General features: G+C 46.6%; 3 protein-coding genes across 3 annotated transcripts; 2 read left to right on the top strand and 1 right to left on the bottom strand.

Annotated features, from left to right (window-relative positions):
• The first annotated feature begins 3,577 nt into the window (after positions 1–3,577).
• LOC122391860 lies at positions 3,578–7,091 on the top strand. The gene is made up of 3 exons (XM_043386161.1): positions 3,578–4,337; positions 4,588–4,698; positions 6,319–7,091. Exons 1-3 carry the CDS (start codon positions 4,268–4,270, stop codon positions 6,939–6,941), a joined length of 804 nt encoding a protein of 267 aa, XP_043242096.1. The 5' UTR covers positions 3,578–4,267; the 3' UTR covers positions 6,942–7,091.
• Positions 7,092–22,245: 15,154 nt separating this feature from the next.
• On the top strand, positions 22,246–23,313 carry LOC122391854 (MFS-type transporter SLC18B1-like). Its single transcript, XM_043386156.1, has one exon. The coding sequence runs from the start codon at positions 22,246–22,248 to the stop codon at positions 23,311–23,313; it is 1,068 nt and encodes a 355-aa protein (XP_043242091.1).
• A 15,521-nt stretch (positions 23,314–38,834) lies between these two features.
• Positions 38,835–40,235, bottom strand: LOC122391855 (MFS-type transporter SLC18B1-like). The gene has a single exon (XM_043386157.1). The coding sequence runs from the start codon at positions 40,233–40,235 to the stop codon at positions 38,835–38,837; it is 1,401 nt and encodes a 466-aa protein (XP_043242092.1).
• Positions 40,236–72,089: the final 31,854 nt, after the last annotated feature.

Genomic DNA, 72,089 nt, shown 5'->3' on the forward strand with positions numbered 1-72,089 from the left:
GTGGGAGCACCTTATAGCCGAGAGCGTCCCAGTGTTCTAACTGCAGCGTCATCTATAACACCCCTGGTGGTCAACGCCAAACCGGGCGAAGTCGGTAGGCAATAGCTGGCATAATGTGCAGTTATGTGACTTATCTGAAGATTTGTGCTGTGAAACAAGGGCAGTGTATAAATGTATACTGACATTTAGGCGAGTGTGTTTTCTTGAGTGCATGATGTGAAAAATGCTCAGGTAGCGAAACAACTTACCTAAGTAAATCAGAAAGCCTAAAATAGATTCAGTTACTGAAATTAAATGAGGAAAAAAGATGGTGTGGGTGGACAATATAAAATATTGACACAATATCTGAATGATATGACGTCGAGGGTGAGAGTGGTTATAATTATTATCGGTGAATACAATACTACCAGCCTAGTAGGCGATGTTGTCCTGGTACTGAGTACCAGGACAACATCGATGGCGAGAAAAATGCTCTATCAGTATAAATCCTGCACAACTGAAGCAAGCCCAATGGCCATCCGGATACCCAAGACTCCCGGACAAAGCCGATACATTTAACAGAGGCACCTGACACATGACATGAAGAAGCCCATGTCAAACGACTATGGGCATGTGCAAGGTGAAAGGTGCAATTGTGGACTTTGCACTGTGCAGCCTGTTCATCGTGCATAGTTGCCGATACCGGTTTGTGACTTCCTCTCTTCAAAGCAGGACTAGGAAAGCAGCACTTGTCATCCAGCCAGGAGAACAAGAAGGCTGATATTGCGCTGGGAAAAATGGAGTGAAAAATAATATATGCATTTATATGTCATATTGCATAGCAAGAAAAACAAATCAATGAAATATAAGAAATGACGTTTGCTCCATTGATGCGTGATTTCGTAATTTCTATTTAACCCTATTCCTGGCGGGGGGGGGGGCTCAGGAGCCCCCCCCCCTGAGGTTTTTTGGTTATTTCTCCCAAACGCGTTGAGCTAGGAAGCTCAAATTTTCTGACTTTTCCTAAAAGGCTTCTACGCAACACGTCTGAAAATTTTGAGTTGATCTGACCTCAGGTCAGGTCACCAGAGGCGGTTTGGTGACCCTACCTCAGAAAAGTTTGCAATCACGCCAGAGCTAGAGTTTTTGACCGATCAATTTCTTCTCTTCAGGCTTTAGTTAGGGTACCAGTATGTGCAATTTGTATATCTCGGAATTTTGATATCGGTGACCTAAGGTCAGGTCAGTTTCGCGACCTCCCCATTATAAGTCAATGGGGGAAAAATCAACTCCCTGTTTTTACCACTAAAACGGGTCGGAATGGCCCCATATACCATACATGACTTCATATACGATCAACCTTCACTACCTTGAGGTCTGTTTTGCTGTTGGGCAGCTGTGAGGTCATGTGACGTCATCAAAGGTCACCAAAGGTTTTTGGCCAATAACTCCGTACAGAAACAAGATACAGACGCGTGGATGGTCTCATTGTGTTCAGCTCGCCAAGACGCATCGAATGATATACATGATGACCTCGAGGTCACGTGACCTGAGGTCAACCTTTGACCTTGACCTTTCGAGGTCAACATATATATCATTCGATGCGGATTGACGAGAGGATCACGATGATGCCCTTAGTTTGTTCCTACCTTGACTAATTCGAAAGTTATTCGAGAAAAACTCTCTCCATATCTAGCGCCGCCATTTTGACTTTTTCGACCCCTGTGACGTCATCTTTGACCTGACCTGAAAATGACCTTAGTAAAAATTGTAGACCTTGTCCATGCGTATCCGATGCCGTTTACCGCTTGTCGCTATCTTGCTTCGTTCTCGAGATCTCAGGGGGGCCGAATCGGCCCCCCCCCGCCAGTTTCTTGTCCCGGCGGAGCCCGCCAGGAATAGGGTTAACCCGGCCGGGCCCGGGGGGTAACTAATCCCAACCACCCCAGCCCGGGGGGCGTTTTTCGCCCCCCCCCCCTCCCCTGTCTAACTCCGTAAATAAGGGAGCTACGCAAACAAAAGCGATAGGTACCAAACGAAAGGTCCTTACGAGACGATTCTAAAGCACCCAAAATTTTTGACCTCAGGTCAATTTTCAAGGTCAGAAGTCAAGGTCAAAGACAAAACCGGCACATGTGTAGTGATCTCAAAATAAGCGTTCTGGAGGACGGCAGGATGCATAAAACCGGCAAAATTGGGTGTCAAACGCAAGAAGAGAATCTGAGGATTCCGCAAATGTGCTCAAATTCAAAGGTCAAGGTCGAGGTCATGCTAAGAATTGACCTCAAACTTACCACTTTTTCGTACGTACATCTTGCGTGCTAACTTCCAAGATGTTTTAAAAATGTTTTGAGGCTTATCAGGTCCCTATTTGTGGTTCAGCTTACGATACAAGGCTGCTCAAAGGTCAAGGTCAAAAAAGAGTGTCCTTGCTAGAGGCTATTTCACTGATTCAAGTTAGTTATAATAAATAAGACATTTTTACCATCCGGAGGCTCTAAATGAAGGCTTAGAGGAAAATAGATGCCAGATTCGTGATCAGCGGGTAAGAATACATCATAATCGACCTTTTATGTGTGTGTGTCAAGGTCAACCAAATGTCATTCGAGGTCACATGAGGTCAACATAAAACTTGACCTTTTCCAAACAAAATATACATCATTCGACGTGGCTTGACAAGGCGAATGCGATAGTACCACTGCCGTAGCTCTAGGACTATTTTTGTGAGTTATTTGGTGAAAAATTGAAACCACAGCTCGGGGTCATTGACCTGACCTGTGACCTCAGGTCACCAAAACTATATTTCTATTTTTCTCTAGATCAAAGGCTACTCAAACGTGCTCGTAATTTGTCTTTATCTCTAAAACTCTATTTTCAGCAGCAATTTGAAGTTCGCGTCTGTGACGCCGAAATTTGCCGTGCAAGGGTCTAGAAAAATCGGCCCTGTGACATCATCAATGGGGCTAAGTCCAGATTTTTTACTTCAGAAGATGTCAAATTGATGGAAGAAAAGGTACTGAAAGTTTCGCTTTCCTATCCCTAAGCGTTCGGGAGCTATCGCAAATATTAGCCAGGGGGGGGGGGGCGAACCCTCCCGGGTCCGCGAGGGTTAACAGCCGTGTTAGCATGCAATTTTGCAGTAAGTGAGTCCTAAATTATTTTCTGATCTCTACCTGATTCCGATAGCTTATTAGTGCGGCCTTATCTGAGCCATATACTGCGATGAATTTCAACAAGAACATAATCATATCTTACAACAAAAACGAGTACCAAAATAGCAACACCAAGGACAATCCGGAACATGTCTCAATAAAACGGCATTACCCTCGTTTCTCTGCCCGTTCGGGGCATCTTACTTCCATCTCCGACACGGTAATCCGGCGCAGCCCCTCAGCCGTCGGTCAGGTCTCGGTCACGTGACCTCACTGTCCGCCACTGTGTCGTCCGACACCTTATCACGTGATGCAGCCGTCATGCAGGGTGCCCCTCGCTTTCTCCTCGTGCCGCGACCCGTGCGGTGCATTGGCCGGTGGCGGCGGCGGCGCGTGCGTCCATTGTTGGTGCCGTCAGTGGTCGTCCGGCGGTTCTGAGAGCAGCAGTGCGGATAGTGCAGGGTCAACGCTCAGTCAGTCAGTAGGAGGAGGGAGCAGGCGGCTCTGCAGGCGACAGTGCGAGCAGGACAGCAGCCATAACCGTTGTAGAGGCGGCAGTGCGGATTGAAGATGGCAGTGGAAGACTGTAACTGAGACTAAGATTGAAGACTGCTGACTGCAGGTTGGTTTGAGGACAGCAAAAAGCCCAGCTCCGCGCGACCTTTGAAAGTGCCTGTTACAGCGATTGAAGCGTGGAACAACAGACCGCGGAGGTTGGCAGAATATGTGACTGAAGTGGAGGACAATACATCGCATCCCGGCAATTAGGACAGTGAATTGGTGCTGTCGGTTACACGCTGCCAAATGTCGACAGTCTGAAGGTCGCAGCCTGAGTAGGCCAATGTACCCACGGCACCAGTGAATGAAACACGCTCGAAAAAGAGGCTGCTGCTGCTAGCTGTGACAGTGAGAAAAGCGGTTTGTCAATGTGGTCTAAATCACATCACTGAAGAAAGGCGCGCTTTATGAAGAAGGAACAATTGTCTCAGTGAAGTGACGTTGTTTGTGGACTGGGGCTCAAAACTTGGGTGTCATAAACAGTGGTCAAGAAGGAAAAGCCTTCCGCATCTGCGGTACCCCTTTTGTACCGGGAAGTCATCTGTTGAGAAAGGCAGGTGTGCGTGGAGACCTTAAAGATGGTCGTGCGAGAGATTCTGGGCATTGCCTTCGTGGCCATTATATGCAAATCGGCACCTCTCAAATCCGGTACGTATGTTACGCACTAACATTTCCTTGTCAGCACTTGCTTGCTTGATAAATACCAAATGAAGCGAGAGCTTGTCAAGGTCTCCTTGAGTAAGATGTGAGCAGTAAAAAGCATCAAGAAACGATAAGTAATTCTAGCAGAAATTCTGACAATCGTGAATGTCTCGGGAAATAACTTATGGGGCCTGATTACTGATGCCTCTGCTAATTAGATCACCGTATGTAAGTGCATGTTCCCTGCGTGTTTCAGCACCTGAGGGCAAGTGTCGAGCAGGAGACTCCATGAAGAGGGGCTGCAACGACTGCTTTTGTCTGGCGGGAGAATGGGCCTGCTCGCTGAAGGTCTGCTACGGTCCAAAAGGTACCCACGCATACATCGCTACTTCATGCATGACCAGTGAAATGTAGGGACACGTTCAAGAACTGTTGAAAAACGGAAGCATGAGCGCTCAAATTTCATAGCCATTCGCTAAAAGACTTTTCACGCTTAAGACTCTCTGATAAGTGATTGTATATGTCGCCATCCGTTCAATCTAAATTAACCCGCGGCCGGCTGGGGGTCCTGGATTTCCACGCCCTGCTGGGGGGGGGGGGTGTTTGAACACCCCCCTTGTAACTCGGCTCCTGGGCCACGTAGCGATACGCAGAAGGCGGCGTTCGAAAGAGCGTCAAAAATAATGACGAAATCACTTCAGTCAATTTTTTGGTCAGGTCAAAGGTCAGGTCACCAGAGGTCATTGAAGGCAAAATTTCGCTGATTTCCAGGTCGAATGTCGAAAATTTCCAAGAAGCCAACGCATAACTCGAGAACCAATAGAGCTACAGCGCCGCGAAAAAGCGCATTCGATAGCCCTATTAAAGCCCTTTCTGAGTAATTCTCTGAGATTTGACCTAACGTCAACGGTTTTGCCTGCAGGGGGCAAAAACTGCAAAAATAGCCGATTTTTTCGGAAACAGTTTTTCTGCAATACCTTTTGACCCAAGCCTTGCACGAGCTTACTTTTACCGGCATTGTGTTCCTCTCGTCAAGACGCATCGAATGAATTATAAGTTGAAATTGAAAGGTCAACTTGAAAATTTGACCTCAGGTCAAGGTCATGACCTGACCAGAAAGGGTCATGTTGCATATCAGTCGATCCGTATCGTCGAGCTGAACACATCTAAGGCGTTTTCATCGCTCTAGCATGCCTCTATCAAAAGTTATTTGCGAAAAACTGTTAGATACCATTCGTGACCTAAGATGACCTCAGGGGCATAAACAGGGGTCACAGACACCATTTTCATGTTCAGTGTGTCTAAATCACTGGTAATTCGGTGTTTGGAAGTGTTTATAATGTCTTTTGCCCAAAAGAGGCGCATTTCAATTTTCTCCCATTGACTTATAATGGGGAGGTCGCAAAATTGACCTGACCTTAGGTCATCGATATCAAAATTCTGAGATATACATTTTGTACATTCTATTGCTCTTAGCAATCGCTGAAAGTTTCAAAGCGATCGGTCACTCGGTGTAGCTATGACAGACATTGAAACTTTTTATGAGGTGAGGTCACTTCAAGTGACCTGGTGACCTGACCTTGAATGACCTTGGTCTGAAATTTTCACAACATGTGTAGAATTGATGTATGATAAGGTGTACCAAAAACGGCGGCGCTCCGCGCCGCCGTTTTTGAGATATTCGCGAAAAACCACAAGGGGGGTGTTCAAACACCCCCCCAGCAGGGCGCGGGTTAATTGAACAAATTTCATTCCCCATGGTTCGCCTTCCTCATCTAATTAATTGTTTTCAAGTCAAACATCGTTCTTTATCACTTTTCCGGTATGCAAAAGCGTAGATGGCGAAGACAAGACAGACCATTATTTGCAAATAATTGGGGTTCAGTGCTACCAACTACGACCTTAACACGACCCTTCTGTCACTCCCATTTATACTATGCCTCTTATATCAAGAAACTCGTAATCACACTGCATGCGCCTTTCGCAGATTTCGCTCCGGTGTCGTTCTTGTGCAAGGCCGTTCCGTTCATCAGCGGGTGCAAGGATAAAACAGCTCCGGGTGGCGCGGAGATCACAACCCCTCCACCGCCCATCCAGCAGCTGGAGAGCAACGCCAACTCGACGAGCTCCCCCACGGCCATCGTCTTCCCCTCGCCAGTGGACAGCCAGACCCCGAACACGGGCTGTCCTCCAGACGTAGATCAGCGACCCCTTCCACCCCACCCCGGCAGCTCGGGAGACGCCGCAGGACGAGGGGATGGAGAGGATGACAGCCAGTATGACATCGATATCCGCATTCTTCAGCCTACTAACGCAAAACCTGCAGAAGGTACGAGGGCGGCCCACCGACCCAGGCGGTGTGGCCAAGGTACAGTCACCGGCACAGCAGCCTCCACCAGTTCTGCACACGTTTCCAGTGTCGGCGGTGGACCGTATCGTGACCCGCCGGCAGCGACGGTCACCGACTCCCGACCGCCATCTACTGGTGACCCGTCGAAGCGCGTGAGAAGGAAGGACAGGCCGAGGCGACGTCGGCCGGGAGCAGCAGCAGGCAATTCTCACCGTCAGCATCGGACTGGTGGCTTCCCGATCTGGTGGCCGGCGTGGTGAATAAATGAAGCATCATTAGCTGTCGTCAGATATCCGGTCAATAATGATTCTGATGTTGGAGGAGGAAGAAGGAAGGGGCAGGAATGCCGAACGTTTTTAAAAACATATGCCTTAGCAACATAGTTGTGTCGTTTGCTCGAAATTCAGCAATAATGCAGTTTAATTAAAACCCTCGCCCCGTTGGGGAGGCCATTTTGGCCCCCCCCCCGTGGTTTTTCCTGAATAGCAAGAAAACGGCGGCGCGCAGCGCCGCCAAATTTTTAGTACCTTCCCGGGCATTAATTTGACACCTTCACACCAAATTTCAAGTCTTAGGTCACCTTAAGTCAGGAGTTATTGAGGTCAAACTGAGGTCATGTTCGAGCAAAAATGAGCAAAAAACATGCAATCTTGAAACGCTCACCAAATCTACATTTATCAAGCAATTTCAAAGTTCTTGATATGGTCTAGTAGACAAAAAAACGGCGCTACAAAACTGCTATCTTGGATTTTCAAAATTTTGGGTTTTTGACCCCCAAAAATTCAAAAAATTGATTAAAAAAAACTAAAAAAACATCCAAAATTTTTTTTTCCGAGTTTCGAAAAAAACGGAATATATGTGATAGTCCTTGTGCTCTTCTATATACATACCAAATTTCAGATCGATATCTCGCTTTTTGGCCAAGTTATAGCGAAAAAAACTTCAAAAATGATGACGTCAAATTTTTGAACTTAATTTTTAGCGATTCTAGACCACGTACGGCAAAACAAAGACCACCATTGAACTCCCCGTGACGAGCTGAATCGATTCGATGCCCATTTTATGCACAAATATTAACTTTGAAATTTGACCTAATTTGACCTGACCTTGACCTGACCTTGACCTGACCTTGACCTGACCTTCACCAAACCGTGGCCTAAGCTGGCCCCAAAGGCTGCCTAACCCACATAATCGCATTTGTCATGTAAAATGGACCATAAAACATATATCACACGACACTTTCATATTGTGACCCCCCCCCGTGACCTGACCTCTGTGACCTGACCTGGTATCAGTGACCTCAAATAGCAAAATATCTGTTTGAAGAACATTTCCCCATCGATGGTTTTCAACGAAATGCATTTTACTCGATTTTACAACGCATTCCTTGAAATGCCTGTAAACGGTGAAAATTGGACCTTTGACCTGACCTGTGACGTCATCGGTTTGACCTAGGTCAATAAAATTTGGTCACAAGGTAGTTCCCTGATAGGGCTATCCAACACCGGTTGCCGCTTGTCGCTAGGTTGCGTGGTTCTCGAGATCTTAGGGCTGCTAAAGTGCCCCCCCCCCCACCCCAACGGGGCGCGTTGCTCGGCAGAGCCAAATGGGGCGCGAGTTAATATTGTGCAACCCTGCTTGCAATAGCAAGCTTTTGGATACTGGAATAATCTTATCCCTCGCCGGCACAGGGGGGGGTTGATGCAACCCCCCTAAGGTTTTTCGCGAATAACTCGCGTAAAAAGCGGCCGATCGCGACGAAACTTTCAGTACCATCGCATTGATCAATTGTACACCTACCCTGAAAATTTCATGACCCTGACCCAAATGACCTTTGACCTGTGACCTCTTTTCCGAGACCATGTTTGGCCGGAATCGCGATTCGGCGTATGTCGGCTCGCATTAGCCGCGCGTTTGCAAGCTTTTCGTGGTTTCAAACGTTCAAACATGTGATTTGATGTTGCTCCCATACATAAGGGTGGGTTTCAAGGTCACCTGAAGGTCAGGTCAGGTCATTGACCTTTGGTGACCTCGGGTGACCTCGGATCACTTTTTCGAGTTTTACATGTTTCTAGGCTAGTTTTTGGAGCTGAATTCGAATTTAGCAACCATTTGAATATTTACGAAGTAGTTTACGTGCCTTCGTAACATGTTACGAAGCTGTCAGAGGCGGTTGACACGTATTACGAATACCCGTCACAAACCCTACCGGTTGACCTGACCTGACCTGACCCGACCTGGTCTAAATGCTTAAAGACATCATCTCTGATCAAAACTAACACGATATTCGTGATCAGCACCCCGGGAAACCTCATAGCAGCCACACTTTACGACTTTCTAACAGACCTCTCGTGACAGTCCCGATTTTCCCGGTTTTCGGGTCATTGACCTGACCTGGAAGGTCACCTGATAACCTAGGACCTTAAAATTGGGTATCATCGGCTTCCTCTCGTGACGGGCAACACGCTCGTTTTTTCCGCGAAGCTCTAGCTCGATCAGGGGCCAAACGCGAGGGGGGTCGTACCACCCCCCCCCCCTTGTGCCGTCGAAGGACGCAAAATGGCCTGTGCCGGCGAGGGTTATAGTACGTGTATTTTTTTGTAAATAAAGCATTACATGTATTCAGTGTATGACATACAATTAGATCGCACTAGACAACGCATCTTAGAAGTGGCGAGAATACAATAATGTAAAGAAAAAGAAACAGTTATGTTGAGTGGTATAAAGAGTACCGTCACGATAAAAACTGTTTGCCCGCCATATCAAGAGAGAGAGAGAGAGAGAGAGAGAGAGAGAGAGAGAGAGAGAGAGAGAGAGAGAGAGAGAGAGAGAGAGAGAGAGCGAGAGCGAGAGCGAGAGAGAGAGAGAGAGAGAGAGAGGGAGAGGGAGAGAGAGAGAGAGAGAGAGAGAGAGAGAGAGAGAGAGAGAGAGAGAGAGAGAGAGAGAGAGAGAGAGAGAGAGAGAGAGAGAGAGAGAGAGAGAGAGAGAGAGAGATGTTGTTTCGAAGTGCGTGCCGGGCCTGAAAGCCCGACTGTGGGCTGGCAGCAGCCATTCACAGCTCTACGGATAATCCCATCGAGGCCAGGACACCTGCACTGTAGAGTTCTGAAAGACCCGATAGATCCACAATGAGCTGCGGTGATGGTTGAATAGCACGACCGTTCTGCAAACTCGGCCATTTGGTATCTTTGATTGATTCTGATTGGTTGACATGATTGTCCTCTCTCTACGTCGTGATATTGGCTATGCTAGAGAGATGTTGTTTCGAAGTGCGAAGTTTCGAAGAGAGAGAGAGAGAGAGAGAGAGAGAGAGAGAGAGAGAGAGAGAGAGAGAGAGAGAAGAGAGAGAGAGAAGAGAGAGAGAGAGAGAGAGAGAGAGAGAGAGAGAGAGAGAGAGAGAGAGAGAGAGAGAGAGAGAGAGAGATGTTGTTTCGAAGTGCGTGCCGGGCCTGAAAGCCCGACTGTGGGCTGGCAGCAGCCATTCACAGCTCTACGGATAATCCCATCGAGGCCAGGACACCTGCACTGTAGAGTTCTGAAAGACCCGATAGATCCACAATGAGCTGCGGTGATGGTTGAATAGCACGACCGTTCTGCAAACTCGGCCATTTGGTATCTTTGGTTGATTCTGATTGGTTGACATGATGGTCCTCTCTCTATGTCGTGATATTGGCTATGCTAATGCATGGCATTAAAACCCACGCATGACTGGGGGGGGGGGGTATATAGCAGTGTTCGCCACGGGCCCCAAAATCCCCAGCCCAGCCCGGCCCGGGCCCATGGGTTCAGAGCCCGGCCCAGCCCGTAGCCCGCTCTTGGCAAATATTCCAAGCCCAGCCCGGCCCGGCCCGGCAAAAATAGCAATCTAGTTATTGTCTTAGTCTATTGCTTTGCTATAATAAGCATGATTGATTACACTATTTTGAGAACAATTCAAATTGCATGAATATTAACATGGCAATCATGACTCCCTTCTTTTCAATGAATATAATCATTTCAAGCACCTATGGCACAAATTTTAACAGTAACAGCAAGCACCTCAGTCAATTAGGTCATGATTACACACCTATAAAAAGTTTACATGATTATATTAACTACATTCTATGAGTAAAGTTATCTTGCAAGCTGATGTGTGTGAACATTATCATTCATAATTGGTGACTCTAATGCATACTTGAAGGAAGTATTTGCCACATACTCTATACTTCCCAGCACTTACCAGCAGAAAAAAAGCTTGACTTATGGGAATTGATGAATCTGTCTGGGATTGACCTCATGCCATAGGCGTAGGAACAGGGGGGGCCAGGTGGGCAAGTGCCCACCCACTTTTCGAGGTGGGGGGGCCAACCATGTGTTTTGGCCCACCCACTTTTTACTCGAGGCCCCTCGTCTCGATTTGAGAGGACGTCGTCACCTTCCAGAATAAACAAACTCGGTAAAAATAAGTTCCACGAATCCCCACGCACGGACTCCAAGGGGCCGTGATGGATCCAAGGAGGCCCTCTGTTCATACTTGTCAGTCGAAGCATCTGAGACTGATGGTCTGAGAGGCCCTAGTGGATCTGAGGGGGCCCCAATATCCACACTGGTCTGGGGAGGCCCCTGACACTGGCGGTCTGGGAGGCCCCTCTATCCACACCAGTCAGAGGTCTGAGACTGGTGATCTGGGAGGCCCCTCCATCCACACTAGTCAGAATAGGCCCCTGACACTGGCGGTCTAGCCGAGGCCCCCTACCCTCACTAGTCAGAGGAGGCCCCTCTATCCACACTAGTCAGAGGTCTGAGACTGGTGGTCTGGGAGGCCCCTCCATCCACACTAGTCAGAATAGGCCCCTGACACTGGCGGTCTAGCCGAGGCCCCCTACCCTCACTAGTCAGAGGAGGCCCCTGTATCCTCAATAGTCAGAAGAGGCCTATCCATCTACACTGTAGTCAGAGGAGGCCCCTGAGACTGATGACCTGAGAGGCCCTTATAATCACACCAGGCAGATGAGGCCCATGAGACTGATGGACTGAGAGGCCCTTCTATTCATACTGGCCACAGGAGACCCCCAAAACTTTCGGTCTGGGAGATCCCTCAATCCGGCACCAGTCAGAAGAGTTCCCTGAGACTGATGGCCTGGGAAGCCCTTATATTCACACTAGGCAGAGGAGGCCCCTGAGACTGATGGTATGAGAGGCCCTCATATTCACAACAGTCAGAAGAGGCCCCCGAGGCTGATGGCTGTGAGGCCCTTCTGTTCATATAACTGGCCACTGGAGGCCCCTGAAACCGGTGGTCTGGGAGGGCCCTCTGTCCAAACTAGTCAGAAGAGGCCCCTGAGACCGATGGTCTGAGAAGCTCTTATATTCATACTGGCCACAAGAGGCCCCTGAGACTGATAGTCAGAGGGGTCCACTCCTAATGAATCTGAGGGGGCCCTCTATCCACATTTACACTTTTCTAGGGAGGCCCCCGAGACTGATGGTCTGAGAGGCCCTTTTATTTATACTGTCCACAGGAGCCCCCTGAGATTTATGGTCTAAGAGGCTCTTCTATTCATACTAACCAGAAGAGGCCCTAGGATTGATGGTCTAACAGGCCCTTCTATTTATACTAGCCAGAGGAGGCCCATGATACTGATTGTCTGAGAGGCCCTTCTATTCAAACTAGGCAGATGAGGCCCCTGAGAATGATAGTCCGAAGAGCCATGCGGCGGCAACTGGCCGTGGCCATATTTCGGCTCGGTAGGGCCCCACAGAGCTCATGAGAGCACCTCAAGGGCTCCTAAGTAGACACGCTTATCCCCATAAGGGTGCCACGCCGGCTTCTGAAGGTTCCTTGTAGGCATCTAAAGAGCCCTTTCCGGCCTCTAACGGCCCCACCCGTCTGTGATGGCTCCACACCAGTGTTAATGAGCGCCACACAGCGGCGCCTTTGAGGGTCATACTAGTGTCTCTTAGGGCCCTATATCGGTGGCTCTGGGGGCCCCACACCGGCGCCTCTGCATGGGCCACCACACCTGTGTATCTCAAGGCTCTATAGGTATATCTGAAGGACCCACACCGACACCTCTGAGGGCCCCACACCAGTATCTCGGAGCTCTGAAGGCCCCACACCGGTGACTCTGAAGACTCACCGGCTCCTGAGAGCACCATGTTGATGTCTAACGGCTCCACAAGGCCACTGAAGGCACCACACAAGCTCTCACTGATCTCTAATGTCCATGTACCGGCCTCTGAGGGATTTAAGCCAGCGCATTCATAGCTCCACACCAGCAATTGTAAGGGCTTCACACAGAAGTATCTGAGGGTTCCACACCGGTGTCTCTAAGGGGCTAAGGGCCACATACCGGCATCTCTGAGGGCCCCATACCGGCGTCTCCGAGGGTCCACATCTGGCGGGCACCCATCAGCGACTGAAGGTCCCACACTGTCGACTCGGAGAGCCCTATCTGCGTCTGGGAGCAACATGCCGTCTCTAAGAACAACAGCGGCTCCTCCGTCGAAAGATGGGCGTCTGCATGCCAAATGGGAGCGGTTCTGAGACAGTAGGGCACCTACGTGCAATAGAGGGGCGCCTCAATGCGAAAGAGGGGTGCCTCTGAGGCCTACATATATGGGCGTCCACATGCAATAGAGGTCTGCGACTGCAACTGATCAATGCCATGGGGGTGCATTTATAAGAAACAGGGGCGCCGGCATGGCAAAGAGAGGCGCCTTCATGTGTCTATAAAAGAGAGACGCCTATGATAAGCGCACATTGTATGCGACAACGGGGCGACTGTGGGACATAGGGATGTCTCTGATGACTATACATAGGGCGCTTATATGCCAAAGAGGGCGCCTATGAAGCTAATGGGGGCACCTGGGAAACGAGGAAGACATTTGCGTAAGGGTTTTCAGGAGTCATGCGCCGTTTGCGGCAAATAGATTATAAAAAAAAATCGGAGGGGGAATAAGTTTTAAAAATGGTGCGGACTTTCCGCACTGTTCGCTTAAGAGGTTACGCCCCTGGGTACATCTGCCCGATCTCAGAAGCTAGAATTGGAGGTCATACTTGAAAGCAGCCAGCAGGACGAGGCAAAAGTTGGAGGCCCCTGAAAATAGGAGGCCCCCTGGAAAAGGAGGCCCCTTGACAGGGTGGCCCACCCACTTTTCATGACGTTCCTACGCCCGTGCCTCATGCTGTTAAATTCACTCCATAGATGCTGCAATATCAAAAGCCTGAGAAAGCATACAAAATAGGTGACACTAACTTTAGCACTGTCTTCCAAAAAAAGAGAAAATCCATCCATTTATCAGCAAAACTGATCTTATCTATTTTCAATTCATGCCCACGTGTCAACCAAATCTCTGTTTACAACTATCTGCTACTTTCCTTGCTATTTTATGTTAGCCTCTTTTCAAGATATGGATATCGCTAGCAGCGTAAGCAGAAAACATGGTAAGCTTGAAATGTCATTGGGTACTTTTGCGACTTTTACGCATCATCATCATCAATCAAAAATGAGCGAACACTTCTTTATTGTCGCAGCTGCGGCAGGTAGCGATTTTGACCAATTGTATAATAAAACATATATGATCAAGTTTTTGCTTTGTTTTTCGTTCGAGTTTTCAGACTTCGTAATTTAGGTTTTATTTTTTATTTGTTTAATTTTGTTTTTCACCTTGATACTTCCTTAAAAAACGTATTTATTTGATATACTGTTGTGTATACTACCTAGATGCCGCCACATAAACGTAGGGCCGCCGCCATGATTGCAAATTTTGTTGAGAAGGGGCTGGTTTGTTGTGATTTATTTTGACAAATTTATGAACATTTAAAGAAGCTTTCATCGCGAAATACTCTGTAGACTTCCTCGTTACTTACAGTGTGTTTTGTGAGTATCCTTTTAAGGTTCTGTTCATTAAAAAACCGTCGGTGAAGGAAAAAAGACTGTGTTGGAATTGTCTCACTATCGCCATATATAAGTGTTAAACTTAATTCTGAGGTGTTGTTTTTATCCGCTGGGACTGAGAGCGTGAGATGATGTTTTTCGAATCCCGGGGTTCGAATCCCCGTACAGCCCAAATCTTTAACGAGTTTGCAAAAGATGACTGATGTCATCACTGTCAACCGTGGAAGCCGTATGGCTACCCATCTACGCTGGAGTACGAAAAACATCATCTCACGCTCTCAGTCCCAGCGGATAAAAACAACACCTCAGAATGATCCGCATAAAACTTGGCAGAAAGCTCGTTAAAGTACTTGGTCTGTATAGCTCAGAGGTAGAGCATTGGAGCGCTAATCCAAAGGCCCGGGGTTCGAATCCCCGTACAGCCCAAATCTTTAACGAGTTTGCAAAAGATGACTGATGTCATCACTGTCAACCGTGGAAGCCGTATGGCTACCCATCTACGCTGGAGTACGAAAAACATCATCTCATGTTAAACTTAATGTAGCCCTGTGGCCCATCATTGTTGAGTGGCTTCTTAGTTTTTGGAGTTGTAGTGCTAAGTAAGTTATTCTGATGACCATGGGTGGAGAATGTTTTAGAAAGTTACCCCGGCCGGCGACCAATAGTCGGAAAGACGATATGCTCACATTGTTGTTAACGGTCATCATAAGCAAACCCCTATTCTGACCCATGGAAATGGAATATTGGATGTTGTGTTTCTTAACCCGCGCCCCGTAGGGCTACCAGCGGACCCTACCACCCGTAGGGGGGGCCGTTTCGGCCCCCCCCCTAAGATCTCGGAAAGTTACCGGCCGATTTTCAAGATTTAAACGGCGTTCGATAGCCCCACCCGGGAACTACCTTGTGACCAAATTTCATTGACCTAGGTCAAACCGATGACGTCACAGGTCAGGTCAAAGGTCAGATTTTCACCGTTCACAGGCATTTCAAGAAATGTGTTGTGAAATCGAGTAAATTGGTAATTTATTGAAAACCATCGATGGTACATTGTTCGTCAAACACATACTTTGCTATCTGAGGTCACTGATACCAGGTCAGGTCACAGCGAGGTCAGGTCACCGGGGGTCACAATATGAAAGTGTCGTGTGATACATGTTTTATGGTCCATTTTACATGACAAATGCGATTATGTGGGTTAGGCAGCCTTTGGGGCCAGCCTAGGTCACGTTTTGGTGAAGGTCAGGTCAAGGTCAGGTCAAATTAGGTCAAATTTCAAAGTTGATATTTTTGCATAAAATGGGTATCGATTCGATGCAGCTCGTCACGGGGAGTCTAATGATGGTCTTTGTTTTGCTCTACGAGGTCTAGAATTGCCGAAAAATGAGTTTGAATATTTGACGTCATCATTTTTGAACAGTTTTTCGCTATAACTTGGCCAAAAAACGAGGTATCGATCTGAAATTTAGTATGTAGATAGAAGACGGTAGGTACTATCACATATATTCCGGTTTTTTTCGAAACTCAAAAAACTTTTAGGATTTTTTGGCTAATATATCAAAAAAAAATGCTTTTTTGATTTTTGGGGGTCAAAACTCCAAAATTTCAAAAATCCGAGATAGCAGTTTTGTAACGCTGTCAATTCTACACCTTTTATGTCCGATCATTTTTCTGTATCTTCGAAGCTGTAGGCGTGACAGGTCTTCTCGCGAAGGTCTTTTTTCGGTCGAAAATGACTGAACATGACGTCACTCTGACGTCATTTGTGGCCAACCTATCATAGCCTCTGGAAAAATTTTTGGTCACAATGTGTAAAATTGATGCCCGGAGGGGTCCGGAAAGTTTGGTGGCGATATCTCCAGCCGTTTAGGAGATATCGACCGAAAAGGACAGGGGGGGCGTTTCGGCCCCCCCCCCCTACGGGGCGCGGGTTAGGATGAGCGTATCGTATCCGACATTGGATCCGACATCGTATAATGTTGAGTTTTACAGAGAAAATGGAACGTTCGAACCAAAGCACTAAAATGGGTCACTGACATCAGTTACGCAGCTTTCTTCAATGTTGGGCAGCTCAAACTCCTATCAGACAAACAGGGGGGTCGATCCAGGGATATCGACCGGACCCAGTCTCGTCAGTCGCTATAAGAGCGTTGAACTCCGCGTGGCGAGAGCACGCGTCCCGGTTACGACAATCCGAGTTCGAAGCATGATGGACGCTCAGTGTTTATGAGCATCCTGACGGCTACACTTATAAACGTTAACGGGTATGGTTGCGGTTGGTGGCACTGGCAGGCCAGTCGAAGGCAGTGAGGTCAAGCATTGGTTCGGAAAAAAGTGCGCCGAAGGCGCGCCAAATTTTCGAAACTGAACCCGATTTGAGAGCAGTCTTGGCATTGGCGACCACACGCGGGTCCTGCCTCCTGGGGTTGGAGCTTATGGTATGTTAGTAAATAGTTACCTGATTTGCAACATTACGGCCATGGCAGTGAACATTTGAAGAACGAGTTTTCTTTTCTGGTTTGGAGACAGCTTTTAGGATTTACAAGAGTGGAAAAGTTACCCCGGCCGCGCCGGGGTAGGCTTAAAGTTACCCCGGCCACGGCCGGGGTGGCCGGGGCAGGTTCTCCACCCATGCTGATGACTACATTTTAACTTTTATTACAAACTAATGATGCTAGAGATTCTCTGATCTTTTTGGTTGCGGAATTTTTTATGAAAACCCTCCTATGTGTGACATGATGTGATATTGGATAATTCTCAAGATTCCCAAAATTCAATATCAAGTAGGTTTTCTTTCACATTCCTTAAATTTGGTTTAGTTTTTGTATTTTCCCAGTGGGTTTTGTTTGCATCAGTTTCCAAATTTTCTTAAATTGACATTAGTCGCAAAACCCATAGTGCACAAAGCTCTTGGCCCGGCCCGTCCATAGCCCGTTAACTAATGATATTTGGGGGCCCGGCCCAGCCCGTAGCCCAGCCCGGCCCATGGCCCGTTGGGCTGGCCCGGCCCGTGGCGAACACTGGTATATAGAGCCTTCCTCCGGTTTTTTCGGCAATTTTGAGTGACGTCATGTCGGCCGATTTTTATGCGAAATATTTCACTACGGCAATCGCTCTCAAGAGCTCAGTTTTTAAGCTAGATCTAATTTCGTTGCATGAGTGGACTCAAAATAAACGTGGCTATCAAATAAGTACCACGGTTTTTCTTAACTTTGAAAATTTCGAAAAATATACACATGAAATTGCAAAAAAAAAGTATCTGCTTTGTCTAAAAAAACGGAACATCTGTAATAGAACACCCATCGATGACATACTCTTGAAATTTTTAGCCAAATATCTTCAAAAATGGTCAAAGTATACGCATTGTAGTAACAAGTTCACAAGTATAGATTTTTCAAATCCCTTTTTAGTTCGTTGTTGACATCGTACAACAATATAAGTAGCAACATCGTGTTCCTGAGCTGAAAAGTCATCCGATAGGCACCTTTCCTGTTGAAAAAAAAACATTCTAAAATTTGAACTTTTCTGACCTGAAAGTGATTTAGGACCTCCGGTAAATTTAGCTGAGAATGACCTCAAATGACGCAGACAACATTGTTTGCGAAACTGTTTGATTAACCCGCGCCGGGCCGGGGGGGTGTTTGAACCCCCCCCTGCGGTTTTTCGCAGATATCTCAAAAACGGCGGCGCGGAGCGCCGCCGTTTTTGGCACACCTGTTTGTGCATCTCTTCCGCACATGTTGTGAAAATTTCAGACCCAGGTCACCTTAGGTCAGGTCACCAGGTCACGCTAAGTGACCTCACCTCAGAAAAAATAAGAATGCTCGTCATAGCTACACCGATTGATTGATTGCCTTGAAACTTTCAGCGATTGATTAGAGCAACAATATCTATAAAATGTATATCTCGGAATTTTGATATCGGTGACCTAAGGTCAGGTCAATTTTGCGACCTCTCCATTATAAGTCAATGGGAGAAAATTGAAAAGCGTCTGTTTTGCACGAACGTTATTCTAGACACTCTCAAACATCGAGATGTAGGTAAAATGGACACACTGAACCGGAAAATGGCAACTGTGACCCCTCGTTATGTCCCCGAGGTCATCTCAGGTCACGAACAGAATCTAACAGTTTTTCGCTAATAACTTCTGATAGAGACGTGCTAGAGCGCTGAAAACGCCTTAGATGTGTTCGGCTCGACGTTGCGGATCGACTGATATGCAACATGACCTTTTCCGGTCAGGTCATGACCTTGACCTGAGGTCAAATTTTCAAGTTGACCGTTCAAGGTCAAATTATAGTTCATTCGACGCGTCTCGACGAGAGGAACACGATGGTGGCAAAAGTAATGTCATGACTCTTTTGAGTCAAAAGTTATTACCGAAAAAACGTTTTTCGTAAAAACGGCTATTTTTGAAGTTTTTGCCCCCTGGAGGCTAAACCGTTGACCTGAGGTCAAATCTGAGAACATTACTCAGAAAGGTCTGTAAAAGGGCTATCGAATGCGCTTTTCCGCGGCGCTGTAGCTCTATCGGTTCCCGAGATAGCCGTTGGCAGTTTCCAAAATGTTGAAATAGTGGACATTTGACCTTTGGTGACCTCTGGTGACCTGACCTTTGACCTGACCCAAAAAATGACCGAAGTGTTTTCGTCCTTATTTTGGACGTTCTTTCGATTGCCGCTTACCGCGTGTCGCTACGTGGCCCAGGAGCCGAGTTAGAAGGGGGGGTGTTCAGACACCCCCCCCGGCCCGGCGCGGAATCTCAGAGCACCGGCCCGGCGCGGGTTAAATGGACCATAAAACATGCATCATGTGACCGATACATGATATAAGATTTTCGTGACTTAGGATGGCCTGGCCTTGACCTCAAAAACTCGAAGTACAAGTTCGGTACCGTAAAGGTATCTAAGGCTTATATGAAGGAGTGCGTAAATTAAAAATGAGCCTGATCGGGCTTGTTAGCCGGCGGCCGGAGCCTAAATTGTTTTAACAAGTTAGAAGGCTGATAATTTTTACTTTGACCTGATTTGTGACGCCATCAATGACCTCGAAATCAATTAAATTAGGTTTCACTCGACAGTGTTTCCAGGGCTATCAGATTCCTTTTGAATTTTGACGAGCGGCCCAGTAATTTCGAAGATAGTGTCGAAGCTCTATACTTCGGGTGCCGCCACGACTTCTGATTCCGTTTTGCTCCTGCAACTGGCGCTTATCTCTATTTCACTACGTCTCTGTAGAGCCCCTCCTCCCAGTCACTCGTGTTATGGGAAATACCCTAGCCATGCACGGGTTTAGCGCTAAATCTTTTAGTGTACAACTATGCAATACGGTAGGTATAAGTAGGAATATTGAATGCATAAACTCAAAAATGCACTTAGTATGTATATTAATTACAATAAGCAGCATTGTTAGAACTATGTAATATATGAATATACAATATACAATACATACATAGGGAACACTTTAATCGTTTGAATATCAAAGCACTTTGCAAGCTCTGTAACACTTCAAGTGGTGGCAATACACTGTTACATGTCTTGGGAAAACTGTAGCCAATATGGTTCAAAGTTTGACTTAACCCGCGCCCTGATGGGGGGGGGCCATTTTGGCCCCCCCCCTGTGGTTTTTCTTAAATAGCGAGAAAACGGCGGCGCGCAGCGCCGCCAAATTTTGGGTACCTTACCGGACATCAATTTGACACCTTCACACAAAATTTCAAGTCACAGGTCACCTCAGGTCAGGAGTTATTGAGGTCAAACTGAGGTCATGTTCGAGTAAAAATGAGCAAAAAACATGACATCTTGAAACGCTCACCAATTCTACAGTTCACAAGCAATTTTAAAGTTCTTTATGTGGTTGTGTAGAGAAAAAACGGCGCTACAAAACTGCTATCTCGGATTTTTGAAATTTTTGGATTTTGACCCCCAAAAATCAAAAAAATTGATTTTTTTAGAAAAACTCAAAAAATTTCCAAAAATTTTTCGAATTTCGAAAAAACCGGAATATATGTGATAGTCCCTGCGCTCTTCGATATACATACCAAATTTTAGATCGATATCTCTTTTTTTGGCCAAGTTATAGCGAAAAAACTGTTAAAAATTGATGACGTCAAATTTTTGAACTCAATTTTTAGCAATTCTAGACCTCGTAGCGCAAAACGGAGACCACCATTGAACTCCCCGTGACGAGCTGCATCGAATCGATACCCATTTTATGCAAAAATATCAACTTTGAAATTTGACCTAATTTGACCTGACCTTGACCTGACCTTGACCTGACCTTGACCAAAACATGACCTAAGCTGGCCCTAAAGTCTGTCTGACCCACATAATCGCATTTGTCATGTAAAATGGACCATAAAACATGTATCACACGACACTTTCATATTGTGACCCCCCAGTGACCTGACCTCTGTGACCTGACCTGGTATCAGTGACCTCAAATAGCAAAATATGTGTTTGAAGAACATTTCCCCATCGATGATTTTCAATGAAATGCATTTTACACGATTTTACAACGCATTTCTTGAAATGCCTGTAAACGGTGAAAATTCGACCTTTGACCTGACCTGTGACGTCATCGGTTTGACCGAGGTCAATGAAATTGGGTCACAAGGTAGTTCCCTGTTGGGGCTATCCAACACCGTTTACCGCTTGTCGCTATGTTGCGTGGTTCTCGAGATCTGAGGGGGGGGCCAAAATGGCCCCCCCCCCATCAGACCGCGTTGCTCGGCAGACCCCATCTGGGCGCGGGTTAAAAAGCCGTTGTGGTAACTGGGTTACCATCAGTGGCTAGCAAAGTCGGGCAGCTACCAATATTGCAGCCCGTCTGACCTTGTCGAGCAGAACATCGCTGGGGTACATTGATCACGACACGTGTGCGACAGCGCGGTTGATAGGCGTGAATAGGCGGCCCGCTCATTGACGAGCAGCCTAGATATATTGTCTGCCCTGGCGCCACAAGTGGTACACCGGGAGTAACCAATGAAGCTGGCTCTATTCAGATGGAAGTGGCTGGCGACGCCCGTCGGCTCGGCCTCCCAGTCGACGACCTCTGCCTGTCCCGGTAGGTAGTACGACTGCGCCACACTTCACATCAGAGTCGAACCTGCTGGTGCCGCCGCAGCGAAAACTCTTCCACTCCTGTTTCTCCCTCACGGCTCTTCTGATTCCTTTTCCATCCCATTCTTGATCTACTACATACTTCGGCTGCCGCCACGACTTCTGATTCCGTTTTGCAACTGCAACTGGTGTTTATCTCTATTTCAAAGTTTCTAGTACTGCAAAACACCATGGTGAGTTGCAGGATAACAGAACATCGCTCTTCACCCCAAGCACTCGAGACATCGCCGTTGATCAATGATATTTTCCCATCAAGATCACAATCAGGATACAGCACACCCGAGCCATCAGCCTACAGCGAGCCCTTCCAGGCCTCCGACAAGCTATGTCCAACTTCTGATGAGTCTGAAAAAGAGAAGCGTTCAGACTCCGCGCCGGTTCCCCTGAGCCGGTCCCAAGTGAGTCTGCTGGTGTGTCTTTCCGCCAGCAGCCTTCTGGCTGGCTGCTGCGTCGTCATCCAAGTGCCGTTTTTCACCCACGAGGCAAACCTTCGCGGTCTGAACAGAGCTTCCTCCGGCGCCGTCTTCAGCTGTTTCGCGTTAGTTCAAACGCTGGCGTTTCCGGCGATGGGCTGGTTAGCGCCGCGGCTCGGCGTGACGCGGCTGTACACTCTCGGCCTGCTGGTGGCCGGAGTCACCACGGTCGCGTTCGGTCTACTCACCTACGTGGAGACGCCGGCAGCGTTTCTGGCCTGGTCTCTGACGGTGCGGTCTGCCGAGGCCGTCGGCACTGCTGCTGGTCAGACGGCGGCGCGAACCATCATCATCAACCAGTTTCCACGGCGGATGAACTCGGCCATGAGCCTGGTGGAGGGCATGATTGGTGCTGGCCTGTGCCTGGGCCCTGCCATCGGTGGCCCAATGTATGCCCTTGGTGGCTACGGAGCACCGTTCTACACACTCGGTACATTGTTCTTCGCCACCGCCGCCACCAGCCTGCTCCTGATGCCGACAATGACGGACCACTCGACCGAGAGGACGGAGAAGGGCGATGCAGATCGCAACTACCGCGACATGCTGATTCTGGTGTTCTCCACAGCCGACAACTGGCTGATATCCGCGGCGCTGCTGGTAGCCGCAATGAACTGGACGGCCATGGACCCCAGCATGGAGCCCTACATGCACGCCGTCCTCGGCATCCAGCCGGCCGAGCTGAGCCTCTTCTTCCTGGGCTCGTTCGCCGGCTACGCTCTCTCCAGTCCGCTGTGGGGCCGACTCTCGGACTACATCGACAACACGTTCCTGCTGGTGGCCGGCAGCCTGGCGCCCACCGCTCTCGGCGTGCTGCTGATCCCTCCGTCCCCCCTGCTCGGTCTCCGGCCGTCCCGTGTGCTACTCGGTGTGGGGATGACGCTGCGCGAGGTGTTTCAAAGCGGTGCCTACCTGCCGTTGCTGCCGCTGATGGTGCGTCGTTCGGCCGCCCGCGGTCTGCAGAGCGATGTAAGCGGCCAGGCGCTGGTTTCGGCGGTGTTTGGAGCGGCCTACTCCCTGGGTAACGTGCTCGGTCCGGTGGGCGGCGGGCTGGTGACGGACCTCTGGGGGTACCCGACCCTGGCCACCTGGCTCGGAGGTGTCACTGTGCTCCTCTGCCTGGTTATGGCAATCCGTGGGGTGGTGTACCATGTCGGTAAATAAAGGCATCTGCGTAGGTCGGAGACAGTCAGACATCACCGTGCACAATTTATTCATTATAATTTACTGTTAACCCGCGCCCAGATGGGGTCTGCCGAGCAACGCGGTCTGATGGGGGGGGGGGGCATTTTGCCCCCCCCTCAGATCTCGAGAACCACGCAACATAGCGACAAGCGGTAAACGGTGTTGGATAGCCCCAATGGGGAACTACCTTGTGACCCAATTTCATTGACCTCGGTCAAACCGATGACGTAACAGGTCAGGTCAAAAGTCGAATTTTCACCGTTTACAGGCATTTCAAGAAACGCGTTGTAAAATCGTGTAAAATGCATTTCATTGAAAATCATCGATGGGGAAATGTTCTTCAAACACATATTTTGCTATTTGAGGTCACTGATTATACTGATAACAGGTCAGGTCACAGAGGTCAGGTCAATGAGGGTCACAATATGAAAATATCATGTGATGCATGTATTATGGTCCATTTTATATGTCAAATACGATTATGTGGGTCAGGCAGCCTTTGGGGTCAGTTCAGATTATGTTCTAATGAAGGTCAGGTCAAGGTCAGGTCAAGGTCAGGTCAAATTAGGTCAAATTTCGAAGCTGATATTTTTGCATAAAAAATGGGTATCGATTCGATGCAGCTCGTCACGGGGAGTTCAATGGTGGTCTTTGCTTTGACCTACGTGGTCTAGAATCGCTAATAATTGAGTTCAAAAATTTGACGTCATCATTTTTGAACTGTTTTTTTTCGCTATAACTTGGCCAAAAAACGAGATATCGATCTGAAAATAGGTATGTATATAGAAGAGCGCAGGGACTATCACATACATTCCGTTTTTTTCTAAATTCGGATTTGTTTTGGATTCTTTTTAGTTTTTCTAAAAACTCAATTTTTGAATTTTTTGGAGTCAAAAAACCCAAAATTTTGAAAATCTGCGATAACAGATTTGTAGCACCGCTTTTTGTCTACTAGACCATATAAAGAACTTTGAAATTGGGTAACTGTAGATTTGGTGAGCGTTTCAAAATTGCATGTTTTTTGCTCATTTTTGTTCGAACATGACCTCAGTTTGACCTTAATAGCTCCTGACCTAAGGTGACCTAAGACTTAAAATTTGATGTGAAGGATGCCCGGGAAGGTACTGAAAATTTGGCGCAGCGCCGCCTTTTTCTATTCAGGAAAAACCACAGGGGGGGGGCAAATTGCCCCCCCCCCAACGGGGCGAGGGTTAACAAACGAGTGTACGTTTATGGCAGGCGTTAGCAGCCTTCGGTCCCGCGACTGTCATCGGTAAAAATAATTTACTTTTTGCATGCAGGCACAGTACCAAGAAGAGTGTGCAAGAGGGTATTTTTGATTACACGACACTATGCCATTATCCTCATGCTACAGTATATGTTCGTCTTTTTCGTGAAGCTCTAGATAGCTTAACCAGAAACCGAACCGCGGGGAGATCCTAGCGAATGTCTCTATACGCCAGCCGTTGTGAGCACGCCAAAGCGGCCGATGAGAGGCCATTTGGAGAAATTAGGTATTCTTGATTATATCCCCCCCCCCCGAGATCTCAAGAACGAAGCAGGATAGCGACAAGCGGTAAACGGCAGGAGGTACACACGGACAAGTTCTACAATTTTCACAGACGTCATTTTCAGGTCAGGTCAAAGATGACGTCACAGGGGTCAAAAAAGTCAAAATGGCGGTGTTAGATAGGTATGATTTTTTTTTCTCGAATAACTCGAAATAGCCAAGCTAGGGGCAAACCAATAGCACCATCGTGATCATCTCGTCGATCCGCATCGAAACATTCATGTTGACCTCGAAAGTTCAAGGTCAAAAGTTGACCTTAGGTCACGTGACCTAATGGTCATCATGTATATCATTCGATGCGCGTTGACGAGCTGAACACACTGAGACCATCTGCGCGGCTGTATCTTGTTCCTGTAAGGAGGTAAAAGCAAAAAACCTTGATGGCCTGTGATAACGTCACATGACCTATACAGTTGCCCAAGGGCAAAAAGGGCCTCAGTCAGGGTTGATCGTATATGAAGTCATTCAAGGTATATTAGGCCATTCCGACGCGATTTAGTGAAAAAAATCAGGCAGCCTATTTCCCCCCTTGAATGAGAATGTCAAGAAATTGATCTGACCTTAGGTCATCGATATCGAAATTCCGAGATTATTAAAAAGGTCAGGTCACCAGAGGTCACCAAAGGTAAAATGTTGACTATTTCAACATTTTGGAAACTTCCGACAGCTATCTCGGGAACCGATAGAGCTACAGCGCCGCGAAGAAGCTAATTCGATAGCCCTTTTATAGGTCTTTCTGAATAATGTCCTCAGATTTGACCTCAGGTCAACAGTTTAGCCTCCAGAGGGCAAAAACTCCAAAAAAACGTTTTTACGAAAAACGTTTTTTTCGGCAATAACGTTTGACTCAAAAGAGCCATGACATTACCTTTGCCAACTTCGTGCTCTTCTCGTCGAGACGCGTCGAATGAACTATAATTTGACCTTGAAAGGTCAACTTGAAAATTTGACCTCAGGTCAAGGTCATGACCTGGCCGGAAAAGGTCATGTTGCATATCAGTCGATCCGAAACGTCGAGCTGAACACATCTAAGACGTTTTCAGCGCCCTAGCCCGCGCCCCGTAGGGCTACCGGCGGACCCTACCACCCGTAGGGGGGGGGGGCGTTTCGCCCCCCCCCCCTCAGATCTCGGAAAGTTACCGGCTGATTTTCAAAATTCAAACGGCGTTCGATAGCCCCACCCGGGAAATACCTTGTGACCAAATTTCATTGAACTAGGTCAAACCGATGACGTCACAGGTCAGGTCAAAGGTCAGATTTTCACAGTTCACTGGCATTTCAAGAAATGTGTTGTGAAATCGAGTAAATTGGTATTTTTTTGAAAACCATCGATGGTACATTGTTCGTCAAACACATACTTCGCTATCTGAGGTCACTGATACCAGGTCAGGTCACAGCGATTAGCGAAGTCAGGTCACCGGGGGTCACAATATGAAAGTGTCGTGTGATACATGTTTTATGGTCCATTTTACATGACAAATGCGATTATGTGGGTTAGGCAGCCTTTGGGGCCAGCCTAGGTCACGTTTTGGTGAAGGTCAGGTCAAGGTCAGGTCAAAATAGGTGAAATTTCAAAGTTGATATTTTTGCATAAAATGGGTAGCGATGCGATGCAGCTCATCACGTAGAGTCTAATGGTGACCTTTGTTTTGCTCTACAAGGTCTAGAATTGCCAAAAAATGAGTTTGAAAATTTGACGTCATCATTTTTGAACAGTTTTTTTTTTCGCTATAACTTGGCCAAAAAACAAGGTATAGATCTGAAACTTAGTATGTGGATAGAAGACGGTAGGTACTATCACATATATTCCGTTTTTTTCGAAACTCAAAAAACTTTTTGGATTTTTTGGCTAATATATCCAAAAAATGCTTTTTTGATTTTTGGGGGTCAAAACTCGAAAATTTCAAAAATCCGAGATAGCAGTTTTCTAGCCCTGTCAATTATACACCTTTTATGTCTTGATCATTTTTCTGTATCTTCAAAGCTGTAGGCCTGACAGGTCTTCTCGCGAAGGTCTTTTTTTCGGTCGAAAGTGGCAGAACATGACGTCATTCTGACGTCATTTGTGGCCAACCTATCATAGCCTCTGGAACAATTTTTGGTCACAATGTATAAATTGATGCCCGGAGGGGTCCTGAAAGTTTGGTGGCGATATCTCAGCCGTTTAGCCCGCGCCCTGGTGTGGGTCTGAGCCACCTTCGCCCTGGTGGGGGGGGGGCCAAAATGACCCCCCCCGTCTAACTCGAAAACGAAGAGGGCTAGGAAGACGCGGAAAAAAGCAAACGAAAGCCCATAACAAGTACGTTCGAAAGTATTTCGGTCATTTTTTCGCTAAGGTCAATATTGAGGTCGCTAGAGGTCATCATAGGCCAAATTTCAGTGTTTTCGGTGTTGCCGGACATATTCCGCTGTAGCTCGGAAACTAGAAGAGCTAGAGAGCCGCGGAAAAAAGCAATCGATAGCTCTTTTCAAGCTCTTTCGCCAAGGTTCGTCAGATTTGACCTCAGCTCAACGGTTTGGCCTACAGAGGTCATGCAAGGTCAACTTGGCAAATTTCGTTGAAAATGTTTTTAACTATAGCATGCATTCACGAGAAAATAGAGAAACGATTCATGCACCATCGTGCTTGGCTCGTCGAGACGCGTCGAATGATATATAGTTTGACCTCGAAAGGTCATTTTGAAAATTTGACCTCAGGTCAAGGTCATGACCTTACCGAAATAGGTCATGCTGCATATCATTCGATCCGCATTGACGAGACAAACACGATAAACGTCGAATGGAGTCTCTATCTCTATTCAATAACAAGTAAGTGCAGAAAAACCGCTGGTGACCTCTGGTGACCAGGGAGATGACCTAGCGTGACCTCAGCGAGGTCACAAGCAAATGGTTTCACATGGGCTGTGATTTGCTGACCCAAGACACTTCAATAACGAAATATAGGAACAATCACGCCCGATTTAGCTGAAAAACAACTACTTTTCGATTCTCCCATTGACTTATAATGGGGAGCAGCGATGACCTGACCTGACCTTAGGTCACATTTATAAAAAATCCGAGATAGCCATTTTGTAGAGCTGGGTGACATCTTCAAGTACTGTAAATTTTACATCGATCGGATAAAAGCTGTGCCTTTGAGAGAGCTTTGAACTTTTTTAGAGGTGGTGTCAGTTTTGGTGACCTTGTGACCTGACCTGACCTGACCCGAACCCCCCAAAAAAGGACATGATGTAAAAATGTTGAATAAACAGCTATACAAAGTTTCAGGGCGCTAACTCAAGTGGTTTCTGAGTTATCGCTGAAAAACCACAGGGGGGGGCCAAAATGGCCCCCCCCCACCAGGGCGAAGGTTAGGAGATTTTGACCGAAAAGGACAGGGGGGCCGTTTCGCCCCCCCCCCCCCCCTACGAGGCGCGGGCTCTAACACGCCTTTATCAGAAGTTATTAGCGAAAAACGGTTAGATTCTGTTCGTGACCTGAGATGACCTCGGGGACATAACGAGGGGTCACAGTTGCCATTTTCCGGTTCATTGTGTCAATTTTACCTTCATCTCGATGTTTAAGAGTGTCTAGAATATCGTTCGTGCAAAACAGACCCTTTTCAATTTTCTCCCATTGACTTATAATGGAGAAGCCGCAAAATTGACCTGACCTTAGGTCACCGATATCAAAATTCCGAGGTAAAGATTTTTTATAGATAATGTTGCTGTTATCAATGTCTGAAAGTTTCAAGGCAATCGTTCAGTCGGTGTAGCTATGGAGAGCATTCTTATTTTTCTGAGATGAGGTCACTTGGCGTGACCTGGTGACCTGACCTAAGGCGACCTGGGTCTGAAATTTTCATAACATGTGCGGAAAAGATGCACAAACAGGTGTGCATAAAACGGCGGCGTTCCGCGCCGCCGTTTTTGAGACATTTGCGAAAAACCGCAGAGGGGGGGGGGGGTGCTCAAACACCCGCGGCCTGGCGCGGGTTATTTCATTTATTATAGTTAAAATTGATGTGAAAATTATTGACGGAGTTAAGTGCTTGTGCGAGGAACATTGTAATAGTTATTTGAAAATATATAAGCATTCAATATAGAGGAAAGGTCATGCTTATATATTTTCAAATAACTATTGATGTGAAAATGACCAATAACATTCCAGAAGAATGAGGATGTCAGTTGGTTCGGTGACCCTCAAATTTAGCAGCCCTTCCTCGGTTCGGCTTGGTGGATCCTCCGCACCGATGCGCGGCATTTTCGACAGAGACTGTACGACAGATTCCTGAAACCAATTGTTTTAGCTAGAGATGCCACATGTTTGTAAAATAACAAAAGCCCACCTTCGCACCCCGCCCTGAAAACTCCGTCGAATCACAGCTGGTTCTGCTTCCACGGATATGCGCATGTGTGTGCTGCATCACCTGTGTGGTGGTTCTACGTATATAGCCGGTGTGTGTGTGTGGTCTATTCATTTTCTTTCGTCTATTGTCACCACTGGCCATTAATTATAGCCTATTGTACCTAAATAACTTTGCGTCATTTTACTACTGTGGCTTGTTACACTGTGGAGTGTGGACAGTCTTCTATTGTCAAATAAAATCTATCTATCTATTGTGCTAACGAAGTAAACGTCTCACTTCATGCTCGAGCACCTCTCCCGAGAGAGGAACACGATGCCGGTAAAAGTAACCTCGTGCAAGGCTTAATTCAAAAGTTATTTCAGAAAAAAAACTATTTCCGAAAAAATCGGCAATTTTGGCAGATTTTTCCTCCTGCAGGCAAAACCGCTGACGTTAGGTCAAATCTGAGGGAATTATTCAGAAATGGCGTTAATAGGGCTATCGAATGCGCTTTTCCGCGGCGCTGTAGCTCTATTTGGTTCAAGAGTTAGGCGTTGGCTTCTTGGAAATTGTCGACATTTGACCTGAAAGTCGGCGAAATTTTGCCTTATATGACCCATGGTGACCTTACCTTTGACCTGACCAAAAAGTGACCGAAGTGGTTTCGTCATTATCTTTGGCGCTCTTTCGAACGCTGCCTTATGCATATCGCTAAGTGGCCCAGGAGCCGAGTTAGAAGGGGGTGGGGGTGTTCAAACACCCTCCCCCCCCCCCCCAGCAGGGCGTGGAAATCCAGGACCCCAGTGGGGCGCTGGTTAAGTTTTAAGAACCAATAATAGTTGCGTTGAACTCGGTCGGAATAATCAAATGAAATGACAATGGCAGAATTTACCTAAGCATCAAATGGCGTTCAACCTAGCAAAGCCGATTCAATAGGGGAGAGCGGGGCCAGTTGAACCACTTTTTATACATATATTGACATGCACAGCGAGATCTAGTTGTCATATCGAAAAATGCACAATGCCATGAAAAAATATGCTCTTTTGGCTTTATTTTAAAACCCTATTCCTGGCGGGCTCCGCCGGGACAAGAAACTGGCGGGGGGGCCGAATGCCGATTCGGCCCTCCCTTCAGATCTCAAAAACTACACATCGCAGCGACAAACGGTAAACAGCATCGGATACGCACGGTCAAGATCTACAATTTTTACTAAGGTCATTTTCAGGTCAGGTCAAAGATGACGTCACAGGGGTCGAAAAAGTCAAAATGGCGGCGCTAGATATGGAGAGAGTTTTTCTCGAATAACTTTCGAATTAGTCAAGATAGGAACAAACTAAGGGCATCATCGTGATCCTCTCGTCAATCCGCATCGAATGATATATATGTTGACCTCGAAAGGTCAAGGTCAAAGGTTGACCTCAGGTCACGTGACCTTGAGGTCATCATGTATATCATTCGATGCGTCCTGACGAGCTGAACACAATGAGACCATCCACGCGTCTGTATCTTGTTCCTGTACGGAGTTATTGGCCAAAAACCTTTGGTGACCTTTGATGACGTCACATGACCTCACAGCTGCCCAACAGCAAAACAGACCTCAAGGTAGTGAAGGTTGATCGTATATGAAGTCATGTATGGTATATGGGGCCATTCCGACCCGTTTTAGTGGTAAAAACAGGGAGTTGATTTTTCCCCCATTGACTTATAATGGGGAGGTCGCGAAACTGACCTAACCTTAGGTCACCGATATCAAAATTCCGAGATATACAAATTGCACATACTGGTACCCTAACTAAAGCCTGAAGAGAAGAAATTGATCGGTCAAATACTCTAGCTCCGGCGTGATTGCAAACTTTTCTGAGGTAGGGTCACCAAACCGCCTCTGGTGACCTGACCTGAGGTCAGATCAACGCAAAATTTTCAGACATGTTGCGTAGAAGCCTTTTAGGAAAAGTCAGAAAATTTGAGCTTCCTAGCTCAACGCGTTTGGGAGAAATAACCAAAAAACCTCAGGGGGGCTCCTGAGGCCCCCCCCCCCCAGGAATAGGGTTAAGATATGTAATATTATGTTTCAAACATATTTTGCTGCCAAATGCATGCTTATAAAACAGCTCTACGCCCGTTTCAAATGACCCCGATGCGAGGGTCAATTGAACCAGCCCATGGGGTCAATTGCACCTATCCTTAACCCGCGCCCCACTGGGGGGGGGCTATTTATAGCCCCCCCCTCCCGTTTTTCTGCAATAACTTCCAAACATCTTGACGAATCGACGCCAAACTTTCAGTACCTTTGGCTGCATCAATTTGACACCTTGTGTCAAAATTTGAACTTCGTAGCTACCATAGGTCGGCCGGAAATGACGTCAGAGTGACGTCATGTTCGTCCGATTTCGACGCAAAACATTGAACCACGGCAATCGCTCCCAAGAGCTCAGTTTTTAAGCTAGATCCAATTTCTTTGCATGAAAGGACTCAGAATTGACCGCGCTATCAAACTGCTGTCTCGGATTTTCAAAATTTTGAAAATTTCGAAAATTTTATATAATAATATTCAAAATTTATATTTTTATATTTTTTTCAAAAAGTTTTTGACTTTTCGAAAAAAAACCGGAATATATGTGACAGAACGCATGATTATGACTAACTCTAGCAAGTTTTAGCTAAATATCTTCAAAAATGGCCAAGTTATACGCATTATTGCAAAAAATTCACAATTATTAATTTTTCAAATCAATTTTTCAGTACGTATTTGGCATCGTACACCAATATAAATGGCACCATCGTGTTCCTGAGCTCAAACTGCATCCAATAGACACCTTTTTTGTTGAAAAATTTTAACTTCAAAATTTGACCTTTTTTGACCTGAAAGTGACCTGACCTAAGCTAATTTCGACTCAAAATGACCTTGAATGACACACACGACATCAAATTCGAAATCTATGGCCTAAATGGACCATAAAACATGTGTCACGTGACCGACGCATGATATAATATTTTCGTGACCTGTGATGACCTGACCCTGACCTGAAAATCAAAGTACAAGTTTGGTACCCTCAAGGTATCTAGAGCATCTGTTCACGAGTGTGGAAACCAAAAATGAGCCTGATCTGACTTGTAAGACGGCGGCCAGAGCCCAAAATGTGAACAAGCCAAAGTGCTAATAATTTTTACTTTGACCTGACCTGTGACGTCATCGGTGACCTCGAGGTCAATGAAATTAGGTTTCGCTCGACAGTTTTTCCGGGGCTATCAGACGCCGTTTGAATTTTGACGATCGGCCCAGTAGTTTCGGAGTTAGGAGGGGGGGCTATGAATAGCCCCCCCCCAGTAGGGCGTGTTATACACAGACCCCAGTGGGGCGCGGGTTAACAATGGGATGTTTTCCTCTTTATGGCCACTTTCTTAAGGAGATATTTTGTCCGGTTTACTTTTCCCAATGCTACATTCAATAGGTCGTTGGAAAGCTAAAAGTGCAAAGTTCCTCATAATAGGTGACATAAAGTACAGGTCTCGCGGGTTTTAAGGGTAGGTTTTGCCTTTCCGGCTATATCTTTTTCGTCTTCAGCTTTGTAGGCTTGAAGATGTGACCGATTTATTCGTATAGCTCCCTACCATGATCATGAAAAAAGGTTTAACCGTATGCCGGATAGTTTCGGAGAAATTTAAAAGAAAACCTCAAAATCCGCCGTTTGGGGCATTCTGACCGCGGCTTCCCTGCAGTCGCCTATGACTACAGTGGTGCCACCCAGCGGGCAGGACGCTGAAACACAGAGGCATGAATGAACCCAGCGCGTAGTAAACGGTGAATGGAAGCGGGACTCAGCAGAGGCTATCACTGCGGCCCGCGCGCAGGGCGTCCTTGGACAACGGCCGAGCCCTCGGGCGGTGAGGCTAGAGGTCACGAGAGCCCGGCGCTGTTTAGCGTGTAGGGAGGGGTGAGGCGCTCGCCGCCAGCCTTGTAGCTCGGCCGGTGTGGCATGTCTATGAAAGCAGGGGTTGGGTCGGTTGGGAGGAGCTGGAACAGGGTGATAGGTTTAGGCATAGAATAGAATGGAATTGTGCTGAGGCCAGTCCAACAGAAAAATAGCCGGCTGCCAGTATTTTTTTTTTTTTAGAAGTGTCCCTCAAGGTCAACTAATAACCACTAAATATATAATAAATTATGATCGGAAAAAGTAACCGCTATGGGCAAAATATTCCGGCAGCCGGCGATTTCGCTGTTGGTAAAACTGGCCTCAGATCAACTAAAAATATCTTTTGCTTATTAAAATGCATCTATCAGTACGAAATAATCCACAATAATTTATTGAGATAGATACAATGAATTGTATTTTCCCGATGTTACCGTTTTTATAACTTTTATTATTTGCACTTGTAAGGACGGTCGAACGAGCCCCTCCCCTCATTTTTCTCGAACAACTCGCCATAAAGTGGCGGATCGCCACGTATGTCTATACAAAAAATCGTAGCTGCCATAGATCGGCATAGATCGACCGAAAATGGGACTTTGACAAATTGATGTCAATTGTGAATTTTTTCACTATAAGTTTCCCAAAAAGTCGAGCTATTGATCTGATAATTGGCATATCGATGGACCGCGTTAGCCCGCGCCCCGTAGGGCTATCGGCGGACCCTACCACCCGTGGGGGGGGGGGGCGTTTCGCCCCGCCCCCAAGATCTCGGAAAGTTACCGGCCGATTTTCAAAATTTACACGGCGTTGGATAGCCGGCCTGGGCTGCAGAGTCGGAGTCGGAGTCGGAGTCGGACGGAGTCGATAGTTATGACCGGAGTCGGAGTCGAAGTCGCCAAAATCTTACCGACTGCGACTCCGGGTTCGGAGTTAATTTGGCATAGCTCAAAGTCATGCCCTACACATGTTTGCTTGGAAATATTATGCTCGTTCATGTTTCCAAACCAGACTTGGACTTTGCCGAAGCTAAGGCAAGGTTTCTGTTTTGGACGATCATTTTCAGCGAAAAACCAGAAGACCGGCTGTGCTAGAAACTGCTTATGGTACTGAATGCTATTTTTAGAGTATCTATAGCTGCGATGTAAGGTCATGGAACGCGCGATGATTGTCTCAGGCAAGACAAAAAGACCTCAGACATGAACTTTTCTATCATGATATGGACTTATAATAGGGAAATGCCCGGAGTCGGAGATGGACTCGGAGTCGGAGTCGGAGTGGGAGTCGATTTTTGAAGCCGGAGTATATTCGGAATATTTTTATCTTCAAGACTTTCTCGAAGTTTAGAAAGCTTTCGGTTATTTTTGGAAAATAATATGATGATTGCTGAAATAATATGCTTTGATGATAAACATCTTATTGTGTTACACATTTTTATCTATGTTCAAAACTGTAGGAGTGGCAGCTATTCCCGCAAAAGTTCTTTTTTTGTCGAAAATTGCAGACCCATGACGTTATTCTGATGTCATTTTTGGCCAACCTATCACACTCTCTGGAAAAAGACGGCCCCGCATGGTGCAAAATTGATGCCCAGAAGGTCCCTGAAAGTTTGGTGACGACTGGCGATATCTACAATACTTAGGGAGACATGGATTGAAAAAGGGAGAAGAGTCGTTTCGGACCCCTCTCCCCTAAAAGTCGAAGGCTAAAGCATATTTATCTCCTATCATATGGTGTTATGCTTCTTCAAGCGACTCATATGGATTTGGCTTCAAAAATCACAAAGATAACAACAAATAATATTGGTGTAACTAGAACCCAAATGCCTATCTTTTAAAAATGATGTCAAAAATCCATACAACATTTTTCTGTGGTAAGCTTTGTGTCTGGTAGTTTTGGAACTAAAGTGCGTCAGAAAATAAAGATGTAGTGTGACATGATATCCGGCCTCATCAGGTCACGGATAATTAGCAGAAACGTCCCCAACAAATAACAGCGCTAAACAGTCGTCTGCCGGCCCCATTGGTAACCGGCTAATACTATTCGCGAACTTGGATCGGCACGCTGCCGGCTCACTCAGCCCGCTGGCTACGGGCGACCTTGACCGCTCAACACCGATTGGCCAACGGACGGGGTCGTGCGCTGGTCAGCACGTGGAGAGGACGGGGCACAGTGCCACACATTGTATGCGACCTCTGACCTTTCCCTGTCTCCTGACCGCATGACGGGTCGCCGGCCCAGGCGGTAGAAACCGGTTCTAGCCTCTACACACGCCGCCACCCTAACCCTCCCCTCCCCCACGCTACTACGTGATGTAGTACACGCTCGTGCGTAACTGGGCGGAGCAAAGGGTCGCCGATACAGGGGCGGAACTAGTTGCCCTCCCGCCCGCCGAGCGACCTACCGCTAAAACCCGCGAGACCTGTACATAGACTATGGTAAAATGGGCGGATGAGAAAAATGAGAAGTATCTCAGGCTATAGTGTGCTTTCAAGCAAAAGGCTGGAGAAAAGGGGGTCAAAAATTGAGCTCTATTAACCCGCGCGGGGTTGGGGGGGTAAATTTTACCCCCCCCTCGCGAATTTTTGCAATATCTCAAAAACGGCGGCGCGCAGCGCCGCCAAACTTTCAGCACCTTTTCTTACATCAATTTGACACGTTCCCTGAAAATTTGAGCGAAGTCCGTCGGAAATTTTTTGAGAAATTGACGTTTTAGTGACGTCATGTTCGCCATTTTCGCCTGAAAAACGGCAAAAGTTCAAACGCCGCTAGCATCTTCATTTTTAAAGGAATCAAGACTAACAAAAAAGTATATACGTAATTCTACTTTGTCTATCAAACGGCTATCTTGGTTTTTTGAAAATGTTGGATTTTGGCCCAAATTTTTTCAAAAAACTGACTTTTTGGGCAAAATAGCTATAAAATCCAAAATTTTGAGTGTATCGAAAAACCGGAATTAATTTCAGAGAAGTGGTCTATGTGCACCTACATACCAAGTTTTAGAAGAATCGGTTCAAAAATGTGGGAGTTATTCAAAATTGTATGACGTCACGACACACAAAAAGTTTGAAAAATGACTTTTTTGGAAGTTCTAGACCTCGTACGGAAACAAAAATAGCACCATTCGATTCGCCGTGAAAAACTGCATCAGATAGACACCTTTTTAGGCCTTAACAACCAACTTCAAAATTTGACCTCACTTGACCTGACCTTGACCTGACCTCGACCTGAAATTCATCCAGAGGTGGTCCATATCACTTATTGAGTGTGCCTATTGAATTCTATGAGTAAAATGACCCATAAAACATATGTCGCACATGCCCTTTTCTATATTTTGTTTTTGGTGACCTGACCTGACCTGACCTTGACCTTGACCTCTGAATGATATTGTATGCAACGAATATTGTCTTGGTAGCCTAAGAACACGTTTTGGGCGATCAGTCTCAGTCCATGACTCCATTCTTCGGCAAGTACGGTGCAAGGCCGATACTGTAGAAACTTGCAATTTGTACCCTTGACCTGACCTTGACCTTGACCTCAAACTTAAAATTAAGTACATGTTTTTAGTTGTTCGTGATGAGATCTTTCGATTGGCGTTTGAATTTTCCAAATTGGACCTTTAGTTCGGGAGATAACAGGGGGGGGTAAATTTACCCCCCCCCCCCCAGCCCCGCGCGTTCGGCTGGAGACCCCAGCCCCGCGCGGGTTAAACTAATATTTCAGTTTAAAAGCTCATTTCAAAGCTGGACTAATTCCTTTAAAGGTAGTGTGCCACCTTTGAAAGATTTCCCATTTTATTTTTCCTAGGATAAGAAGCTTCTGTTTTTACCTAATATCGCAAAAAAATATCAAAAATGGGCCTGGAATAGTGCCTTTTTCGCCTAAAAGTTTATCGGTTTTTAGATATGTATAACAACTGTAGTGGGCTCACCTGCAAACAGGCGTCGGCAACAATCGCGAATGCGGCGCACATGTGACAATAAGCAAAGGTCATTATAGTGTTACGACCATACGACGTACGGGAATGAGTTATCAGCTGTCTAATCGTAGACAACACAATGTCGAGCCTTAAACTGTAAGCCTGTATTGGTATTGTTTCTTTTATTTGGCTGTCGAACATTATTTATGGTTTGAAATATGATTTCATGTAAAATAATTGATATGAAAAAGCCGTCTCATAAGTTATGACCCCATTTCACCACACGCAAGTGGCAGAAATGACAATGATCAGCTGACGCATTTTTCTTGGCCGAAGTCAGAGCGCGCAGCCCGACGCACCACCACCGCCGCGCCCAAAGCCAGGGCCCCGGTAACGTGAGGTAGCCGAGTCGGGGCAGCGTGCGCTGACCCAAGCCGGGGCCGCAGCTTTGGGCGCGGTCTACCGCATCCCCGCGGGCAGCCCCGGGCTATCACATGACACCGGGAGGACGCGCGGCTCCGGCTTGGGTCAGCGCACGCTGCACTGACTCGGCTACCTCACGTTACCGGGGCCCTGGCTTTGGGCGCGGTCTACCGCACCACCTAACAGGCGTGTTCGAAACCGCAGGAGCTGATGATGAACGGGTTTATCGAAACTTGATTGGATGAGCATATCGGTAATAGCGATTTCAGTGTGTGCATTTATTGTTCATAGTGGTGTGAAATGTGGTTGGGGTACGACCGACAACCCGTCGGGGCGAATTTCGCACTGGGGTACTCAAAATTTGAAGAATCTAAGACGTTTCCATGAGTTTTGAAGGTATGGATAAGTTCTAAAAATCCGGTTCTCCTTATCTGGGCCATTAACTCCATACGGTCCAGGAAAGCTGGCACACTACCTTTAATGTTTACAGCCCCTGAACAATAAACATTGCAAAGGTCACCGGGGTCCATTGAAACGGCCTGTGGCCCTGTTTCAACTGACCCTCAGAGAAGCGTTTCAATTGACCCCATCCGCTCCCGCCATCTTGCACGCGCCGTAAAGCACATGTCAAACGAGCTGGAGGGACGGCATCATGCTAAATGAAGGGCCAAATAAGGTGTTATTCCGGAGCCAGGAGTTCTTCTTTCAGCAAACAAAGGTATATGAGATATCACAAAATATTCATAAGAACGATTTCTCCCAAACGCCCCTCAAAAACACAAAAACAAGTGTCAAATCAAAATTACCGTCCGTTTGCCGCCCAAACGTCGTTGACAAAGGAAGTGGTCGAGCGCGGATGCGCAGTGGTGTCGTCAACGCCATATGTTGCATACTGTTGAAAATAAAGCCATGTTTCATCTGACCCCGTGTTTCAACTGGCCCCGCTCTCCCCTATACCAGAATGACCAGCCTCAAATAACATAAAGCATCAACTATCACCCGATGCAATATAGTCGGCAAGGGAGAGCTTTCATCGTTTTCTTTCTTTACTCTACCTTTGTTTCTTCTTCTATTCTTTCTTCTTATTTATCCTTTGTTTCTTCTGAGACTGTCTATCTTGGAAATACATACTGACAAGTCAAACAGTAGGCGGTTTTCTTTAGTTTATGTATTTCACACTACAATTTCACACCTGAGGTTAACTTTATCCCTCCCTTTTTCCGCTTTTCTATCTTGCCCTTTCTCTCTCTCTTTCTTGCGCTACGTACAATACCCAACTATACAATAAGAACTCGTACAATACCCAGTCGCACAAAACTATGTTTGCATTCCATGTTACGCAGATCGTTTCATCTACCGCGTTACATGGTAAACCAGCCCACGAGCCGCCAAGGTCACACATAGGACCACCGTGACACCTCCGAGCCAGGTGGCCAGGGTCGGGTACCCCCAGAGGTCGGTCACCAGCCCGCCGCCCACCGGACCGAGCACGTTACCCAGGGAGTAGGCGGCTCCAAACACCGCTGACAACAGTGCCTGGCCGCTTACATCGCTCTGCAGACCGCGGGCGGTCGAACGACGCACCATCAGCGGCAGCAACGGCAGGTAGGCACCGATTTGAAACACCTCGCGCAGCGTCATCCCCACACCGAGCAGCACACGGGACGGCCGGAGACCGAGCAGGGGTGACGGAGGGATCAGCAGCACGCCAAGAGCGGTGGGCGCCAGGCTGCCGGCCACCAGCAGGAACGTGTTGTCGATGTAGTCCGAGAGTCGGCCCCACAGCGGACTGGAGAGAGCGTAGCCGGCGAACGAGCCCAGGAAGAAGAGGCTCAGCTCGGCCGGCTGGATGCCGAGGACGGCGTGCATGTAGGGCTCCATGCTGGGGTCCATGGCCGTCCAGTTCATCGCGGCTACCAGCAGCGCCGCGAATATCAGCCAGTTGTCGGCTGTGGAGAGCACCAGAATCAGCATGTCGCGGTAGTTGCGATCTGCATCGCCCATCTCCGTCCTCTCGGTCGAGTGGTCCGTCATTTTCGGCATCAGGAGCAGGCTGGCGGCGGCGGTGACGAAGAACAATGCGCCGAGTGTGTAGAACGGTGCTCCGTAGCCACCAAGGGCATACATGGAGCCACCGATGGCAGGGCCCAGGCACAGGCCAGCACCAGTCATGCCCTCCACCAGGCTCATGGCCGAGTTCACCCGCCGCGGGAACTGGTTGATGATGATGGTTCGCACCGCCGTCTGAGCGGCGGCAGTGCCGACGGCCTCTGCAGACCGCACCGTCAGAGACCAGGCCAGGAACGCAGCCGGCTGTTCCACGTAGGTGAGCAGACCGAACACGACCGTGGTGACTCCGGCCACCAGCAGGCCGAGAGTGTACAACCGCGTCACACCAATTCGTGGCGCCAGCCAGCCCATCGCCGGAAACGCCAGCATCTGAACCAACGCGAAACAGCTGAAGACAGCGCCGGACGCGGCGCTGCTCAGACCGCGGAGGTGCGCCTCCGGCGTGAAGAACGGAGACTGGACAACGGTACAGCTGCCAGCCAGAAGATTACTGAGGGAGAGACACACCAGCAGACTCACTTGAGACCGGCTCAGGGGAGCCGGCGTGGAGTCTGAAGGCTTGTCTTTTTCAGACTCAGCAGAAGTTGGACATAGCTTGTCGGAGGCCTGGCCTGCATGTTGGAACGAATCGCTGAAGACAGATGACTCGGTTGTGCATACCAACGATGGGCTCAGTGGCGACATATCTTCCATCAATGGCAATGTCTCGTGTACTTCTGGTGAAGAGCTGTTGCCTGTCCGTCCGTAAATAGCCATGTTTTGGGAGCACCAGAGGTATCTGAATGCCTACTGAAAAGTACCATCCGCATGGACAGGAAACAGTATCACAAGCGGCTCCCGAGATTATCGTAGGCGAAGTCCGGCTTGGAAGACGAATCAGCGGAAGCAGGCGCCGATCTAGGAAGAAGCAGGACTGGAAGAAAATGCCTGTGCATCACCAGCGGGTCCGACCAGAGCGTAAAGTGCAGCGTAGTCGTGTTGTCGCAGCAGGGCTATGGTGACGACTGACGAGCGTTCTCTGATATTTCTGTCTATACAAAAATGCAACTCTTTCTCCATCTGTGGCGTATGGGCGAACGATCGCCACAAGTGGCATCCATACAAGCGGCGGTATACAGAGATCTATAGATCCATCTATTCAACTCTTCTAAAGGGTATTTTCCCACCTGAGAGCAATAGCTTAGTGCATGACATGCAATAAATGTCTCACAATGATGTTTTGCTCGAACGTGACAGACGAACTATCATAAGTACTGAGGATGTAGCTCATGCTTTAGGTAAAAGCGTTTTTTTTTTCTCAATAATCCCCACAACTGTGTGTGTCCTAGCTGGGGAAATTATATGGTAAATTGTAAAGTAGCATTGAAACATTTTTTTTGACACTATAACTAATGATTACGTTAAAATTTAAATAGTTCACAAACTGTTTGTTTGTTTGTTTACTTGCTTGTTACACACAAAGTCAAAGCTGGTACGGCCCTTTCGATCAGAAAGGACCTTTTCAAAGCCGGAAGGATGATAGGAATTAGGGGTAGACATTAGTCTGGAGCTGGACGGGCATCCTGGTGCTCCGATGGAGCTGAGCCCATCACGTAGAGGTGAGTATTGGGCAGTCCAACTATTGGGCGCCAACTAGTCAACTAGGCCAAATTTCTGCTGTTCTACGTAAGTCATCGCTGGATTCGCTCGCTCGTAGGATATTTTTTGTTATTCTACGTACGCTATAACGCGTTCGCTTCGCTCGCTCGTAGTAATGGAGTTGCTCTCTTGTTTCTTTCGGTAGCAGGGGTTTGGACTGGACGGTCACCTCAACTTTCGCCGGCACAGGCCATTTTGCGTCCTTCGAGGGCACAGGGGGGGGGGTACGTCCCCCCTGCGCTTGGCCTCTAATTGAGCTAGAGCCTCGGAAAAGCGTCTGAAAAACATCACGAGACGAAGCCAACGGTAGGGGAGAGTGGGGTAATTTGGCCGGTGGTGTAAATTGGTCGCCCCCACCTGTACGATGTCTAACAAAAGTGAGTGAAATAACTCTAGTCTCTATTCATTTGTCATGGGTAGAAATAACTGGAGGACAAATGTCAAAACTTTGCCCCTCGTAGTTTTATTCAAAATTAATAAAACTTTAATTTCATTAGAAAATGGTAACTTTCACTTCTGTTTACAAAGTTGTATAACATGTAGTATTTGGGCTAAAAACGAATTCAGACATTATAGCGCCATTCTTGGGGGTGTTCAGCGGTTCCAAGAGCAATTTCATATAATTCCGTATAGCCGTGATGACTGTATACACAAAAATTTTCAGAATGGCAATATGGGGTAATTTGGCCGGGACTAGCGGGGCAACTTGGCCGGTGCGCTCATGGTCACTATGCTGGGACGGCCGAGTTTTCATGGTCAATTGTACCATAAATGATATGATTCATGACCAACTTTGACTACTTTGATGCCTTACTTCCGATTGGTCAACTGTAAGAGCATGTGACGTCATCAAAGGTTACCAAACGTTTTTTGCTAATAAATCCTTACATAAAAATGGTACAGCCGCACAAATGGTCTCATTCTATTCAGCTCGCCAAGGCGCATCGAATGATATGCATGATGACCTTGAAATCACGTGACCTTGAGGTCAAGCGACCTGAGGTAACGTGACTTGAGGCCAACCTTTGACCTTGACTTCTCGAGGTCAACACATTTATGTTTCGATGCGGAATGACGAGAGAATTACGATGGTACTCGAAGTTTTGGCCTAGCTTGATTGCTTCAAAAGTTATTCGTAAAAACTGTCTACGCATCTAGAGCCGCTAATTTGGCTATTTTGATCCCTGTGACCCCATGAGTCAACCTCCAAAATGCGGCAAATGCGTCATAGGACACACGTCATTGCTGAATCTGAAGCTGACTCGCAATATAACAGAAAATCCCGACCGTAAACTAACACCGGCCAAATTGCCCCACACCCCCGGCCAAATAACCCTGCTAGTGGGGCAATTTGGCCGCCTTGCAGACCTTTGTAATACGTCACAATTTCAATATAAGTAATTACTCTATCATTTCAAGTTCACTGTCCAGTAAAGTAAAATGAATGCGACACCTGCCAGCGTTGAGAAAATGCAGAAATGTGTCGTCAATTTTAAGTTACATCGTTTTCTAAAAAAAGCGGCCAAACTACCCCTGCACTCTCCCCTACCCGATTTTAACCTTCGCCCTGGCAGGGCGCTTTTCATAACGCGGCCTGGCAGGGGGGGGGGTTCGATGGCAAGGTCGATGGGACCCCCCTGGCGTTTTAAACTAAGCGCTGTAGCGCTTTGCAACAGAGACCGACCAGTCGATTGTTCTCAACGGGTACTCGCGATTGGTGGTAATTTTTTTGACCCTGGTTCAAATTTCGACCTAGTTATGACAGGTCAAATGTCAAATTTCGGGGAAAAGCTATAATTTTCCAAGTTACTTAGCCAATATTGGCGAATCTATGAACGACAGTGACATGAAACTTTCGCGACCGCAATCCTCAACGAATTAGCAACAAAATGAAGTATAAGTTGACCGCATTTCAGTCCTTACTGGCGTAACGCAGTCCGGTCACACCCGACTCCCGATTTTCCTAACTCCGAAACTGCTGGTCCGATCGTCAAAATTCAAACGGCTTCTGATAGCTAAGGAAAAACTGTCGAGAAAATATTATTTCATTGACCTCGAGGTCACCGATGATGTCACAGGTCAGGTCAAAGTAAAAATTATTAGTATTTTGGCTTGTTCACATTATGGGCTCCGGCCGCCGTCTTAAAAGTCAGATCAGGCTCATTTTTGGTTTACACAATCGTGAACAGCAAATTGCCGAAAGGCGATTTACCGAATGTCATTTTGCCGAATGCATTTCGCCGAATGTCATTTTGCCGATGTGCTTTTTGCCGACGTGTCAAAAAGTCGAAATGCTAAAAGTCGAAATGCCATTTGCCGACATGCCTTTTTGCCGAAATGCCAATTTGCCGAAATGCTCATTAGTCGAAATGTAAATTTGCCGAAATGCGTTTTGCCGAAATGTCGATTAGTCGAAATGTCAATTAGTCGAAATGTAAATTTGCCGAAATGTCAAGTTGCCGAAATGTCAATTTGCCGAAATGTCAATTCGCCGAAATGTCAATTTGCCGAAATGTCAATTTGCCGAAATGTAAATTTGCCGAAATGTCAATCTGCCGAATTGGCAGTTTGCCGAAATGTCAATTAGTTGAAATATTACTTTTCCGAAATGTCAATCTGCAAACCTAGGTTAGGTTAGGTTAGGTGGTGTTTATTTACTTAGGACCGATCACCAATTTACTTTTGGTGCAATCCCCAAGTAAGAAGCAAATCACATGATAGGTATCCTTTGACTTCCTGATTTCATAACTATAGTCTGTTCCATATCAAGCTTGCAGTTGGAGTTTCTTCGGCAGATCGCTCCTCCGCTCAAGAATTTGCGTCTTAAAATGTAAGAGCTGTATATACAGAAATCACGCACTGCTTTCAGCAGGGCACTTCGGCTGCAAACTTGAAACGGAACAGAGTATAATAATTATTCATGGCACAATCAAGTTTAAAAGCACCAATACCATGTGGAAATAAACATCAAATTGCTCGTGGCGAAGCAGTGCAGTGCCGAAGGCAATGCCTTAAGAGAGATTACAGGCAAAGGTAAGCAGGCATCGGTAGGATTGTGATTGCAGGATTGCAAAATCCTGATTGCATTCCTTTTTGGTGGATTGCACCTGGATTTGAAATCCATTCCAAAAAACAGGATTTGATTGCGGATTGGATTGCATCATACTTCCAATTTTTGCAATCCAATCCGGATTGTGTTTGATTAGTGCTTTGAAATGGTTTGTTGCGATTGAAAATTATGATATCGGCTTCATCGGCTTAATGCACTTTGCTATCAAGGGCTTTGCATCGAAACTTGAAATAATTTAAACGCTTTCAATTTAAACGCTCAAAATAAAATACGCTGATGAACTACATAGGAAGGGCAAAATTACGTATTTGAGGGCGAGTTTTAAAAATATAAAACACTGGTTGGGGTGAGGTTTAAATACGGGAGTGTTTGAGGCAAAAAATATTTCCCATAAAATACCTGTGCCTTAGATAGGAATTACTCGCAAGACTAGGTACTAGAAATGGGTGATTTGGGGATGGAGGCACGGCCCTATGCCCCCCTCCCTCCCCCAGATCCACTAGTGCACATAATAATACAACAGGATTGCAAAAAAGGATTGCGGATTTGATCACAATCCAAGTGAAAGAAGGGGATTGCGGGTAGGAATGCAATCCACTTCGGCACTAGGAATGTGGATTGGGAATGCAATCCTTTCAAAAAGGATTTTACCGATGCCTGAAGGTAAGTCAAATATTTTTAGGTTAACCCTCGCCGGCCGAGGGGGGGGGGGGGGGGTGCGGGACGCGGGTGCCGCACGCCCATAGGGTTTTTTTCCGCGATAGCTCCGAACACTCTGGCGATAGAGAGCTGAAACTTCGCATAGCTGACCTTTGATTCAAGCCAGATCTTTTGACACCAACCGCATTTTCGAGTCAGGTCAGGTCACCGACCTATGACGTCATAAGTGAACGTCTGCACGGTCTTCAGATGTCGCAACTTCGCAACGCCCTCACGGCCAGAGGAGCTTTCACAGGGAAATGAAACATGCAGGACCTAATATCCATTACGAGTCTCACAACTTGTATATCTCAGATTTTCCTAAAGTTTATTTGAGGCCAGGTCATTTTCGTGACCTCACCATTATAAGTGAAGAAGAAAAATGAAAACTGCTATTCTGGCGCCGGGAACGACCTCTAACTATCTCAAGCACATAGAATCGTGATTTGACGCCTTCCTTACAAGGTTAGATGCGTAACTTTTGCAATGTTGACCTTGCGTGACGTCATTTATGACGTCATCAAGGTCATATTAGTTTTTCGTCAATAACTCCCGATCAAATTGAGCTAGCGAGTCGGGAAAGCCACCAATAGACTCAGAAAGACCTGCCAAATCGAATGATATGCGACATGACCTCTTTCCACCAACTTCATGACCTGGGGTGCTGACCTGACCGTGACCTAAGGTCAACACCCTAAGTTGACCTGACCCAAACAAAAATTATATCATTTGACGCGCCTAAGCAAGGCAAACACGATGCTGCCAAAATCGCGGCCCTGCGGCCCTTTGTGGCGAAGTTATTCGCCAAAAACTGAACCGTACCTTGGGGCACTTGACCTGACCTCAGAGGTCACCGGTTGACGTAGGACCTTAAAATCGGGTATCAATCTCTGCGTCTCGTAACGGCGCACACGCTCGTTTTTTCCGCGACGCGCCAGCTCCACCAGGGGCGAAACGACTAATGAGCATTTCGGCAAATAGGCATTTCGGCAAATGGCATTTTGACTTTTTGACACGTCGGCAAAAAGCAGATCGGCAAAATGACATTCGGCGAAATGCATTCGGCAAAATGACATTCGGCAAATCGCCTTTCAGCAATTACCACCTCGGACGGCGCGTATGTAGAAAACCAATAGGTCCGGTGAGGGTTAAATTGTTGTGTATCTGGCCTGAAGCCTGATGCACAACCACTTAATCTAAAAATAATTGACTTATCATTGTCTGCAATCCAGTGGCGGCGGAATAGGGGGTGCAGGGGGTGCAGCTGCACCCCCATCGAAAAACATGGGGGTGCAAACATATCTTTTTGCACCCCCAAAATCCGTACAAGGGGCCCGTCGCACCATCCAATACATTTTCTCCTGAAAACCAGTGATCGGGAAACGATCACTGATGTGGAGTCATCCGGGATGTCCAATTATGGTCAGGAGCGCGCCATGCTAGTCTTTGGGGTCCCCACACCGGCTAGAAGTGTCCCGAGCCGCGTTTGGTGCTCCACGCGGCATCTAAGGGCCCTCACGACGGCCTCAGAGGGCCCTTTTATGACGATCTCTGAGGGCTCCCACCTGAGGGCTTTGTCCCCTGGGACCCTACAACGGCCACTAAGGGCTCTCATGACGACCGCTGAGGGTCCCACAGAGACTCCAGGGCCCCAAGGAGACTCCAGGGGCCACGCTGGCCTCTGAGGGCCCCATGACGGCCTCTGAGGGCCCTTACGATGATCTCTGAGGGTTCTCACGACGAACTCTGTCCCCTGGGGCCCTATAACGACCACTAAGGGCCCTCATGACGACCGCTGAGGGTCCCACAAAACTCCAGGGGCCCCACTGGTCTCTGAGGGCCTCTACGACGGTCTCTGAGGGCCCTCGTGACGGCCCTAGACCCAACTCAAGTCTGAGGGCCCATTTGGCTTCAGACGGCCCAGCGACGGCCTCTGAGGGCCCCAACAAAACCAGGCTGCAGGGTCTATGCTGGCATCTGAGGGCTCTGCAACGGTCTATTGAGGGCCCTAACAACGATGGCCTCTAGCGGTCTTACCAAGGCCTCTGAGAGCCCTGCAAAGGTATCTGAGGGCCCATGAAGACCCTCAGTATGGCCAAGGACCCTCATAGACCTCTGATGATCCTCTCGAAGGCTTCTAAGGGCCCTCACAACAACTTCTGAGGACCCCAGGACGGTCCCTGAGGGGCTGAGGGCCCTGACGACGACCTCTCTGGGCCCTCACGATGGTCTCTGAGACCCAACGCAAGCTCCAAAGGCCCACACTGGCGTCTGAGGGCCCCACGACGGCCTTTGAGGGCCTCGACGCAGGCAGGCTCCAGGGCCCATGCTGACCTCTGAGGGCCCTCTTGACGGCTTCTAGGGCCTAACGAAGGCTTCAAGGGCCAACGCTGGCCTCTGAAGAAGCTTACGACGGCCTCGGAGGGTCTCAACTCAACGCAGGCAGGTACCAGGAGACATGCTGGCCTCTGACGGCCCCGCAGAGTTCAGATTCAGAGGATCCAACGACCTTTGTGGACCTTACGAAATACGAAGGTCTCCGAGAGCTCACGCAGGCTCCTGGAATTCACACTGATTCTCAGGCCCAATGTCGGCTTGTTGAGGCACTTTATCTACTCTTTGTGCCCCGTCGCCGGCCTCTGAGAATCTCAATGGCGGAACTTATGGGGCCACGGGCCCTACACCGGCTTTTATGGCCCCTACATCGACCCATGAAATGTGGGTCTAAGCTGCTTCTAAGAATCCCCATGCTGGTTCTAGTAGCCGCCAGCCGAATATTTTGGCTCACACGTGAGCTCCTGGGGTCTACCTGCCTCTAAGACCCCACACATACTTTTGGGGCTCAAACGCTTGCCCCTGAAGGCCACACTGAGACCCATTTCCTCTATTCAGTCCTCCATACCGGCTCTTTAGGCTAAACATCGGCTCCTGTGGCCTCCACCCCGGCTTTGGAGGGCCTCCATACAGGCTTTTTTGGGGGTCCGATGCCGGTTTCTGAGACCCCTCAAAAGACTTTCGAGCCTATACTGCCTTCTGAAACCTTTCAGCAACTTTCAAGGGACTGACCCTGATCGCAGGGCTCATTCAGTCTGGGGAGTCATGTAGGTCTCTGGAGGAGTCTCTATGTGGTCGGTTTCCAAGGGGCTTCTAAACACAGTCTTCTTGGAACGGTCTCGTACAGGGTGTCCCGTTAGGCGGCACGGGCGGACATCGATAGCAGCGCCTCTATCGGTCACTAGGGAAAGCTGGGCTGTAGGCGACGAAATACCGGCTGAGTTGTCACAAGTTAAATAGGTTTATAGACATCCGTCTTGTGAAAAGGTTGAACTTTTGCCTTCAATATTTCTACAGGCAATTTTAGAAGTGCCCTCACATAGATTACAAAACCGTTTAAATTATTTTATTCACTTCAAGCCTTCCCTATTGTTCTTGATGATGCGGGAACTATTTCTAATTAGTGTTTCTAGCGTAGTAAAAGAGCATATTGTGAAAAAGATGAAAAAAGCATAAATGGAAGATTTTAAATGCAATTTTCTCTAACAAATAATGGTAAATTCTCTACACATCAAGGAAAAGGTGCATGCTAACTGATAATTTAAAGTTCTTGGGGCCAGTTGGTTTCTTCTTTTCTTACGTCGCCCCAATGGCCGCGAATACACTTGTGATAACGCCTATCGCCGAAAGTTTTGCAACATCCGTTTTCCCATATGTTTTGTCTCTACCGCTAATATCAACGTTCCACTGGCAACCTTCCGCTTGTCCCGGGTAGACGGCGCGACTGCCCACCCGACCCAGCGGCGGTTATTGCCGCGGGGCACGGCTGACCCGTCTGGGGCGGCCGCCGTCTGACCTTAGGTCAGTCGCAGACATGAAGGTGGCCGGACGGGTAACGCGCAGAGAGGCGGTGCGCTCCCGCGCGATCGGGTTGCTGGAAGGTGGCGTGGCGCAGGGGGTTGTCGCAGATAAGCTTGGCGTCGATCGGACCACTGTCTACCGGTGGTGGAAACGTTTTCGCGACGGCAAACCGCTAGCCGACAAGAAACGTTCAGGCCGGCCGCGTGCCGTGTCCAACGTCGCCAGAATCGTCTGTGCCAAAGCTGCTGGCAAGCGTGGCCAAAGCGTCAGGAAATTGGCCACGCGGCTGACGCGAAAGGGTTACCCGGTGTCAAAGTCGGGTGTCCATCGGTTCATGACCCAGTCGAAGCATTTCCGGTCGTACAAAAGATCAAAACAGCCGAAAATGACAAGAAAACAGAAGCTTGCAAGATTGGAATTTTGCAAGAGGGTAAAAAATTGGGGCTTCGATGAGTTCAAGAACGTCATCTGGTCCGACGAGTCCATCTTCGAAATCCAGCACACGCCAAATCGGCAAAACGATCGAGTCTGGGCGAAATCTCGCGACGAAGTGCCCCCGGTTGAAACCATCAAGCACCCCGTGAAACTCATGGTGTGGGGCGGAATGACCGCACAGGGCCTGACTGAACTTCACGTGGTGCCAAAAAACCAGACTGTCAACACCGCATACTACGTGTCCGAGATTCCGGAGGGATCACTTCTGCCGGCGGTCAACCGTAAGGGCAGCAATGGCGGTGTCACGGAGAAGAAAATCGTCGACCGGAGGTCAGAAGGAATTTTTATGCAAGATGGCGCACCAGCACACACCGCAAAGCGGACACAAGAATGGTGTGCGGAACACCTCCCAGGGTTTTGGGGTAAAGGGGAGTGGCCTGGCAACTCCCCCGACCTTAACCCGATAGAGAATGTGTGGGCAATCATGAAGGAGAGCCTCGACCAGCAGGAGCCCGCCACCAACCTGGGTCAGCTCGAGCGCCGGCTGAAGAAGGCCTGGAGAGACATCTCCGCGGACACACTGCGCCGCCTGGTGGCCAGCATGCCATCACGTGTCCAGAAGTGTGCCCGGCTTCGCGGTGACTATGTTGGTTGTTAAATAAAGCGGAAAGGACAACGCTGAAGTTTTTAATTTACAACGTTAAGGATGTTGCAAAACTTTCGGGACACCCTGTAGGGCATTCAATGGTCCACTGCGGATCCAGAAAAGTGGTTTGAGACGCTGCGGGTGGTGGCTAGACTAAAAGATAAGCCGATAAAAAACTAGCTTTATTTGCTTCTTTATGCTTTCATTATTTGAGACAGGTAGGTACGTACACTGCAATTTCAAGCCTTTTACAGAACTTGTGTGTATGGGGATAGTTTTCCAAAATCTGCGTTTTTCATAAATCAATAATAATCACTCAAAAAAAAACTGAAGGGGGCCCAAAACTTCCAGAGGGGCCTCTTGAGAAAACTCTGCACCCCCATCCAAAATTACCTTCCGCCGCCACTGCTGCAATCTATTCATGTGAGTATCTTCTTCCTTATCCACGGGTAGGCAAAAATCAGTAGGTCAGGTTAGGTAAGGTTTGGTTATGTTTTTCTTATACTTTGGTGACATGTAAGTGGGTTTCTTTACCTTTGAAAAACTAGTCGGTCCTAAAGTTAATACTTACGGGTCAGGTTAGGTTAGGTTAGGTTAGGTTAGGTTAATTTCGGCTCATTGGCATTTCGGCAAATTGACATTTCGACTAATTGACTTTTCGGTAAATTGACATTTCGACTAATTGACACTTCGGCAAATTTACATTTCGACTAATTAGCATTTCGGCAAATTAGCATTTCGGTGAATTGACATTTCGACTAATTGACTTTTCGGCAAATTGACATTTCGGCAAATTTACATTTCGACTAATTAGCATTTCGGCAAATTAGCATTTCGGCGAATTGACATTTCGACTAATTGACTTTTCGGCAAATTGACATTTCGGCAAATAGACATTTCAGCAAATTGACATTTTCGACTTATTGCACGTCGGCAAAAAGTCATATCGGCAAATTGCATTTCGACTTTTAGCACTTCGCCCTTTTGACACGTCGGCAAAAAGACACGTCGGCAAAATGCATTCGACTTATTGACATTCGGCGAATAAGCATTCGGCAAAATGCAGTTCGGCAAATTGTCCTGTAACCGCTTTAGATACCCTGAGGATACCGAACTTGTACTTTGATTTTCAGGTCAGGGTTAGGTCATCACAGGTCACGGAAATATTATATCATGCATCGGTCGCGTAACACATGTTTTGTGGTCCATTAAGGCCATAGATTTCGAATTTGATGTCGTTTGTGTCATTCGAGGTCATTTTGAATTGAATTTAGTTTAGGTCAGGTCACTTTCAGGTGTAAAAGGTTAAATTTTGAAAAAAAAATACCAAAAATGTGTCTACGAGATGCAGTTTGAGCTCAGGAACACGTTGGTGCTATTTATATTGATGTACGATGTCAAGTACGTACTGACAAATTGATTTAAAAAATGTATAATTGTGATTTTTTTGCAATAATGCGTATAACTTGGTTATTTTTGAAGATATTTAGCTAAAACTTGCTACAGTAAAAGTCATTAGATGTGTTGTATCACATATGTTCTGTTTTTTTTAAAGTCAAAAAGTTTTTTTAAAAAAATATATAAATATTCAGTTTGAATTTTATTATATATAATTTTCAAAATTTTCAAAACTTAGAATCCGAGATTACAGTTTGATAGCGCAGTCTAATCTGAGTCCTCTCATGCAAAGAAATTGGATCTAGCTTAAACACTGAGCTCTTGAGAGCGATTGCCGTGGTTCAATGTTTTGCGTCAAAATCGGCCGAACATGACGTCACTCTGACGTCATTTTCGGCCGACCTATGGTAGCTACGAAGTTCATATTCTAACACATAGTGTCAAATTAATGCAGCCGAAGGTACTGAAAGTTTGCCGTCGATACGTCAAGCGGTTTGGAAGTTATTGCAGAAAAACGGGAGGGGGGCTATGAATAGCCCCTCCCCAGTGGGGCGCGGGCTAACTTACCATTAACTTTCCTGGCCAGGCCACCTCTCAGTCAGCCTTGGCGTTCATTTCCACATGACTGACAGAGAAGCCTCTCAACGACTTTCCTTCTCAGGTTAGCAGCGCCAACACGGGGTGTGACGTAGGTGTCAGGACAGCCCCCCCCTCCCCCTCCCCCTGACACGGCCCGGCCATTTCATCAGGAAGCCATAGGTGTCGAGTGTGTCCTCCTGCGGCTGTGCACAAAGGCGCTGCTCGGGCGCAGATCCGGCGCCCAGGTCGGAGACAGATTGGTCCGAGTGGGTCCCATTGATTCACCGGCGACCGGCGCGGTCGGGGCTGTCCACGGCCAACTTGGCCTAACGGGGACTGTCGTCGCTGCCGATAGTTACTGTCGCCGTCGTCGCTGGGTCGATATTGGGATATAAAGCTGACGACATAACAGAGGGCAAAGTGGTCCAGACCAATGTCAAATATAGATCTAACGACCACCTTCGTTATAATTGTGGATGCAGAGTGCAGCTTATCCATCAATGAAGTTGAAGATGACGGTCTCGAAATTAGTGTGGACAGCCATAAAGAACCTCGAAAGTTACATTAGATATTAAAAAAGAATTAGCTCAAGTCATGCCCCGGTAAAAGTTACAAAATAGTTACAATTTGGCCTTATTACATCCTGCACGACCAGTCGTAACTAAGTAAGCACAGACATTGAGTTCAGTAGCCATAACTGAGCTCCAATTCATAATATTTTATTTTAAGTAGCTCTACATCTCGAAGCGTAAGTCATATTTTATGTTAGCCCATAGGTCGAAATAGCATCGACCTGACAGATTACACTGCATGGAATTTTGCTGGACCCGTTTATCAACAAATCAATCTTGAGATAGAAAATCAGCATACAGCTGGTGCAAGAAACCAGCTTGCGTGATCTGTCACATGTGTCATCACTCACCTCAGATTCTTTGAGTGCTCATTTGAAAGTTTGTTGAAGTTTTGGATCACACGGAGAAAATTTAAAACACTGCTAACGGTGTAAGTGGTTAAACTGCATACCCACGGGTGTTTTTGAAAGGTGTCAGATAACACTTATATGAGCGTCAAGATACACCATTGTACTATCCCTAAGGGTGTCCAGTTTCTGTACTGTGGTGTCATACACCCCAGACAAGGGTGCGTTTCGACTCCCCTCAGACACCCTATTTACACTTATAATGGTGTCACCAAGATAACACCCGTAGGGATACTGGGGGAATAATCGCTTGGGTGTGTGTTAAACTGCATACCCACGGGTGTAATTTAAAGGTGTCACAACGCTTATAACGGTGTCACCAAGTTGACACCCATAGGGATACTGGGGGGAATAATCGCCTGGGTGTGTGTTAAACTGCATACCCACGGGTGTAATTTAAAGGTGTTACAGCGCTGCTTACACTTATAACGGTGTCACCAAGTTGACACCCACAGGGAGCCCACAGGCTCCATATACTCCATGACACCCTGTGGGTGTCATGGAGTATATGGGCGGCTCTGCAGGAAGATATTCCCTGACAGCAAACATCATCATGTGGAAAGATCAGAAGGGTAGGAACAATCACAGCGAATGTTGTCTTTTTATCTTTGCATAGTGATAGGTTAGGTACCTTTCTAAATTCTATTTATTTGTTTTATTCCACGCATGATTTATCCACTGACATAGCATCCAAAGGTATAACAAGTTACAACGCTCGGCAATGAAATATCCAAATGATCCATTTGCGAGTTGGTTTTCTGCGAAAGAGACTGACAGAACAGTTTAGCTGCGTTAATCGACGATGCATGAGGGCGGAAGTGTGCGGCCCACCTCACGTCGTAAGCACGCGAGGGGGTCCCACACTGAAAAAACAAAAAATTCCCATGGGGAATTCACGGGGCGTTTGTTTGGTGTCAACACCCCAAAAACGCCTTTAAGTGCGTAAACGAGATCATTGAACACCCCGAAATCACCTCTAAAACTCCAGTGAAGTGTTCCCAAAGTGTAACTGAAGGAAACAAAAAATTCCCATTGGGAATTCGCGGGGTGTTTGTTTGGAGTCAACACCCCAAACACGCTTTTAAGTGTGTCAACGAGATAATTTAACACCCCAAAACACCTCTAAGACTCTGGTGAGGTGTTCCCGAAGTGCATCATGATGCACTTCGGGAACACCTCACCAGAGTCTTAGAGGTGTTTTGGGGTGTTCAATTATCTCGTTGACACACTTAAAAGCGTGTTTAGGGTGTTGACTCCAAACAAACACCCCGTGAATTCCCAATTGGAATTTTTTGGAGAAAAACAAAAGATTCCCATTGGGAGTTCCCGGGGTGTTTGTTTGGTGTCAACACCTATATAGGTGTAAATCGCTTGGTAACACCCATGAAGGGTGTCAAAAGATAATGGTAAAACACTTGTGGTGAACATCTGCAGTGTCAGACACCCCTGAAACACCTCAAATAGTGTACGTTCTGCCGATACCGACACCTTAAGAGTTCCCCAGGATAATGTATCGAGGATATTTGGGGTGTTAGACTCCCCATGGATATTCCGGCTCGATGAATGACACCTATGTAACTTATCCGCAGTATCCACAAAATTTACGGGTATCTGGAAGGTGCATGGAAAGAGTCCGAAACAAAATCTATTTTTTATAGTGCGCATGGTGTTTCGGGGATGACTAACACCGTTCGTATTCTCTTGGTACTTCATGTAGTTATAAATGTTATTGTTAAGCTGGGACAGAGACATTCTAGCATAAAAATATTCAAAACACCAGCTTCGTTTATTAGTTACGGGAGCTTTCGAAAGACGTTCGTCTTTCTTCGTCAGCCTGTCTTTGCAGTGTCAGACACCCTTGAAATTCCCTTGGGTGCAGTTGGGTAGATGGCGCTGCTGTGCTGTATGGTGTACAGAGTTTGCATTTATATTCTAATGGATTTGCATCAACTACATCAAATAAACAAATCCACGATAATAAATAAATAAATTCATATACAATACTTCAAAGAAAACGCGTCGGGAAAATATTGGGAACATAATGCAGCCCTAGTAGCCCATGTTCAACCGTTGGCTTCCATGCGGCCGGCCGCCATACTAGTTTGAAACGTGCGCGACTGCGGGCGGAGGCGCTGGTGGGATTACGGTGTGTTGGGAGTATAAGTGTGTGCAAGTGAGTTAGAAGTGATCGTGAGTGGTGTCTTGGTACTCGAAGAGCTCCAGTTTTAGCAAAGGTGAGCTATTCTTGGCTAGCAATGGCACTGCTGCGGATTCCGAAAGACATGGTACTGGCCGCTGGGGGGGGGGATGGCGGCATACTCCCGATAGGGGTTCTTTAATATCCGAAAAATATATCCTCAGATTTTTTTCTCTTGTGTTGGTGTGCAATTTAATACGCACCCTGCTTGGGTATTTATCCGAATTCGTAACCCCACTGGAGAGGGGGAGGGGTTGGATTCTGCTTATTTCTATTATGCTCCGCGTATCCGTGCTGCTAGACTGATTTGCGATGCAATGTGGTGGCATTTGTTCCCTGCAACCTACATTCTGTGTGTAATTTCATAACGCTGTATCATATAGGTATGCATACAACTTATTGATTCCCCCATTGGGTACAGGGTGTCAGGTACAAATGTATCACTGGTAGTTTAAATAAATTGTTGGTAATAACAAGGTTGAATAACACCAATGATGAAAGTGGGTGTTCAGTTTATCACACATGTGAGCGTCATTCCCTGCAATGTCAGTGTTTGTTATCAATTTTACACCGTTACGAGTGTTACTAGGGTGTCTTAACAGTGTTGAAGTACACCCTTAATGGACGCCTGAAGGATGAGCTTAAATTCCAAAGGGCGTTAAAAACAACGTAACCCGAAGCTGATATTAAGGGAGCCTTAGATTAGGTCAAAGGTCAGGTCACCAAAGTTCATCGAAGGACAAATTTTGCCTCTTACGCCACTTGTTGACGAATCGGCGAATAACTTGTGAACGAATAGAGCTACAGCGCCGCCGAAAAGTACACCCAGTAGCTCTTTCAACGTTTTTTTTGTGGGTGTGAAATGTGTCCTCAGATTTGATCTAAGATCAACTAATTGCCCTACAGAGGAGAAAACCCATGAAATAAACGGTTTTACAAAAATTGTTTTCTGCAGCAATTCATTTGATTCAAAACCGACACGACATTTAATGTTCCGGCATCGTGTTCCTCGATTTGAGACGCGTCTAATTAAAAAATAATATGACCGTCAAATGTGATTTGAAAATCTGACCAAGGGTTATGGTGATGACCCGACCAGAAAGGTCATGTTACAAATTAGTCGATGAGTATTGTCGAGCTGAACACATCTTATGTGTTTTCATCGCTCTAGCTCTATAAAAAGTTACTGTAAAAAAAAACTGAATAGTGGATAGTGGATACATGTCATGACCTGATAGTACGTCTTGGGTATAAATAGAGTCACGGGTGCAATTTTCCCATTCAGTGTGTAATGTTTCTCTGTTATTCAATGTTTGGGGGCGTTAAGTATGACTTTCGTCCAAAAGACCACATTTCAATTTGTTCCCGTTGACTTATGCATAAGGTTTGCATTCTTGACCTTACAGGGTACAGATATCAAGCTTCAGAGATACGTATTTATTCATGCTGTTAATCTTATCAATCGCCTAAAATTTGAAAGTGATCACTCAGATAGTGTAGCATTGGCGAACAAACTCTTAATTTTCTGGGATGAGGTCACTTGATGTGGCCTGGTGACCTGACCTTGAGCGACCTGGGTATGAATTTTAACATGTGCAAAAATCTTGGACAAAAGTGGGCAGGGCGCCGCCGTTTTTTTTTAAGATCTGCGAAATACCGCAGGAGGGGGAGTGGTGTTCATGTTCAAACACCTCAAGCCCGCCGCGGAGTCATCCTGTACTTGTTTCTGTAGTCTGTACGTGTTTCTATTTCTAAGTGTCGTCCTTTCGTGTTTCTCCAGAATATGCCTCCAAAAGCCAAGAACATAAACATTTTCATGGAGCAAACGGTCTTCGAAGTGGAGCTCAGTTGCCATGTACCCACTCAAGTGCGCTCCGTTTTCAAAGAGCTGAAGCAAAGGGCAAAGAGATAGAAGGGCTCAGAGATCAAGCTTCGGGCCGCGCTGAAGTGAACAGAGCTGTAAAAGGTGTGTGTGGCGAGGGAGGGGGGAGGGGGGTAGGCACGACAGGCGATTATGAACTGCGAAGTGTGTGAATAGGGCTAGAGAGAGCTAGCGTCCTACGGCGACCTCGGTGAACACTGAACTGATACGAACTTAAGAGGGAGGAGGGGGGCTGATATGTAGTAGACATGTGCATGGATCCGAGTGATTGATCCATGATCTCAGTGGATCTTAAAGCAAACGACAAGCTTGGATCTATAATCCCATTGTATCCCACGTAGAAAATGTATCCTGAATCTCTGAATCTATGATCTCATTGCATCTTATAAGAAACCAAAATCAGGATCTGAGATCCGATTGAATCCCACCACATGCAACCTAATGAAACCATGTTTCCATGCGACTTCATGGCAAATAAGTGCCATAAATAAAATTATGAATTGTGATGTGTGACCACATGATATCTCTGAAATAAAACCACTGCGAATTGCTACAAGTGATCCTAGAATATGTCTATGTTGACAAAAAGTGAACACGGATCTATGATCTCACCAGATCTCTAGGCAAACAGGTTTGGATCTAAGACCCCAATTGATGATTTCTCGACAAATTTGAGAGAGGGATCTATTTTCTATGATCCCTTTAAATTCCAGGTCAAGGTACGTGGGATCAGATCCCAGATACATTTTTTTCGGATCCGTGCACATGTGTGGCTTAGGCTCTTCGTAAACTCAGCGTTAGCGGCAGGATTCAGTGATTTGCGAAGTGTGAGGGGAGGGAAGGATCCCAGAGAGCTTGAGAGAATATTGCTGCGAACTGGGTAGGAGGACAGGGACCTGGGAGAGATCCAAGAGAGCATGTTTTTGTTTTATTGGCGATTGCTATCATTCAAGACAAATCGTTCTTGAGCTTACGGCAGACTGCAGTGCCAACTGTGAAGTGTGAGGGAGGAGGGACTTAACCCTCGCCCGGCCAGGGCCTTTTTCATAACGCGGACGGCCAGGGGAAGGGGGGTTGGTGCGAACCCCTGGTGATTAACTCCTATGGCACTTGGGAATACCAAATTCACAGAGTAGGTGGAACCATATGGACATCTCAGCCCCGTTAGAATTTGGCTACTCCAGATCAATTTTTAGTGCGTATGGGTGTATAAAATAAATGAAAAAATCGCTAAACACAACAAAATTTTCGCTTATACGAGTAACTTGAATCTAGTAAAGCTAGAGCAAAAATAAAAGCACCAGTGAACTCAGCACGTCAATGCACATAGAGTGATTTACTATTACACCAGTTGAGTGGCCTTTTAAAGTTCACCCAAAATATATAAGTTCATAAAGTCAATATATACGAGTAAGTTCATAAGTTCACAGGCTTACTAAAATGCGTCAGTATAACATATCTTTCGAGGCGGCTGTTCAAAAGAAACACAATGGCACCATTTTCAAGCTCTGGGTACACCGTCTATCAAGTTATTAGCAAAAACGTAGTTTGACTCCATTTGACCTCAATTGACCTATCTAGCGTTCTTGCAGCAAACAAACACGTCATGCAAAGTATAAACTGAGGTAAAACAACACAAAAACGTTTAAATGGAACGGATTTCTCTAATATTTTTACAATTCAAATAATTCATAAAATTTCCTTAATAACTCGTCATGACCTGGCTCTAGAATTTGGATGATCTCAGGTTAAGACAATTTAAAAAACGAGGATACATGCATAGATAACAGTAGAACTGTTCTACTGTTCTACTGTTATCTAGTTCTACTGTTATCTATGATACATGTTATGGTACTCGGTGAGCTTAGCATACCCTGCAACTTTGAATGAAATCAATGGAAAACTCAGGCTTCATAGAAAATATATAGTGTAGTTTCATGGCTATTTTGACAATATAACGTTTTTTTTTGCGACCTGGTGACCTGACCTGAAATTATTGAATTGGAACTTTAATTTTCAGGGAATATGCCAAAAGGATGTTCCATAAAGTATGCCAAATCTGGTGACGTATAGCACTGCCATTTTTCTTAGGGTGTTGCATCAACCCCTTGGCCGGGCGAGGGTTAAATAGCTGAAGAGATAAAGTACTGATGTGCAGTCGGAGGAAAGTGGAGAGGTGGTTGGATAGAGCCTAGAGAATGCTTTGTGTTCATAATGACCACCGTTCTTACTCAAGATTGTTTGTTCTTAAATATACGTTATCAAACGCGGAGCATTCTTTTTTTGGGCAGCTTGGACCGCTTCCCATAAACGACAAGTTACCATCAAGCTAAGTGCGTTACCGGTGGATTATATGTTCCAGTACAATTTCAAGCACCCCTTTCGTGATTTTTTTTCTTCGATATATTCCTAACGGATTTGCGTGTCATCGCCAAATGTCATTCAAACCTCGAATCGTCGTTCTGATCCATCAACCCTCTGAGAAGATAACGCCGGAAATGCAGTGATCATTTAGCCGAAACGCTTAGCTGTGTGACGGGCTACGCTAACATATGCGATCCATAAGGAAACTTCTAAAGTATAATTTAAACGGAGTGTTTTCAATGAGCCATTGATCAAAAAACGTCGCAAACCTGATGCGTGTTCGGGACACCCTTGTCCTCCACAGGTGTTACGTTAAGGGTATTTCCGACCAAACTGTCTGAAATGCCCTTATTGAAATGCTATACAATGCCCGTTCCGCTCTGCAATGCCCGTTGGGTGAATTGATGTCAGCACTCTTACACTCCACAGGTGTTACTAAAGGGCATTTTCGGCCAAACTGTCCGCTCTGCAATCCCCGTTGGGTGTTCAGTGGGTGTCAACAATAAAGGTACTGTTGACACCCACTGAACACCCAACGGGGATTTCTGAGCGGACAGTTTGGCCGGAAATACCCCAGTAACACCTGTGGGGTGTATGGGGTGTTGACACCCATTAAACACCCAACGGGAATTTCATAGCGGACAGTTTGGCCGGAAATACCCCAGTAATACCTGTGGGGTGTATGGGGTGTTGACACCCATTAAACACCCAACGGGATTTTCATAGCGGACAGTTTGGCCGGAAATACCCCATTAATACCTGTGGGGTGTATGGGGTGTTGACACCCACTGAACACCCCACGGGAATTCTAGAGGGATTTAAGACAGGAGTCGTGGGTACTTGTCGAAGTGTCTATTGACCAAAACACCCGAACAACACCAATAAGGTGTAATCGACACTTGATAAACACCCATGGGGTGTACAACAGCCTGACACCATTAAAGGTGTTCGAGAAAGGTGTTCTACAGGGGTTTCAGGGCGGACACTTTGGCCGGGAGTGTCTTAAGGGTGTTTTTTGTTTTCTCAGTGCAGCGGTGGAACCTGAAGCCGCAGAAGGTGCTGTAGCAGCGACGCGCACCAGGAGTGCTCGGTAGGCCAGCGTATAGAGTGTTCAACGAATGTGAGTGCCAGTGAGTGTTCACGAGTGCTACATACTTGTTGGCACTGGTGCTTTGTCGAGGCTGTTACTGTGTGGAGTTGCCATGCTCTACTGACGTTACATTAGATTAAATCGCTCCCCCGCAGAAAACTTAGCAATGACCTATGATCGAGCTCATTATGCGTTCCGGATTCCGCATACCACCGCTGATAGGTTCAATCTATACAGGAATGCATCGCCCTAACCCTGAGAGAATTGGCTATCAAATAGAAAGATGAGGCTAACGGGATATGCAACCCGCTTTACAGAGTAAATAGCACATATTTCAACTAATTTGGGGAGCAGCCTTTCCCAACGTATGCTAACCAGTATAACGCCTTTTGGGGCGACTAACGGAGCGAGCGAGAGGGTGAGCCTTGCACGTGCGAAATTTCGAGGGGGTACCTCCAGTTGACTTGTGCACGGCACCCTACTAACCGGTCTCTAGCGATGTGCCGAATTTGAGCACAATCAGCCCAGCCGTTCTCGAGATCTGGAAGCGGCACCCTGCACGTGCGCACGTGCAAAATGGGTCCCAACTGACTTTTGCACGGCACCCTACTAACCGGTCCCTAACCATGTACCAAATTTGAGCGCCATCGGTCCAGCCGTTCTCGAGATCTGGAATCGACCCCTGCACGTGCGCACGTGCAGCAGCACCCCAACTCTGGCACATGGATATGTATTGCCTAGTGGGTGCCTACCTACATGCCAACTTTCAGCGCAATCGGCCAAGTAGTTACGGAGATATTGCAACAATTACAAAAGTGACACCTCTTCGTTTTGCACGTGGCACGTGCATAAGGGGTCACCCACATGCACCGGGAATAGTCCAATACTTGGTAGAAGGAATGAAGCTACCCTACAAAAATTACCGCGTGTAAATCGGTCAAGTGGTTGCTGAGATATAAGCCTCGCAAAAGCGTGACCACGGCCGGCCGGCCGACCGGCCGGCCGGCCGGCCGCTCATACTCAGAAATTTCCGTTAATCTAAGGAAAGACTACGCTCGCTTCGCTCGCTCCGTAATAAATATATACCTACCTTATCTACATACCGTACATCAGCAATCAGCATATGGATGCAGAAGAAGCAATAGCAAAACAACCAGATCAGCAATGCAATCAGAACGCACCAAGGCGGTATTGCATACAATCTATCTCGGCAATATTCGTTCCAGAATATTGTCGAGACAACGGCGAGAGTGTCATGGTGACTGGTGAGCTGTCGTTGGCAGGGTAGGTATTCTTCAATCTTCTACATCCTCATAGGAAATTGTTTATTGACCAGCCAGCCTGTTTCGATCATGTGGCTATTGTCTGGCTTTTTGTGGAGTACACACATCCAACAATACATCCTCTACCCGACCGGAGACTGGCTCCGAACGAAGGAAGTTTTCATGCTGCGTGGAGCTGTTCAGCAGCTACCAGAACGTACTTCCCAACGTTCAGTCCTTAGTCCGCAGTCTTCAGTCCTCTAAACTATGGCTTCAGTTTCAGTTATAAAGTCACCGGCCCAATCTAAAGTCCCTCATCCTAGGTTCCCAGTACTCAATCCTTGAAAGTCCAGTCTCCAGTCTGCAGTCCTCCAGTCTGTAATCCTCCCCTTCCCCTCCCCCCCCCCCCACACACACACGTCACGCCTTCAGTCCGACCATTCTGACAGCGCCCTCTCTCTCCCCCTCTCCTCTCTCATCCCTCCAGCACCGTTCCGCACCACAACCCACCAAATGGACCACGTATCCGCTGCGCCTTCCATCACAGCTCTCCGTACGGCGCTCAGACACCCTCCCGGCCCATGGCGTCAGTCTCGGATGATGGATCCAATCACACCTACAGACACATTTATGATCTACGGGCGAGCAATGGATCGTTACACGGACGGGTAACGACTGCAGGGCTGTCGGGACCATCTCTTGCAGTCGACTTGGCGCGGCGCAGTAGGTAAGGCACACATTAGTGGGAACGAGGGTGGACAGACCGACTCTGCTGAAGTCAGATCAGTCCGGCACGTGAACGTACGGGTCTCCAGTGCCTACTGCCAGCTCTACGTGACCCGCGGACGGCTCAGCGGGTCGATACTGACGGCTGACGAAAATCAATGACACGTGCAACGCCCTTCTGGGACCTCCGCTGAATTATGTATCACAACTGCAGTTACGATTGCCTGGGAAAGCTCAGAAAGCTGTCGAAAGGTGACTTTCCAGCCGAGAGAAGATTTACAAAGTCACGCCTAAGTTAACGCTACTTCAATGTACCCTCTGACGCACCGTACCTTTTATTTTTCAGTTGTGCAATCAAATATAAGGTACGTTTGTATTATCTCGATCATGATAGTTAATATACATGTTTGTAATAAAATTAAAATGACATACATACAGAGCTGAGGTCATTATCTAAGGGCCATGAAACAAAAGCAAATATTTTAAATATATTTCATCAATACTTTTCATTTTACCTTTCCAATAGCACCTTCAGGACAGTTCGGTAACATCAGCAAATAATATAAACCGAAGCTAATTTGATTTCCCTGATCGCGAGTAAAATGTTAACCCGCGCCCCACTATAGCCCCCCTCCCGTTTTTCTGCAATAACTTCCAAACCGCTTGACGTATCGACGCCAAACTTTCAGTACCTTAGGCTGCATCAATTTGACACCTTGTGTCAAAATTTGAACTTCGTAACTACTATAGGTCGGCCGGAAATGACGTCAGAGTGACGTCATGTTCGGCCGATTTCGACGCAAAACATTGAACCACGGCAATCGCTCCCAAGAGCTCAGTTTTTAGGCTAGATCCAATTTATTTGCATGAGAGGACTCAGAATAGACTGCGCTATCAAACTGCTATCTCGGATTTTCGAAATTTTGAGAATTTTGAAACTTTGATATAATAATATCCAAAATTTATATTTTTACATTTTTTTCAAAAAGTTTTTGGCTTTTCGAAAAAAAACGGAATATTTGTGATAGAACGCATTATTATGACTAACTCTAGCAAGTTTTAGCTAAATATCTTCAAAAATGGCCAAGTTTTACGCATTATTGCAAAAAATTCACAATTATTAATTTTTCAAATCAATTTTTCAGCATGTATTTGACATCGTACGCCAATATAAATAGCACCATCGTGTTCCGGAGCTCAAACTGCATCCAATAGACACCTTTTTTATTGAAAAATTTTAACTTCCAAATTTGACCTTTTTTACCTGAAAGTGACCTAACATAAGCTAAATTCGACTCAAAATGACCTCGAATGACACAGACGGCATCAAATTCGAAATCTCTGACCTAAATGGACCATAAAACATGTGTCACATGACCGACGCATGATATAATATTTTCGTGACCTGTGATGACCTGACCTTGACCTGAAAATGAAAGTACAAGTTTGGTACCCTCAGGGTAACTAGAGCATCTGTTCCCGAGTGTGTGATCCAAAAATGAGCCTGATCTGACTTGTAAGACGGCGGCCAGAACCCAAAACGTGAACAAGCCAAAATGCTAATAATTTTTACTTTGACCTGACCTGTGACGTCATCGGTGACCTCGAGGTCAATGAAATTAGGTTTCGCTAGACAGTTTTTCCGGGGCTATCAGACGCCGTTTGAATTTTGACGATCGGCCCAGTAGTTTCGGAGTTAGGAGGGGGGGGGCTATGAATAGCCCCCCCAGTAGGGCGTGTTATACGCAGACCCCAGTGGGGCGCGGGTTAAGACTATGAGCCATTGGTTTATCTTAGCTCAACATAAGAGTATTTTGTTAAACCATGCCTAGAGGTTTACGACGATAAGGTAGCTTTATACAAACAGCACAAACCAAATTGCTGCGAAATGCGTTGCCGTTGCGCTATTTTTCCATCTTGGTCTCACAACTAAGGATTGCGGGCTGTGTACCCGAGGGAAAGAAAAAGGCACGGCCCAACAACACGATTTTTACAGCAGTGTGTTTATAGGACGGCCTATCCCCAAGCGGTAATGGCAATTTCCAGAAACCATTTTCAAGTGATGCAATAAGTATTTTTACGTCTCTGATGTTTTGCTGGATTTGTGCTTTGGATTTCACGATAAAGCGCATATCTGGAAGAATGCGCATTGCGCATTCTTTGTCATGCAATACAGAAACGATATAGGGTTAAAGGATTTAAGTGCACGCTTAACCCTATTCCGGGCGGGCTCTGAAAGGTTCGATTCTGGGAGGGGGGGGGGGGGCTTTTCGGCCCCCCTTCAGATCTCAAAAACTACACATCGTAGCGACAAACGACAAACGGCGTTTGATAGGTCGTTTAAAGATCTACAACTTTTACAAAAAAAAAACGTTTTCAGGTCAGGTCAATATTGAGGTCACCAGAGGTCATCAACGATAAAATGTTTTGGAATTAGTTACATATATAACTTTTAACCCGCGCACCGACGGGGGGGGCGGATATCCACCCCCCTGAGGTTTTTCGCGAATAGCGGGAAAACCACGGCGCGTAGCGCCGCGAAATTTAATATGACTATAACCTCATTAATTTTACACATGGTGTGCAAGTTTGAACCTCCTACCTTTTAAGGTCAGGTCACCAGGTCACTTTGAATGACCCAACCTCAAGTCACTTTTTTGCAACTTTGTCACCGTGCCAGAGCTACAGTAGATGTCGGAGGCCTTTGAAAGTCGCAGGATATTATTAGGTCATTAGTAGCTACAATTTGTATATCTCGGAATTTTGATATCGGTGACCTAAGGTCAGGTCAATTTCGCGACCTCCCCATTATAAGTCAATGGGGGAAAAATCAACTCCCTGTTTTTACCACTAAAACGGGTCGGAATGGCCCCATATACCATACATGACTTCATATACGATCAACCTTCACTACCTTGAGGTCTGTTTTGCTGTTGGGCAGCTGTGAGGTCATGTGACGTCATCAAAGGTCAACAAAGGTTTTTGGCCAATAACTCCGTACAGAAACAAGATACAGACGCGTGGATGGTCTCATTGTGTTCAGCTCGTCAAGACGCATCGAATGATATACATGATGACCTCGAGGTCACGTGACCTGAGGTCAACCTTTGACCTTGACCTTTCGAGGTCAACATATATATCATTCGATGCGGATTGACGAGAGGATCACGATGATGCCCTTAGTTTGTTCCTATCTTGACTAATTCGAAAGTTATTAGAGAAACACTCTCTCCATATCTAGCGCCGCCATTTTGACTTTTTCGACCCCTGTGACGTCATCTTTGACCTGACCTGAAAATGACCTTAGTAAAAATTGTAGATCCTGGCCGTGCGTATCCGATGCCGTTTACCGCTTGTCGCTATCTTGCTTCGTTCTCGAGATCTCAGGGGGGGGGCGGTCATCCGCCCCCCCCCCCCCGTCGGTGCGAAGTTGGCGCAGACCCCCGTCGGTGCGCGGGTTAAACTAAGACAAATAGAGACATAAAATTTACACATTTTTTGTTGCTCTCGTCGAGGCGAGGCGAAATAAGTATGCGATGACCTTCACAGGTCAAATTGAAATTTGACCCGAGGTCAAGGTCAGGTCATTCATCAATGAGGTTGTGGGGTATGGTCATGCTGCATACCAAACGACGCGCCTTGACCAGGCGAGCAGTTTGGTGCCACTTACAAGTCTTAAGCACCATCACGTCGTGATTAATTGACAGAAAAACGATTTATGACGTCACATGACCTCAGATGACCTTTCCCGGTCCCCCTGTCAATTAGCGGCACCAGGATCATCACCGATGAGATACTCTTCCATAATACTGAAAGAATTGGGTGGTTTTGACTCGTTTACACGAAGCAGGAGGCGTTTCAATATTTCCCCATAGGCTTGCAATGTAAAGGTCACCAGTCTGGCCTGACCTCAGGTCACAGATATAAAAATTATGAGATATACAAATTGCACATACTGGTACCTTAACTAAAACCTGAAGAGAAGAAATTGATGCGTCAAAAACTCTAGCTCTTGCGTGATTGCAAACTTTTCTGAGGTGGGTTCACCAAACCGCCTCTGGTGACCTGACCTGACCTGACCCGGCAACTTTTTTTTGTCAAAATGTGCGCAATGAATGTTAACCCTATTCCTGGCGGGGGGGGGGGGCCTCAGGAGCCCCCCCCTGAGGTTTTTTGGTTATTTCTCCCAAACGCGTTGAGCTAGGAAGCTCAAATTTTCTGACTTTTCCTATAAGGCTTCTACGCAACATGTCTGAAAATTTTGAGTTGATCTGACCTCAGGTCAGGTCACCAGAGGCGGTTTGGTGACCCTACCTCAGAAAAGTTTGCAATCACGCCAGAGCTAGAGTTTTTGACCGATCAATTTCTTCTCTTCAGGCTTTGGTTAGGGTACCAGTATGTGCAATTTGTATATCTCGGAATTTTGATATCGGTGACCTAAGGTCAGGTCAGTTTCGCGACCTCCCCATTATAAGTCAATGGGGGAAAAATCAACTCCCTGTTTTTACCACTAAAACGGGTCGGAATGGCCCCATATGCCATACATGACTTCATATACGATCAACCTTCACTACCTTGAGGTCTGTTTTGCTGTTGGGCAGCTGTGAGGTCATGTGACGTCATCAAAGGTCACCAAAGGTTTTTGACCAATAACTCCGTACAGGAACCAGATACAGACGCGTGGATGGTCTCATTGTGTTCAGCTTGTCAAGACGCATCGAATGATATACATGATGACCTCGAGGTCACGTGACCTGAGGTCAACCTTTGACCTTGACCTTTCGAGGTCAACATATATATCATTCGATGCGGATTGACGAGAGGATCACGATGATGCCCTTAGTTTGTTCCTATCTTGACTTATTCGAAAGTTATTCGAGAAAAACTCTCTCCATATCTAGCGCCGCCATTTTGACTTTTTCGACCCCTGAGACGTCATCTTTGACCTGACCTGAAAATGACCTTAGTAAAAATTGTAGACCTTGTCCATGCGTATCCGATGCCGTTTACCGCTTGTCGCTATCTTGCTTCGTTCTCGAGATCTCAGGGGGGGGGGCCGAATCGGCCCCCCCCCCGCCAGTTTCTTGTCCCGGCGGAGCCCGCCAGGAATAGGGTTAACCCGCGCCCCGCTGGGGGGGGGGGCAGAATCTGCCCCCCTCCCGTTTTTCACCAATAACTGCTAAACGCGTTACGCCAGCGACGTCAAACTTTCAGTACCTTATCATACATCAATTTGACACGTTCTCTGAAAATTTGAGCGAAATCTGTCGGAAAATTTTTGAGAAAATGACGTTTTAGTGACGTCATGTTCGCAATTTCCGCCTAAAAAATCGCAAAATTTCAAACGCCGCTAACACCTTCATTTTTAAAGGAATCAAGACGTAACAAAAAAGGTTATACGTGATTCTACTTTGTCTATCAAATGGCTATCTCGATTTTTTGAAAATTTTGGTTTTTGGCCCAAAATTTTTCAAAAAACCGACTTTTTTGGGAAAATAATCATAAAATCCAAAATTTTGAGTGTGTAAAAAAAAAACGGAATATATGTGAGAGAAATGGTCTATGCGCACCTACATACCAATTTTGAGAAGAATCGGTTCAAAAATGTGGGAGTTATTCAAAATTTTATGACGTCACGACACATAATTTTTTTTGAAAAATGATTTTTTTGGAAGTTCTAGACCTCGTACGTGAACAAAAATAGCACCATTCGACTCGCCGTGAAAAACTGCATCAGATAGATACCTTTTTAGGCCTTAACAACCAACTTCAAAATTTGACCTCACTTGACCTGACCTTGACCTGACCTCGACCTGAAATTCATCCAGAGGTGGTCCATATCACTAATTGAGTGTGCCTATTGAATTCTATGAATAAAATGACCCATAAAACATGTGTCGCACATGCCCTTTTCTATATTTTGTTTTTGGTGACCTGACCTGACCTGACCTGACCTTGACCTTGACCTTTGAATGATATTGTATGCAACGAATATTGTCTTGGTAGCCTAAGAACACGTTTTGGGCAATTAGTCTCAGTCCATTCTTCGGCAATTACGGTGCAAGGCCGATACTGTAGAAACTTGCATTTTGTACCCTTGACCTGACCTTGACCTGACCTCTGACCTACTTAAGCAAAAAAAATTGGGCTCTTAAGATTCGCCTCGTTGAGAGCTTTCGATTGCCGTTTTTCCCGTCTTTCTACGACCATCGGTTCAGAAGTTAGACAGGGGGGCAGAATCTGCCCCCCCCCCCCCAGCAGGGCGCGTATGGCTGAATAGCCCAGCGGGGCGCGGGTTAAGAAAAAGTACCCGAGTATGAGCTTTCAGTCTTGCAGCGTTTGGCAATGGCACAAGAAAAACCTGAAGGGGGGCTTAAATTGGCCCCCCCCGCCCGGAATAGGGTTAATAAGCAATGATTCGCTATAATAAATTTTACCTACGGGCAACGATCGACCTTTCAAACCGACGTCTTCTTAGCCAAACACTCGCGTTTACTCACTATGCATGCATATCTGGATACGAGCTTCTGTATGTCCGTGCTTACTCGCATTTGGAGTGCGTCAGGCTCATGCCAAATTCATTTAATTTATAGAAACACCAATCATTATTGCAAAAAAAAAAAATAAATTGCCACTCTCCGTTCTGTTACAATGGTAAAAGCACACATGCACTGATAAGTAAAGAAAGGTTTGACCTACAGCCGTATGATGCGTTTATGGCTAGCCTCTCAGCTGTGAGACTCATCTGTCACCCAGCCATCTGTCGATCATATATCCTATCGACCCCCACCGGACACGATTTGGTAGCCGAGGTCTGTGACGTCAGCCGGGCGTGAAGTTTTCCCTTCACCATAGGCTTCACACACAAACTGGCCGAAGTTCATGCCAGGATAGCCCGGCTTGAAAGTGCAAAAATGATTAAATTTTGCCCTCAATAGATTCATTGCTTCATTTTATAACTAAAAACGTCCGTTATTAGGCCTCAATGAAGGTAAAAAGTACTCAAAATCGAAGTTCAAGAAGATGCTGTCCGAGCACAATCTGGCAACATCACGTGACCTCTTTTAAGCAGAATGTATATAATTCAAGGATGTTATTACACGATTGCTGCCTAAAACATCATAAATAATACGCTTGTAACATTTATTGCTTCTGTTTAAGTCATGACATTGCAAAACGCAAAGTTTATCATGGCAGTCACGTGACCAAAGGTATAGCAGGGGTTGGGACAAGCACTCAAAGGATTTCAAGTTTTTTAATTAAATTATATAAGTTTCATGATGAAATTGAAAGAATGTATTTTTTCCTAATGAAATACAAATTTTCGTATGTAAAATATTTTCCTTATGGGCGAAATTCTCCATATAAGAAATGTCAGTGACGTCACCTGGGCTTTACTCAAAACATCCGACCAACATCCGACCTACCTGTTTCTTATAGGTATCTTGTATCCTATTTCATCATGCATCTTATACCCCACCATTCACCAGTCACGCACAAGTCAGTCCTATACCAGTCACCATTGAACTCTTACAGACAGGTGGGCTGCTATTCATCGAAATTCATTAGCCGGGGACGTCTGCTCCCGTTTCCAGGTACGCCTTTCCTCGATCCAGCCCCTGTCGGCACCGACGCGCCCCTCCCCCCATCCCCCCGGTCGACACACCGTCGCCGTCGGTCAGTCCGACGCCGACCGTCCGAGGGATGACAGTGGGAAGTCGGGGGTCTTCTGTTACAGACGAGAGCTGGCGACCGCAGAGTGTAGAGTGTCCCACGGAGCGTGCAGTGCTGAGAGCTGAGAACGTACTTGGCCAAGAGATGCTTGAGGTTCTGTTACATCTTTGAATGTGACTTATGAACTGACCCAGCGGTAATTGACGATACCTGGCAGGTGAGACTAGTAGCCTCAACCGTCGTCAATTAGGAGCTGTTTTACTGACCGTCATCTCGAAATGGTTTATTTGATAATCAATATTGTTTAAAATACACCATCATAACGGCATTGTGATGTCAATGGCTTAAAAAATCAACATTCTTCAGAGTTCAGTGCCTCCAAGTGAATCATGCGCATACATTTATATTCGTGCCGAAAAACGGAACTGATTGAACACGCGAGAGTGTCTGTAATCTGTTCAATGTTTGTACTTACTTACATTGTACAAATAAACCAGGAAGCGATACGATCTTACCGCCTTGAAACATTTCAACTGTTCATTGCACCACAATGTCTTAGCCTATTATCTGAGCATTTACTATACGGTAGACTCAAAAGAGTTTCAATAAATTTATTATGCAACTACTCCTAGCAACTAGGGGACAGCACAAAGGCCAAATCACGGCAGGCAGTGCAAACGGTTCGTCAAGCACATAGATATTGATAACGGTCCCGGGCTGAAAGCTTGTTCATTAGGCTACTATCAATATTTGTTCAGGTAGTGTCCATCGATCCACGCTGCAGAAATGCTTGTTTGGTTACAGCGATACACAGGCAAGGCAAATCTGATCACGAACGCTAAGTAATCATGCATGACAGTAGACATAAAAGTAAATGAAAGCATGCGTCAATGAATTTGCTGTAAGCCGTAATACAGATTGATACGTAATATATTTGATTGGACCGTTCACGAGTAGAGGTGTAAGATTCGTTGCCACTTGCGTTTACTGCCAATGACTTTATTATTTCATCGTGATTAAATTAGTCGACTCACGCATTTTAATAGAACCCCTGGACCCCCTGGACCCCAATGGACCCCCTCGGTTTTCGCAAATAACTCTCGTGAAAAGCCGCCAATCCAACGAGACTTTCAGCACCCTCCAGTCAACCAGTTTTACACGTTCTCTTCAAACTTCATAACCCCGGCCCAAGTTGAACATTTGACGTGTGACCTGTTAATCGAGACCATGTCAGGCCAGAATTGCGTTTCTACGTAAGCCAGCGCACATAATCCGTGCGTTTCCAGACTTTTTGCGATTAGGAGCGTGTAACATGTGCAATGATGCTTGTCCCATGCATTAAGGTAGATGTCAAGGTCAGGTCAAGACCAGACCTGATCTGACCCAGCCTATCTCAAATTCCCTACTCTGAAAACAAAATACCTTCCGCAAGTTGAGAAGATAAGTGGATGCGTGTTCGGAAACCGCGAGTATGGCGAGTGTATGGTGGCGATGCGGTGCCACGAGACGGTATTCGTCCCACGCCACACTGGTAAGCGTTGGCGGCCGGCGGCCGGTGGGAACAAGTTAGGCGCGCCTCAGCGGGTTCCCACTCCGCTCGATTAACCAGAGCTATGGATCTGAACGGTGCAGAAAACTCGACCGGATGGTTCTGTCGGTCGACTACCCCGCACCTTCCCCCAATTTCCTCCTTCAATGCGCAGTGCCGAACGATTTCTCTTGAAAAATTGCCACTACTGTGTGCAGTGAATAATGTATGGGTGAGCTAATCGCATCAGGTGTTGAAAGGTTCACACACAAATTAACAGCGGCAGCCATGATGGATTATCAGTGCTGGAAACTAAGACGAAGTTCAAAACCTTATAGCAAACGAATAAAGCAGTTGGAATCTGACGTAAGAATTAGGTTATATGTCTAACACTTACTGGGTAAGGTCCTGGACTCCTGCGTGCGTAGCAAACTAATCGCACACCAAGAGAGCCAGGTAGGATCAAACGCCCGCAAAATTTACCTAATGTTGTCCTTGCGTGTGACTGAGAGCTTC

The sequence above is a fragment of the Amphibalanus amphitrite genome, unplaced genomic scaffold (assembly GCF_019059575.1).
Source record: "Amphibalanus amphitrite isolate SeventyFive unplaced genomic scaffold, NRLGWU_Aamphi_draft 000458F_arrow, whole genome shotgun sequence".
NCBI lineage: Eukaryota > Metazoa > Arthropoda > Thecostraca > Balanomorpha > Balanidae > Amphibalanus > Amphibalanus amphitrite.

Excerpts from the sequence above, each read along its gene's own strand:
- LOC122391854 (XM_043386156.1), top strand. The coding sequence starts at position 22,246 with ATGGGCTGGTTAGCGCCGCGGCTCGGCGTGACGCGGCTGTACACTCTC.
- LOC122391855 (XM_043386157.1), bottom strand. The coding sequence starts at position 40,235 with ATGTCGCCACTGAGCCCATCGTTGGTATGCACAACCGAGTCATCTGTC.
- LOC122391860 (XM_043386161.1), top strand. The coding sequence starts at position 4,268 with ATGGTCGTGCGAGAGATTCTGGGCATTGCCTTCGTGGCCATTATATGC. Across the intron at positions 4,338-4,587 it reads ATCGGCACCTCTCAAATCCG|CACCTGAGGGCAAGTGTCGA; the intron begins GTACGTATGTTA and ends TGCGTGTTTCAG. Across the intron at positions 4,699-6,318 it reads GGTCTGCTACGGTCCAAAAG|ATTTCGCTCCGGTGTCGTTC; the intron begins GTACCCACGCAT and ends CGCCTTTCGCAG.